The sequence below is a fragment of the Quercus lobata genome, chromosome 12 (genome assembly GCF_001633185.2).
Source record: "Quercus lobata isolate SW786 chromosome 12, ValleyOak3.0 Primary Assembly, whole genome shotgun sequence".
Taxonomy (NCBI): Eukaryota; Viridiplantae; Streptophyta; class Magnoliopsida; order Fagales; family Fagaceae; genus Quercus; species Quercus lobata.
Genome location: NC_044915.1, coordinates 39,659,229 through 39,731,317, shown reverse-complemented (window position 1 = coordinate 39,731,317; position 72,089 = coordinate 39,659,229). Strand labels below are relative to the sequence as shown.

The 72,089-nt window shown below is 37.8% G+C and overlaps 2 protein-coding genes across 5 annotated transcripts; both read left to right on the top strand.

Moving 5' to 3' along the window:
- The first annotated feature begins 34,705 nt into the window (after positions 1 to 34,705).
- Positions 34,706 to 49,936, top strand: LOC115972468 (probable rhamnogalacturonate lyase B). Of its 4 annotated transcripts, none has more exons than XM_031092766.1 (15): positions 34,706 to 35,052; positions 35,278 to 35,399; positions 36,072 to 36,164; positions 36,720 to 36,839; positions 36,944 to 37,063; positions 37,413 to 37,554; positions 46,304 to 46,474; positions 46,601 to 46,756; positions 46,857 to 46,963; positions 47,050 to 47,140; positions 47,228 to 47,369; positions 47,472 to 47,628; positions 47,900 to 48,019; positions 49,115 to 49,265; positions 49,633 to 49,936. In XM_031092766.1, exons 1-15 carry the CDS (start codon positions 34,858 to 34,860, stop codon positions 49,885 to 49,887), a joined length of 2,142 nt encoding a protein of 713 aa, XP_030948626.1. In that variant the 5' UTR covers positions 34,706 to 34,857; the 3' UTR covers positions 49,888 to 49,936. The 4 variants fall into 4 exon arrangements, with proteins under 4 accessions (XP_030948626.1, XP_030948627.1, XP_030948628.1 ...); XM_031092767.1 differs by having other exon boundaries at positions 34,707 to 35,052; positions 47,903 to 48,019; positions 49,633 to 49,935; XM_031092768.1 differs by having other exon boundaries at positions 34,707 to 35,052; positions 49,139 to 49,265; positions 49,633 to 49,935.
- An 8,061-nt stretch (positions 49,937 to 57,997) lies between these two features.
- Positions 57,998 to 68,828, top strand: LOC115972469 (rhamnogalacturonate lyase-like). The gene is made up of 14 exons (XM_031092770.1): positions 57,998 to 58,119; positions 59,310 to 59,369; positions 61,896 to 62,015; positions 62,124 to 62,243; positions 62,604 to 62,745; positions 64,795 to 64,965; positions 65,086 to 65,241; positions 65,590 to 65,696; positions 66,419 to 66,509; positions 66,704 to 66,845; positions 66,950 to 67,109; positions 67,981 to 68,097; positions 68,333 to 68,459; positions 68,589 to 68,828. Exons 1-14 carry the CDS (start codon positions 58,004 to 58,006, stop codon positions 68,826 to 68,828), a joined length of 1,869 nt encoding a protein of 622 aa, XP_030948630.1. The 5' UTR covers positions 57,998 to 58,003.
- Positions 68,829 to 72,089: the final 3,261 nt, after the last annotated feature.

The window sequence follows — 72,089 nt, the reverse complement described above, 5'->3', positions numbered from 1 at the left end:
TCTCTGAGTCTTTCACTCTTTGTGTTTCTCTTTCTTTTTCTCTTCTTCTCTGTTACTCTGGTCTTCCTCCCTTTCGCACTTTCAATCTCTTTTCTTCTCATAGTACGTGTTGTTCCGATGGCTTCTTCTTCTTCTCGAAAGAGGAGAGAGCGTACTCCTAGTCCTTCTGAGGGTGAAGGTTCTTCTGGTTCTGCTCCGAGTGATTCTCACGAGGTTACTGAACGTTCGGCCTTCCCTTTACGGGATCCTTGGTATTCTCTCAGTTTATTTTTTCCTCATATATCTCATGGTGAGGCTCCTCCATCCCCTCACGTTTGGATGTTTTCTGGCCAAGCGGGTTTCGCTGGTTCCGCCCAGGTTCCTAATCCTAGAGAGATTTTCGATCTCCAGATTAGATAAGGAATCCGAGAGGCGGTTCCTATTTTCTTTGATTTTTTTTTCCGGGAAAGATTCAGGGCTGGCCTATATGGGTAGACAAGGAACTGTCTGATGCTGAGTTTGTGGGTCGTTTGGAGCGCGCCGGTATCCTAAAGGCAGTGGCTATTTCCAGAAACCTTGAGGGCTTCAGAGACGCCAAAGGGCTCAGGCATCTGGTACGTCGTTGGTGCCCTTCCCTTCATACTTTTTTCTTTTCTACTGGTGAATTGACGATCACCTTGGAGGATGTGGTTAATAACTTCCCCCTCCCGGTGTTTGGTGAAGAGAACCCCTTTGATATTAACCTTTCTGGTGAGGATCTCGTGGTAGAAGAGAAATTATTTGGTCATTTTGGTGGTCGCGCTGCCTCTTCTGGTGGTAAGCCGGCTAGGATGAGGAGATGGGTGATGACCCTCTCTCGTGAGAAAGATAAGGAAGTGAGGTGGGCCGGTTTTCTGGCTTTTTGGCTTAGTAAGTTTTTGTTTAGTGAGTTTCCTGGGTACGGAGTTAAGTCTTCATTTTTTCCATTGGCAATCAAGTTGGCTCGAGGTACCCAGTATCCTTTGGCCCCTCTGTTTTTGGGTCATGTTTACTCTCAATTGGACCAGCTTCATGGAGATGAGGCTGATGGTGATTCTTGTTATGTGTTCACTTCATCTCTTCACTGTGCTATTCTTCAGATTTTCATGTGGGACCGTTCTGCAGCTACTTTGGCCAAGTGCAGGAATTTGAAATTTGTGAAGGACAAGTTCCAAGGATCCCCTGACATAGTGAAGGGTCTTTGTGGCAATTCTACCAATGCCTTTCCCATTATTTTTCGTTGGATTAGCTTGAAAGGTGGTGGCCTCAATCTTGTGGAGTTGTTTGACCAAGCAGGGAGCTTATATTGGAGATCCCCTCGTGAGTTTGGTCCTGGCTTTGCGTGTGATTCTGTGTTGTCTTCTTTTTTATCTTCTACAGGTAATACCTTTGACTTGCGCCGTGGCGATGAGGGCAGTCTGGCTTATCTTGCCTGCATTAGCCCCTCCTGGCTTCCTGTGCCTTCTTCAAGTGGCCCAAAATATACTCATTATTCACACACCGGGTGCTCCGACAATTTGGTTTTGACCAGGACATTCCTCCAGTTTTTAAGGATGTGGTGCCATCCCTTCCTTCCTTGGATCCTTTCCTGAGGCTGCAGGCCTTTTCTTATTGGTCACGGAGGAGCCCCCAATTTGCAGTGCCTAACTCCCAGAGAGGAGTCTTTGCTTCTAGTGGCTATACCAGTTATTGGAGAAGAGTACAAAAGTCTTTTGTTGATTATGTTGGCACTGGTACAGTTCGGGATGCCCCGAATCCTAGCATTGTTTCTGCTCCGACATCCAATAGACGTTTATCCCTTCCTACTGCTGGGATTGTTTCTGCTGCTGCAAGCAGCAAGACTGGGTTTGCAGAGTGGCATGCCTCCAGGGGAGGTTGGGTGGCTTATGGACAGGATTTTCCTGAGACCTGGCTGGGTGATAGTCTCATCATTGGTGCTTCCTCTGGGGTGCCCATCAAAAAAGGTGCAACAGAGACAATAAGTGTTGCCACTGCTCCGAGTAAAGGTAAGGATGTCAAGTCGAAGAAAATGAAAGCTGCTGATGTTGGCGAAAGTACAGGGGGTGTGGAGATAGGCTCTGAGGCGAAAAGAAGGAAAACGGGGAAATCTCAAGCACACTTGGCATCTCAGGAAGGCAAGGATGTCAGGGAACCTTTGGTTTCAAGGACCCGGAAGAAGACCAAGGTAGAGTCTTCTTTTCCCCAGGTTCCTGTGACTGCTTCAGTCCATGGTTCTTTAGGATCCTCTGGTTTGGTATCCCAGCCTCCTTTAGGACCCTCTGGGCGTACTCGTAGTAAGCAAAAGACTTCCAGAGAATCTGTAGAGAGAGAGAGAAGGGCAAGACTTCTTTCCTTCTTCTCTTTTTTTTTTTTTACCTGTTCACCTTGTTGCACTTATTTCTATTTTGCTGACGAGTGGTGATTTCCTTTACAGTCCAAGCGCAAGTCTGATCACAAGAAGGGTAAGAGCCAATCTTCTGGAGACGACGTGGTATGTGTTCCCCCCTTTCTTTTGTTCTTTCCCTTTTGTTCTGACATTGTGTTGTTAGCATTTCCTGCTGTTGTGTTTTTCTCTTTTCTTTTTGACACTGCCTTCTCCGCTTCTTCTTCCTTTAGGTGGAGGTATCCCCTCCTATGACTGACAAGGCTCTGGGGGAGGAAACTATCACAGCTCTTTCTGTTGTTTTTCCTGTTATGGGGGAGGAGCCCCCTACTGATGATCCAGCTGAGGAAACTGGGCAACCGATGCAAGGTTCCCAGGATTCTCAGGATCCCAAAGCTTCTAGGATCCCGTCATCTCAAAGTCCCCATCTTGAACGCACTCCTAGTCCTATCAGGACTGTGTTTCCTCAATCCTTGTCAGATAAAGGTGCTTTGGGAGACACTCCTTTATCCAAACAAACAGGTAAACCTTGTTTCCTTGAAATAGCGTTATATTTTTACTTTCTTTTCCAGTTTTTCTTGAGTTCCTCCTTTTCCTTTTCCTTTTAGGTCAAACCAGTGAGAAATCCGCTCCCAGTGTTGCCTCTTCTTTAGAATCAGAAAGCTCAGAAGGTGAGTGCAAGCTGCTCCCATCGTGTTTCCTTTTCTTCCCCCTTTCTTTTTTTTTATATGGCGAAGCCCCCTGCATCTATCCCTTCCTTTAGCCACTTTGCCATTGGTCCTTCACCTTTTCTTCAACTTGCCTTATGTTCCTTCCCAGAATCTTCGGGGAAGTCAGGAGATCAGGAAGAAGAGGCTCTGCCCCAAGAAGCTGGAACCGGTTTGTTCTTCTTTTTCCCCTTTTTTTTTTTAGACTAAATCTGTTCTTCTTTTCTTTTCTTTTCTTCTTTTTTTTTTTGAATATTGATACAGGCTTTGCAGGTTCTGAGCCTGTTATCCCTGAAGGAATTGTGAGACCTGTTCAAGTTGCTGACCTTCATCCAGAGCAAAAGGCTGCAAGTCCTCCTGTCTCTGCAAGTGGTGACACAGTGATGGGGGATGCCTCGAAGATGGCTGCCTCAGATCTTGATTCAAGGCTTTCCTCTTTCCTGGCTCGCTTTGATCTCTTGGAATTCAACAGTCTTCCTGCCAGCCACTTCCATGTTTTTGGGTCTTCTTATGGCAGCTTCCTGCGCTTCTCTGTTCCTGTGGAAGGCCTGCCGCTGCTAGAGAGTCTGCTCAAGAGTCACGGGGATTTTACCAGCGGCTTCAGGGGAGGCGTTTTTCTAGGCAATATTTTGATGGAGTTGCTGTGTGCTGTGCTGATTTCCCTAAGGAATTCCTCTGTAGATTCCTTGTCTGAAGAAAAGCTTCTGGAGTGGAGAGGGGTGGTGCAAGACCTTCTAGAGGCCAAGTTCAATTTGTCTTTTCTGCTGGATCACTTGCGTCTGCTGGCTCATATGCTGTTTCAGAGGCAATCATTCAAGAGTATAGACACTGAGATAGCTGCTGCTGAGGAAGCTTTGGCTCATGCTCACAAGGTTTTACAAGACTTGAAGGTCAAGCGGCAGAGGATCCTTTCTACTTTGGCTGTGCCTGTTATTTCTCCGGATGCCTCCCTGTTGGCCGGCCTCATTCCTTAGCTTATTTTTTTAGATTTACATAAACAATTTGGGGTTGTATAAGTTTTTTTTTTTTTTTGAACATTGCTCTACTCTTTGCTTTCTTTTTTTTTGTGTTTGAAAACTGCTTCTCATTTCTTAGTATGTGAATCTGCCTTTTTCTTTGGTATATTGCCTTTTCTTTCCTATGACTCTTTTCTTTCCTGAGTCCTGGACCATGGTTTCCACAGGCTTCACTGTAAATTCTGGTCCAGGTACCCGGTAATCTATTATGCAAGTACCAGTTCATGAACTTTGACAGGTTCCCCTTTTGCCAAGTGCTAGGCTAGGTATCCTAGATACTTTACTTTTATTCTGTGATCCTAGACCTATGCACTTGGGACTGTTTGTGGGATATCTGAAATTATTTGTGAGGTGAATCCTGGGCCATATGTAAAAGGGTATTACATACTCTCCCCTTTTTTTTTTTGACTCAGGTATCCTTCCTTAAATCTATCCAAATTTGGTCTTTGCAGTATTTAAAGAAAAACTTAAATGTTGAAGAAACAGGAACTTCATTAAAACATGGTCATTTTTAAGGAACAAAGAAAAAGTCTTTTGGTGCAGTATTGACCACAAAGTGTCAATCTATCACATGTTCCTGAACAAAATTATCTTAGACCAGAATTCATGATAAAGGCTGAAAAATAAAAAGACAAAAAATAAAAAGAACTTAGCAGATAGTGAAGCTGGTGAAAGGACCCTGAGGTACCGGGATCCCCTTGTCCTTATGCATAGTATTGCTTCAGCCATTTCCCGTTTATGGGCTCTGTCAGGACTGTTCCATCTTCTTTGGCAAGGTAATAATACCCACTCTCATGAGCTGCATTGATGATGTAGGGTCCTTCCCATTTTGGGGTGAACTTGGAAGGCCCTGGCAGGTTCCTCCTCACGTGCTCCGCCATCCTTAGTACTAATTGCCCTTTAGTGAACACTCTTGGGCGTACTGCTTGTGCATATGCTCTGGTCATTCTTTGCTGGTATCTCTGGCTCCTTTTCTTGGCCAGCTCTCTTTCTTCTTCTACTCCTTCCAGATCTGCTAGCCTCTTTTCATTGCTTGCGTCCTCACTCTCTCCTTGATTTTCCTCCAGAACTACCCTTGGTGTAGGAATGACTAACTCCACAGGGCTGATGGCTTCTGTTCCATAAACCAGGGAGAATGGGGAGAATCCTGTGGCTGTCTTTACAGAGCTTCTACATGCCCAAAGCACATCTGCCAGATGGTCACTCCATTTTCCTCCATACTCATGCTTCATTTTCTTAAGGATTTTCAATATTACCCTATTAGTAGCTTCAGCTTGGCCGTTTCCTTGTGGGTAGTATGGGGTAGATCTTCCATGCTTGATGTGGTATGCTTCAGTTAATCCCTTCATATCTTTGTTTATGAATGGGGTTCCATTGTCACTGATCAATCTTCTGGGGATCCCGAACCTTGTAATGATGTGGTCTCGAATGAAATTTGCTACAGCTGCTCCAGTAGCTTTTTTCAAAGGGATGGCCTCTATCCATTTTGTAAAGTACTCCGTTGCTGCCAGGATCCATATATAACCATTGGATGGAGGGTTTATAGGCCCTATGAGATCAAGCCCCCAAGTATGAAAAGGCCATGGCGCCATCATATCCTGTAGGACATTTGGATGAGTGTGAATTGCGTTTCCCAGGACTTGGCAAGCATGACATGTTTTGACCAGCTCCTCAGAGTCTCTTTTCATCGTTGGCCAGTAATATCCCAACAATAGTAACTACTTGTACAACCTTCTCTTCCCTGGGTGACTTCCACAATCTCCAGAGTGTACCTCTCTGACTACTTCTCTAGCTTCCTTTGGTCCCAGGCACCTGAGGGGATCCCCATGGTATCCCTTTTTAAATAAAATGTCATTCTGTAGGAAATACCTGCACGCTAGCTTTTTGAGCTTGTGGGCCAGTTTCCTGTCGGTTGGCAGGATTCCCTGAGCCAGGTATCCTATGAAAGGAACCCGCCAATCTTCTGCAATAAACACCGCGTAGCTTTCTTCTTTATCAATTGCCAAACGACATTCCTGGCATTTCCCTTGTATGATTGCTGCTTCCTTGTCCATATCTGGCCAGTAATACCCCATGCGTTACATCCTTCTGTATAGGTTGACATTTTCTGCAACTCCACATGCTTGGGCGTGTAATTCTTCTAGTTTCGACTTTCCTTCCTTCTCGGTGATACATCTGGACAGTATTCCTCCTGGCAGTCTTCTATACAATTTTCCTTCTATCTGAGTGTAATCCATTAGTTCTTTGATGTTCCCTCTAGGGCTTACCTCTTTCATCTTTTCTTTGACTTCGTCCCTCCAGTCCCACTGTTTGGATTCTCCGGGGTACATCCCTTGGAGGATCCTTACAATAGAATGTTCCTGCCTTCCTATTTTTATCAGCGTATTCCTCCCATTAAATGGTATTTGGGATCCCAGGATGGCGAGAGCATCAGCAAACCTGTTTTCACTTCTTTGAGTGTATTCTATGCTGAAGGTTTGAAATTCCATCTCCAGCCTTTGTGCCCAAGTCCTGTAGGCTGCTAAGCTTTGTTCCCGTAATGCAAAGTCACCTTTCACTTGGGAGACTACAAGATTAGAATCTCCCAGCACTCTCATATGTTTCACTCCTATGCTGAGTGCTATAGTCAATCCAGTTAAGTATGCCTCATATTCAGCTGCATTATTAGAGCATGAGAAACCAAGCTTGAAAGACAGGGGCATGATATCCCCATTTTCACAGCTTAGTATAATTCCTACCCCATTTGAAGTTGCTGTAGCTGACCTGTCAAACCTCATGGTCCATTTCTTCCCTGGGATCTCCATCACTGCTACCTCACCAGGGATTTCTTCGCTCAGCGGACCTTCTTCCTTTCCTGGGAATTGAGCTAGCAAATCTGCTATGGCCTGGCTCTTGACAGCCTTGGGAGTTCTTATACCTATATCATATTGTGAGAGCAACACTAGCCATTGTGCTATCCTTCCTGTGAGAAGGGGCTGGTGCAGGAGTGCTTTTATAGGGTGGGACTTGGTTACCAAGAGGATTTGGTGAGCTGAGAAGTACCTCTTCAACCTTTGGGATGCATAAATGATCACTAGGCAGGCTTTCTCTATTCTGGGGTACCTGGTCTCGGTATCCTTGAGTGTTCTGCTTATATAATATATGGGCTGCTCATTTCCTTGGTCATCTTCTTGTGCCAGCAAAGCTCCTATTGCCTGAGAGTTTGATGCTAAGTATAGCAACAGAGGTCGCCCACGTACTGGTGCCTGGAGGGTGGGCAGATGATTCATAATGCCCTGAATTCTTTGAAAAGCTTCCTGCTGCTCCGTCCCCCAGGTAAATTCATTTCCCTTTTTTAATAGTTTGGATAGGCCTGCTGTAGCTGAGGCTAAACCAGGCATAAACCTCCTAATATAGGAGACCCTTCCCAGGAAGCTTTTGAGTTCCCTAACAGTAATTGGTCTTCTCATCGTGGCAATAGCTGTGGCCTTGGCTGGATCCACGCTTATGCCTTTATGATGTACCAGGAACCTAAGGAACTTTCCAACAGACTCTCCAAAGGCGCACTTCATGGGGTTCATACGTAACTTGTACTTCCTGCATCTTTCAAAGACTTGCTCAAGTACTTGGAAATGTCATGTTCTGATTTTTGACTTGACCACAATATCATCTACATAATCTTCCATCTCCTCATGCATCGTGTCATGGAAAATGGCTGTCATGGTCCGCTGATACGTAGCCCTCGCATTTTTGAGGCCAAAGGGCATTACAGTGTAGTAAAAGTTCCCAATCGGAGTTCTGAATGCCGTCTTCTCTGCATCTTTGGCTGCCATGCGGATTTGGTTGTATCCACTGTACCCATCCATAAATGAGAACATTGAGTTTCCTGCAGCTGAATCTACAAGGAGGTCGATATTGGGCAAGGGGAACTCATCTTTAGGACATGCCTTATTCAAGTTGTGAAAGTCTACACAGCAACGGATCTGACCATTTTTCTTCTTCACAGGTACAATGTTGGAAAGCCATTTTGGGTGTTGGATGGGTTTAATAAAACTAGCTGTTAGCAATTTCTTGACTTCTTGAACTATTTGAGCTTCTACCTCAGTGTGGAAGACCCTAGCTGGTTGGACTACTGGCCTCATTCCTGGGTCCACATTAAGAGAATGGACTACCAACCCTGGGTCTAGACCAGGCATCTCATCATAGGTCCATGCAAACACATCTCTGTATTTTTGAAGCAAGGTTACCAGTTGTTCTCTTTCTTGAGCCACTAATTGACTGCTAATGAAGACAGGTTTTCGGGATCCTGGTTCTGTCTCCAAGTCTATTTCCTTTAATTCTTCCTCAGGCTGAATCTGGGCCTCCTTAACTGGTTCTTCTGGGATTTCTTCTTGGGCCATCATGCAGCTTGGTGGTCAGGGACCTTCCTGCACAATGCATTCGGGTCCCGCACACCTTCACAAACGATAGATTAGCCTTCCCCCAGGTTCCCGCACCACCACACATTCTCGGGATCCTGAAGAGCTGGGCTCCCTCTTTTGTCTTTTCCTTTCTAGAAGGTTCCTCAGGTCACGGGTGCCCCTCCCTCCTTCTTCTTCTTCTTCTAGGATAGGTGCCCCTGGGGTTTCCGGGGCGGGGTTCTCATCATCTGGTTCCAACTCATCATAAAACATCGTTTCTGCAAAGTTCACTTCTCCCTGGCTGAAAGGATTATGATTGGCAGGGATCCTTATGGGTCTCCCATTTAGTCTCCCTTTAATGCATTGATGGAACGTGGATGGAATAAGGCGATGTTTATGAAGCCACGGGCGTCCCAGCAACACGTGATAAGAAACTTCTGCATTAATCACATGAAACCTTGTCAGAGCTACTATTGGCCTCACCCTTAAGGCTAGCTACACGTATCCTTCTGTTGATTCTATCGATCCTCCAAATCCTGTTATTTTCATGGGAGCCCCCAAGATCCTTCTGTCGACTAAGCCAACAGTTTCTAAGGTACTCAAGGCTATGAGGTTGAGTGATGCCCCCGTATCCACCAGTGCTCTTCTGACTTGAACGCCGTTTATGGTGGCCATTAGATAAAGGGGTCTACGGTGGTCTGGGTGCTCAATCTCCATGTCTTCATCAGTGAAGGTTACTGCATTGGTTGTCTCCAGGAAAGCTCGACTAGCATGTGACTCAGCTGTAAAGCATTCCATCCCTGAATCTGCTGTTATGCTCATGAGAGACTCTGTGGCCACCCTTCTTACTTCTGATCCGAATCCTAATTGATTGAATAGTGACCTGAACTTAGGATTCTTCTGGAGGGTCCTGACTGTGCTCGGGTGGAAGGATCCTTCAGATTCTCCTGCTTCTGCCGGGTTCCCATGTATTACTACTGCTACCACCCCTTTTCCTTTGTGGTTAGGCAAAGGGTTCCTCTGCACTTTCGGCTCCTTCTGAGTGAGCTCCAGGGTTCCTTCTCTCAACTTTTTGTGGAAGAGTCTGCGAAGGGTCCAGCAATCCTTGGTGGAGTGCTTGACATAATTATGGATTTTGCAAAATAAAGGGTTCTTCCTTTCTTCTTCTGTTGGTGGCCTGGACACAGTGAATGGCCTAACAATCCCATCTCCAATCCATTTGTCTAGGACATGGCTTAGCTCCTCAGCTGTACATGGGATCACTGGTGGTTCCTTAAACACCTTCCCATCTGGTCTCTTCCTTTTCTCTCCTACTGATGCTGTCATAGCTTGGGACGCGGGCAGCCTTTTTGTTCTTATGGTTTGTGCCGTCCTTCTGGTTCTCTGTAGCAGGTCAGCAAACTGTGTGATACATAGATTTTCAAGGTTGAGCCTTTAATCAAAAAGCATGTTGGCTATACAGGTTTCCACGAGCTCCTTTTCTTCATGGTCTCCATAGCAGTCTAGGGACACATCTTCGAATCTTTTAATGAATTGAACAGGATCTTCTCCAGGTCTCTGCCTCACCATTTGCAGGTTCTGGAAAGTGATTTTGTCTTCACCAGGGTAATATTTGGCACAGAATTTTTCCATCATCTCATCCCAGGTCTTGATGGACCCGGGTCTCAGCGTGGTGTACCAAGTGTATGCCCTATCCACTAAGGATTTGGCGAATTCCCTTAGACATAATTCTATGTCTCCGGCATAGGGGCCCATAGTGTGGATAAACCTACTCACATGTTCCACGGCACTTCCATTTCTCCCATCGAAAGGATGGAACTTTGGGGGTTCGTACCCCTTAGGGTATGGTTTGCCAAGAAGTTCTGGAGGGAACGGGGGATCCCGAGAGAATTGTTTGGGGATCCCTGAGAGTTTTTCCCTTTCTTGCTCCAGGAGGGCATTGACATCTGCCAGTGTCAAGTACTGAGGGTTGGCTCTTCCTCCCACTGCTGACCCTCCTTCTGGCTGCGTCCCATCTTGGTGGCCAGTAGGGGGAATATTGTCTCTGATTTCCTGTGTCCTGCCTTCTTTGAGAAGACGAACTTCTTGCTCCAGATCCTTTAACATTGTTGTCATCCTGGCCATTAGGTCTGGTTCCTGCCTTGCGTGTCTTTGTTCTGACACAACCTCCTGTTCTACCAAGGGTATCCCACCTCCTTGCTTGGAGACTTCCTCGTTTTCTCCTACAGGCACAGAGGCCGTAGGTGGCACATTAGTTCCTTTGCTGTTTCTTTGTCTTGGAGGCATTCTCTGTGAAGGGGTTGCTTCTTCCTTCTTCTTTGCCCAGTCCCCAGTGGAGTCGCTAAAATGTGAGAGTGCCTTTTTCGTGACACTCAGGCCCAAGGATCCCGGGCCTGAATGAAAAGGAAGGATTTGATGGACCGGGCCTTGACTCACCGCAGCTAACGAGCTGTTTAAGAATTAAGTGAATGCAGAGAATACTCCTGACAATATAAAGAAAAATGACAAACAAGGATATCGAAGAGTGCCAAAATTTAATAACGTAAGTTTAGAAGGAAAGAAACAGGATTAGCAAGACGATAAAAAAGAAATAGTGTTGTGGGGATCCTGGGAATTATGAAGCAGTGTTTCATTAATACATTATCTGTTTGATTACAGAAAGCTCACTAGGACGTGATACAAGGTCCAATCAAGCTCAAAAATTGCAGTCTTGAATGGCTATTTCAGCCTTCAAAACTTGCAAAGTTTGATTCTCGTTGAATCCGAGTATGTGCAATAGTGGCCTTTACAGGATACCGGAAAGCAATATTTGTTTTTCCCTTAGTATTTTTCTTTCTGCACAGATTTTTCTGATAGTTTTTCCTAGAGAATTTCTTCTTTCTTGTGTTTCTTTCTTTTTTTTCTCGCTGCCTTCTTCACAACCCATCCCCTCCTTTTATAATGGAGTTTTCTGGGATTCCCGGGGAACCGTTGGTTCCCCTGTTTTGTTCTTTTGCAAACAGAGCATGTCCTGTCCCCATCGTCTCGGTAAGTCCCTTTTCCGTTTTCTCTCATTCTTTCCTTCTCTTGGTTTTGATTCTTTCGAAAGCTTCTGGTTAGCCATCCTCTTCAGGACGTGCTGAGGTATGCCCTTCTCAGCATCCCCATTTCTGGCGTCTTCCTCTTTTCCCTTTCTTTCCTATTTGGGCGGAATCCTGTTCTGCCATTTTTGAAAGTCGTTTGTTATCATTCTTCTTCCCTGTCCTGGTTCCCCGAGGCCTTTTCTGTCTGTGCCATGAGAGATCGCTCGCGTTTTTTGCTTTTATTTCTTGTTTTCTTCTTCTGTCTTCTTTCTATCGATCTGTCCCAGTCTTCCTTTTTCTTTGTGCCTGAAGGGATCCATGCCTATTGATTGTTCCTGAGGATCCTTGCTTCTTTATACTTTGCCGTGGTCTCTTTTTTTGGATGCTTCTTTCTTTTCTGGGCTTCAGGATCCTCTGGGCCTTTCTTTTATTCCCCTATGGGTCTTCCGTATCTATTACTTTGGGCTTAGCCTGAATTTTTCCTTTTGGGCTTGACTTGTTCTTCTTTTTTGGGCTTATTTCATTATGACCCTTTTTTAGACCTTAACAATTTGTTAAAACAAATAAACATAAATATCATGTCAAAATCATGCAGTAGAAAAAAAAAAATTAAATAAGACAAGATATGATGACTCAAGAAAATCAATGAAACAAACTAGTTTCATACTAAAAAAACCTGGGATGAAACCTTCTTGAAAAGCAATCCGCTATAGTAAAGAGAAGTTTTAGATCTAGTACAAAACCTTTGTCCCTAGACTTTACAATCCCCGTAGATGAACTCACAGTAGAAACCTTCTACCGCTTCAGAACCTCTAAACTCTTCAATATATGAACGCCACCCTTTTTGATGCATGGATCCGAGTACGTGACTAACTCCTTTGCACGAATCCCAGTACGTGACTCACTCATCAACTTGAAGAAGATTGTTGGCTACAAAGTTCTTCACTTCATTAACAATGAAGATCAAGAAGCATTTGGTTACAAAACCCTAAGGCGCAAAGACGCAGTGGCTTCTTTCAAAGAGAATAAGGCATCGCATATGTACTCCTTTTATTCTCTTATGTGACGACCTCTAAAATAAGCCTTATATATGTTTAGCGTTGTGAGAAAAGAAACTTTACACAAATACATAAGCATGGGCTAAAAATCAAATCTGAAAATTTGAATTCCCCTAACCTCGATAGATCTGTCGAGCCTCATTAAACCTCGATAGATACCTCGATAGCTATCTGTCGAGCAGTTGTCGAGCTATCTGTCTCCAGGTGTCGAGCTATTTGTCCAGCTTTAGTGAACAGCTTTTCTTTACTTGTTTCTTGGTCCAATCTTCATGGCTTTAATACTAAACTTGAACAACGTGTTTCTTGAAGTATTAAACACATCCTAGATCTACCCAAATACAAGTAAAGTGCGTTTTGTTAAAGGATTAGCCAATTACATAAAATAGTGACATATGTTTCTAATAAGTGAATTGCATATGTCCTAATAATCTCTCCCTTTGGCAATCCGTGACAAAACCACAACAAACAAATGAGATATGAGAGAAGTCATAAATCACTCAACTCATATTCACCTGTTAAATACACTAAACTCTATCCTAAAACAAACTCTTGAAAAACTTTGCAAGAAGAGAGTTTATGGCAAGTAGACTTTAACAACTTGTATTTCTGAAACACTTGAAACAAAACTCATCAAGGAATCTTTGTGTGAAACAGAAATAATAGATTGCATACAAGAATAAGAAACATGTGTATAAAGATAAATCACTCAACTCATATTCACCTATTAAATACAATAAAATCTATCCTAACACAAACTCTTGAAAAACTTTACAAGAAGAGAGTTTATGGCAAGTAGACTTTGACAACCTGTAGTTCTGAAACATTCGAAACAAAACTCATCAAGGCATCTTTGTGTGAAACAGAAATAACAGATTGCATACAAGAATAAGAAACATGTGTTTAAAGATAGAAAATAAACAACACATGTAAAGGTAGGTGAAGAAGACATAAATCATCATAAATATATCAAAAATAAGCACAATGTATGTAAACATGATCACAAGACAGGTGTACAAGAAGAAGGATGTAAGCACTCCCCCTAACAAGATGAAACACATCTCCTCCTTACAGAGGAATGTATTTCTCCCCCTAACATGTAGAATCTTCAAAAAGAAACCACATATTCTCACGCTAAGATTAAGCTAGCCACGGCTAGGCAGCAGGTCGCGAACTTGAAGGCGAAACTAGAGAAGGCTAAGGAAGCTGCTCGCGCGGCCAAGGAAGCTGCGGAGGCTTCAGAGCAGGCATCCTACAACCTTGGGGTGCAAGAGATCGGGGTGCAAGAGATCGAGGTCCGTCTGGCGGAGGAGTTAGCTGAGGTCTGCAGGGATTACTGCTAGGAGGTGTGGTCAGAAGCACTCAACCTGGTAGGAGTCCCTGTTGCTTCGGAGTGGAGGAAGGCTGAGAATGTCTACTACCCTCCAAACATTCGTGAAGTTCCAATTGCACTCCCTTGTCCTACGGCCCCTACACCAACCTCCTCTAAGCAGCCATCTGTCACCCAGGCCTTTCTTCCTCCTTTTGAGGTCTCCAAAAGGTCTGGCAAGACTGGTGACCAAGGCCAAGGGGTTAAGGTGGCTAAGAGTAGGGGGCTGGCCAGGGTGGTTCTCGGCCAGGGCAAGGGCAAGGAGGTCACCCATACTTTAACAAAAGCTAATTGTAATGAATTTTTGTTAACTCAAATAAATTAAACCTATGTAAATAGTGAGAAAAATGACTATGTGTTGGTACTGAAAACTGTGTAATCAATAAGGAGGTCTAAGTCCTTAAAGAGAAACAAAACACTTAGTAGAAAAAGAGGGTGTTTGAGGTCTCTCTTTTTAAGATTACCTTATGAATGTACCCTCAGAATCCTTTAACCAAGACTCAGGGTGAGTCCTTGTTTTCATGTGATGATGCATATGCTGAGGTCTCATCTTTGGTGATTTTGCCCAGTGTTAATTTACTCAAGGCATGTGATCTGAGAAACCAGACATAACCAAGATTCTATTTAACATTTCTAACAAATAACCAAGAATATTAATTTACCCAAGGTATGTGGTCCGAGGAACCAGGCATGACCAATGTTCTGTTTAATATTCAAACAAGTAACCAAGAATATTAATTTATCCAAGGTATGTGGTCCGAGGAACCAGGCATGACCAATGACCTGTTTAATATTTAAACAAGTAGTTAACACAACACATACTGTCATAAATGAAAACATGGTAGAGTTGCCTTTCATTAATAACAGTACCTTCGCAGGTTATTTACATTCCAGGGTCGCGGTACAACATTTTCGTCCAGATCTTCTAGGAAGGATGCACCTATACCTGCTACCGAGGTGATATGGTATGGCCCTTTCCAATTGGGCCCAACTTCCCCAACGCTGGGTTTTTTGTAGTAGCCATAACCTTTCTCAATACCAAGTCCCCAGGGGCCAATGGTCTTAACTTTACACTTGAATCATAACCCTGTTTGAGCTTCTGGTGATAGTATGCTAATTGAACCAAGTCATTTTCCCTCCGTTCTTCGACTAGGTCTAGGCTCTTTTCTAGTAGGCTATCATTGTTGTCTAGATCAAATAAGCTAGTCCTCAGCGTTGGGAATCCAGTCTCTAGAGGAATCACAACCTCGACCCCATAGGTCATTGAAAATGGGGTCTCCCCCGTTGACCTACAAGGGGTATTCCGATATGTCTAGAGAACATGTGGGAACTCATCCACCCATTTACCCTTTGCATCATCCAACCTCTTCTTGAGTCCATTCACTATGACTTTATTGACAGCCTCAGCTTTTCCATTCCCCTAGGGATAAGTTGGAGTGGAATACCTATTTGTGATACCCAATTCACAACAATACCTTCTGAAAGTGTAAGGTTGAATTTATTCAACCATCTAATTGGCTTTATTCCGTTCCAAATTTGCTTGTAATTCAGCATTTAGTAACCCTGTATTTAGGTGGGTTTGATGTAAGGGTAGTGAGTGAGATAGAGTGAAGATTGCTCAAGAGTGTGCAAGAAAACAGAGACTCGCGGCTGGGTCTCGCGGGTGACTCGCGGCTGCAAGCCGCCAGACGCAGCACACGTGCCAAGCATGCTGGAAGGTGAACAGTCATGCTAGCTGGAGCACTACAGGACAAAACAGGACAACTGGCCATACGGTTATCTCGCGACTGGATCTCGCGACTTAGTCAAGCCGCGAGGTCAAGCCGCGAGCCACCCCTGTTTTGTAAAAACCTGACGTTTCACATTTCTCTCCCACTCCAGTATAAATACCCCTTTTACCCACGATTGTGAGAGAGCTTCCAGAGAGAATTTTGAGAGAGAAACCCTAAAGAAAAACAAGATTGATTCACCCACAATCTATACATTAGAGTCTCTTCAAATTCCTCAACTCTCTTCCTCTCCATTGTCAAATCCTTGAGAGGTATTATACCAAACCTGATTCTCACCATTATCATTACTGTGAGAGAGCTGTTTGGATTTCTGGGAAGCAGTTAGGAAGGAACCAATCTTCATTGGTTGATGCTACGGTCTAGTAGCGGAATCCGGGAAGTTAGAAAAGAAAAAGGTTCGGCACAACCTCGTTGGAGCAAGAAGCTTGGAGGGCTTAGGTGCACTGGGTAGATTAGGCTTGGAGGGTCTATTATTGTCCATGTATCCCAACTGTATTTTCTAGTGGATTGTTTACCGCTTGGAGGGCGGTGGAGAGGTTTTATGCCGAGGACTTCGGTTTCCTCTTCGATAACACATCGCGTGTTGTCTTTGTGTTTGCATCTTCCTTCCTCTCTATCTTTGCCTTTTTATTATCTGCTGTGGATTGTGTTTTGTTACAGCTTAGATAGTTTTTAACCAATTCCATATTATAGCTTATGTTAAGTTTCCGCACACTTATTGTTTAACATATTACTTGAATTGGTTACGTTGTTATTTGGGGGTCTAAACGTTCAAAGGTGTTTATACACGTTTTTGAACTTTCATTTGGTATCAGAGCGGGTACACTGTTATTGGTTTCATTACCATTGTGTGATCCTTGACTCCCTTTTGAGATGGATCGGTCTCAATCCCTAAATGCACCTCCATATTTTGATGGTAGTAATTATGCTTTTTGGAAGGTTCGCATGAGAGCTTTTCTGTGTTCTATTGATGAATCTGTTTGGGATGCTGTTAAGATTGGTTGGACCAGACCTGAGGCAGCCAAATCCATATGGGATAAGGCAGCACTTGCTGCATCTAATGCTAACCGTAAAGCACTCAATGATATTTTCTGTGGTGTGTCTCCAGATGAATTTCACAGGATTTCTCATATTACCGTTGCCAAAGAAGCATGGGAGATTTTGGAAACCACCTATGAAGGCACGAAGAAAGTGAAAGACACCAAGTTGCAAATGCTGACCACTCGGTTTGAGGAGCTCAAAATGAGTGAGGATGAGTCTTTTGACTCTTTCTATGGGAAGCTAAATGAGGTGGTTGTCAGTAAGTTCAACTTGGGGGAGAAAACGGAGGATTCAAAAATTGTAAGGAAGATCCTTCGATCATTGCCGGAAAGTTTTCGTGCTAAAGTGACAGCGATTGAAGAGAGTAAGGACCTTGATGACATCAAAGTACAGGAGCTGGTTGGTTCTCTGCAGACTTATGAGATGTTGCTGCCCAATCAACAGAAGAGTAAATCTCTTGCTCTAAAGACCATTAATGAGAAGGTGGAAGATCAAGACTCATCGGGAGAAGATGTGGTTGACAAAGATGTTGCATACCTTGTCAAAAATTTCAGAAAGTTCTTGAAATTCAAAAATAATGGCAAATTTGATGATAAAAGAAAATTCCAAAGTTCTGGAAGGGAGAAAAGGGAATTCAAAAAGAAAGATGGAAAAGAATCCCAACCCACACAAGGTGTCACTTGCTTCGAATGTAATGGGTATGGACACTTTAAGAAGGAATGTTCAAATTATTTGAAATCGAAAGGTAAAGTGTATGCCACGACTTTGAGTGACTCGGATTCGTCTGACTCAGAATCTGAAGAGAGCTGTGATGGAGAGGGGAACTATTCGGCTTTTATGACTATTGCTCATGTTGAGTCTTCAGATGAGTTGAATCTGCTTATACGAGACCTTGAAGAACATAGTGATGATGAATCACTAGGAATTGTTGAAGAATCAGATGCTGAAGAAGATGAAAGCACAACAAATCTTCAAGAGAATTATAACTCACTCTTGGAGAAGTCGGGTGAGTACACAAGGGTGGCCAAGGCTGCTGTGAGAAAAATGAAGAAGGCTGAGGAGGACTACAAAAGTCTCATAATCCGATATAGGGAGGCCAAATGTGAGATAGAAACACTGAATGGTGAGTTGTCCGAAACTTACACAAAAGTGAGATTTTTTGAGAATGAGGTTGTGCAAGCAAATGCTAAAATAGAGAGGGTCACCACCAAGAAGTTAGATGATGTTATCTCATCTCAAAAGAGCTTTTCAGACAAATCCGGATTGGGATATACCGGAGGAATTAGTTCATCTGGAAATGTCACTAAAGAAGTGAAGTTTGTAAAGGCCAAAGATCCAGTTGTAGCTGACCTTACTGATGAGAAGCTCAAGGTGAAGGAGAAGAAGAATGTGGTGAACCAACGGATGCTGAATCCTCGTAATCAATCTGTAGGCAGGTCTAAATCTCATTCCAAGTCCTAGAGCAACTTATGTGTGTCATTATTGTGGACTTCAAGGGCATACTCGACCAAATTGCCAAAAGCTGAGAGCAAAGAATAGTGCAACTCCTTAAAGGTCAGGAGGACCTAGAAATGATAGAAGAAATTGGGCAGGTGATCAATTTAGAGATCAAAATGGTGATCCCGGAATGATGAACGTGATGAAGATGATTGGTGCATTCACCAACTGCTTGGAAAGCTTCTCACGAAGGTTTGAAAGCCCTAACTCCCGTACCCAATCCTATAAGGAAATCACCCCAAACGCAAGTGACGTGTGGGTGAAAAAGGGTACTCATGCATAAGCATTACAACATGTCCATGCATTAATACTTCCTATGCTTTGTGACGATGTTTGTTTGTTTGCTTGCTGTTTTTGCTGTTGGTTGTTTGCTTGTCTACTTGTGCATATTTTTAATTTTGTCTTATCAATCTTTTTGTTTCTTGTGTCAAAAATCCAAAAATCACATAAAAATTAGAAAATCAAAAAACTTGATTGACTTTGTTGAGTTTTTGTCTCAAAACTTGTTTTGCCTTGTACCTTTATGCTAATGGCTTTGTGCATTTTCGAGCATTGCTTGTTTTCATGCACTCATATCACTGTGGGAAAAATCTTGAAATCTATGTGATTGTTGTAAATAGATCTTCAAACTTGTCATGAATGATTAGTGAATGGTTATGTTGATCTTGAGATATGCATAGACTTGTGTCTATATATCTTCCCACTATTTTTTTGTTTTTGCTAAAAAGAGCTCACCAAATGTAAATCTCCAAATGAAAAGAGATATTGAGCTGTAAAAGCCTGTCGCACATTCTAGTATTCGATTAGGAAAAAGGGTAAGCGACTTTATATTAAAGAAAATGTTTATTCAAAAAGCCAAAGGCTTGTTCATTAAAGTGAAATATCAAATATCACTCTCACAATGAGAGGTGATTGCCTCAAAAGATCAAATGTTATGATTAAAAGTAGAGTTAAATGTAAAGCTCCAAGTTATGCTATCAAGTTTTATGGGAGGTCATATATACATATTTCTATAATTGAGATGGGTCACATGATCTAGTGCTAATTGTGTATGTCTTGGTTGAATTGATCATTGAAGTTTCACATAAGACTAAGGACTATCTCATTGTTGATATCCACACACAACACACAAGTTTATGTTCAATAAATGCCATATTCATTTGTGTGATTGTACTTGATGAAATGTGTTTTCACATGCTCAATCTTTGTTAATTCAAGCACAAAATGATTTTTGAGTGTTTTAGGTGTTTTTGGAAAGTATTTTGTTTGAAAAATCTGAATATTTCAAAAATCCTGTTTTGCCCTATTTTGGCGGCTCAGTTGCGGGTATGTCAAGTCGTGTGCCTTAGTCGCATCTTCGCGGGTCATTTTTGGCGACTTGTTCGCGAGTGGAAGGTCCAGTCGCGAGGTTTACTCAGAGATTTTCGCGGCTCAGCTCGCGACTTACTCGCGGGTAGACCTTCCAGTCGCGAAAAATACTTAGAAAATTTTTCAAATTTTTGTCCTTGAGTGTTTTGGCGGCTTGAACTGGCGACTTTGTGGCGTTTCAATCAAGTCGCAAAAAACGCGTGTTTGGCAGAAATAGGAGCAGTTTTTAAATCTTTTTCAGTTTTCCCTCGAACATTTGTGATTGTTCATCTTCTCTCTAAACTATCTCCTTCCCAAAGACTCCGTGAATCCATTTTCAAATCTCATTGGTGCTTCATTTCTTGTCCAAATCATCAAGAAAAGGTATAGGTTTTGCTTTCTTAATTTCATTTTCCCTATTTCATGGTTATTTCTATTACCGTTTGGATTGATATTGTGTTCGAAACATTTCTCTCTTTGTGTGATGGGTATGGCTTGTTATGTTTGCTATTGTTCTCATCTGTTTTCATGTTGAGTGGTCACAATGTGCTTTTTCATTGTTCTGATATTTGCCTGTTGTTGAGACTGAAAACCTTTTAGTAAATGGGTTTGGTACTTATTTGACTTGCTCATTTCACTTGCTTGAGTGTTGATGTTGGATTTCGGTATTGGGCTACTGAGTTTTTATGATAACATAATGTGTGTCTCTCAACCATGTGCTCTAGTTTGGATGCTTTGTGACTTCATTTTGAAATATTTTCCCATGTTCATATCTCTTGTGGAATGTTTTATGATATCTGTTCTTAATGTTCAAATGTTGTATCTGTTTGCATATCATGGTCATGGTAACCTGTCTCATTGACAGTTTTGTTAGTTGTTTTGTCTCTCTATGCCTTTGTGCACTATCACCATTTTGCTGCACCTATCATTTTGTACTCCTTTGTATTGTTGGAAGTTTGGTTGGGTCTGCACTATCTTCAGTTTGTATTTATGTATTGAAATTTTTTTTTGCACTAAATCTTGTTGACATTTATCTTGTGTGGTACTGTTGTTGGTTCTTTTCTGTGGGCCTGTTCTCTTGCAGATGTCTCGTCGATCTTCCAGGGGTAAAGACATTGTTGATGACGATCCAGCAACACCAGTTGCTAAAAGGACTCGACTATCATCACAGGCATCTCAAGACCCCAATGAGGATAGGTTCAGAACTCCGCTTACCTCACACGTCTACTCAAACATTTTTGACAAGTCAACTACTATAGTGGAACGGGTGGTGGAGTTTAACACCTTAAGGACCACTTTTATCCCTCGAATATTTGAGAAACGAGATTGGCCAAACTTGTTTGGGAACTTTGATGATCCAATGGATGAGCTGGTCAAAGAATGCTTCTCCAATGCAACTGATCTTGGAGTTCAACTCATTTTCTGGGTCAGAGGAAAAGAGTTTGGCATTTCCCCAGACTCCATCGCAGATCTTCTCGGCATCACCAGACCTCAGAATGTGGATCTAACTCCTTACGATGAACGAACTCCAGAGGTTGAAGAAATTCTACAAATCCTAGGATCCGATCATGAAGTATCCAGTGCAGGAACATCCATCAGCACCGCAAAGTTTGCACTAGAGCTGACCAAACTGAAGTTGATCATGTTCACCAATCTCTACCCACTGTCCAACACTACATTCATCCATCTTGGGAGAGCTCTATTCTTTTGTGATCTTATTACAGGAGCCCCCATTAATATATGTGCTCACATCTACTACACCTTGAGGAAGACCGCGTGTCGAACTGTAGCTCGAGGAATTATTCCATTTTGCAGTCTCATCATGAAGCTCATTCTTCGTGAAGGCATTATTCCTCCTGCAGATGGAAAAATGTTGACCCGTCAGCGTCCTATTTCCATGTTCACTCTTCAAGCTAGCAGAAGTCACTCCTCTAAAACACCAAGGAGTGCTCACATCTCTCCGGTTACTCCATCTGCCCCTGAATCAGAGACACCTGCACATACCACATCTACTTCGCGTGCTGTTCTTGAAGCTTCACAGGCTAGTATTCCGCAAGCACAGACTGCTCCTCATACTGATAGAGCCGGCAGTGTACTTGAGCATATTCAGAAACGCATTGATGAGATTGTGGCACTTCTCTACTCCACAAACAACCATGTCCAAATGCGTCTTGAGACTATGAAGAATCAGCTAGATGCTATTCAACAAAAGTTGGACGAGAGCCTTTAGCTATTCGTGCCAAAAAGGAGGAGAGCATTTAGTAAGGGGGAGAAAGTTCAAAGGGAAGTGTGCATAGTGATAGGGGGAGTACACACATACTTTTGTCATACTTTTGTTTTAAGTCTTATCCTCTAAACTTATAGGAAGTCTTATCCTCTAAACTTATAGGTTTAGGTTTATGTTTGTTGGACTTTTAGTATTTTTATAGGTTTGATACACTGTGTTTTTGGTGTATAGTTGTTTCTAACTCTTAACCTATACTCTTGGTTTAAACTTTAATATATTTTGATGATGTTATTCAGGATGTTTTTGTGTTTGTACCCATGTGCTTCTGTAAGCTTTTAGGGTTAATTTTTTTTATAGTTTGTAGGCTTTATGGTATGTACCTTGCTTAATGCAGCCTTTATGCTATGTTGAAATCAGTACTTTAATCTAAATGTCTTGCATTTTGATTTATGTACTGTCACTCTTGTGCCCTTGTAGGATTGTTCCTAGATGCATATACCTTGTGTATTATGCATTGGTTGAGTGTTGAGCATACAAGTACCTTGGCTTGTGCTTGTTAACTTGTATGTCCTTGTGTTCATTCCAAGTGTGAATGAGCACTGTGATCACTAGCTTGTGGTGTTCACTTGGTTGATCAAGCCATGGTTTGTTTCTAAACTCCATCTTTACTTGATCATATATTGCCTGTTTCATATGCATTTTATGATTTTCTGCTTACAATGATCATGGTGTATTGTTGTGTTTCAGGAGTATTATGTTCATATGATTCAAGTGCTTCATAGCTTCTAGAGTTAGGTGTGAGTGAGTTTTGTTCAACTGTTCCCAACTCACATGTTAAGTCTAGAGTCTGTTTTAGGGTTTTGTCACAGAATAGCCAAAGGGGGAGATTGTAAGGTTGAATTTATTCAACCTTCTGATTGGCTTTATTCTGTGCCAAATTTGCTTGTAATTCAACATTTAGTAACCCTGTATTTAGGTGGGTTTGATGTAAGGGTAGTGAGTGAGATAGAGTGAAGATTGCTCAAGAGTGTGCAAGAAAACAGAGACTCGTGGCTGGGCCTCGCGGGTGACTCGCGGCTGCAAGCCGCCAGATACAACACACGTGCCAAGCATGCTGGAAGGTGAATAGTCATGCTAGCTGGAGCACTACAGGACAAAACAGGACAGCTGGCCATATGGTTATCTCGCGACTGGATCTCGCGACTTAGTCAAGCCGCGAGGTCAAGCCGCGAGCCACCCCTATTTTGTAAAAACCTAACGTTTCACATTCCTCTCCCACTCCAGTATAAATACCCCTTTTACCCACGATTGTGAGAGAGCTTCCAGAGAGAATTTTGAGAGAGAAACCCTAAAGAAAAACAAGATTAATTCATCCACAATCTATACATTAGAGTCTCTTCAAATTCCTCAACTCTCTTCCTCTCCATTGTCAAATCCTTGAGAGGCATTATACCAAACCTGATTCTCACCATTATCATTACTGTGAGAGAGCTGTTTGGATTTCTGAGAAGCAGTTAGGAAAGAACCAATCTTCATTGGTTGATGCTACGGTCTAGTAGTGGAATCCGGGAAGCTAGAAAAGAAAAAGGTTCGGCGCAACCTCGTTGGAGCAAGAAGCTTGGAGGGCTTAGGTGCACTGGGTAGATTAGGCTTGGAGGGTCTATTGCTGTCCATGTATCCCAACTGTATTTTCTAGTGGATTGTTTACCGCTTGGAGGGCGGCGGAGAGGTTTTACGCCGAGGGTTTCGGTTTCCTCTTCGATAACACATCGCGTGTTGTCTTTGTGTTTGCATCTTCCTTCCTCTCTATCTTTGCCTTTTTATTATCTGCTGTGGATTGTGTTTTGTTATGGCTTAGATAGTTTTTAACCAATTCCATATTATAGCTTATGTTAAGTTTCCGCACACTTGTTGTTTGACATATTGCTTGAATTGGTTACGTTGTTATTTGGGGATCTAAACGTTCAAAGGTGTTTATACACGTTTTTGAACTTTCAGAAAGCCTTGTTATCAAATTAAAGTCCGTTGTCTGAGATGAGGGTATGAGGAATCCTAAACCGAGTGACAATGTTCTTCCACACAAACCTTTTGGCATCTACGTCCCTAATGTTCGCCAGTGGCTCAACTTCAACCCACTTGATAAAGTAATCAGTGCCGACCAAAAGCCATTTCATGTTTCCTGCTGCTTTGGGGAAAGGTCCTACAATGTCCAAACCCCACTAAGCAAAAGGCCAGGGACTAGACAGAGGATTAAGAATGCCCCCTGGCTGATGAATGTCGGGAGCAAACCTCTGATATTAGTCACACTTCTTCATGTATTCTTGTGCTTCCCTTTGCATATTGGGCCACCAATATCCTTGAGTAAGGGCCTTGTGAGACAAGGATCTGCCTCCTGTATGGCTTCCACAAATCCCTTCGTGCAACTCTTCTAAGAGTGACTCCACTGCTTCAGGATGGATGCATAGCAAATATGGCCCAAAAAAAGAGCGCTTGTATAACTTTTGGTCCTCGGATAGCCAAAATCAAAGAGCCTTTCTTCGTACTTGTCAGCCTCCTCCTTCTCCTTTGGCAAGATGTCATCTTTAAGGAATAGGACAATAGGATCCATCCAACTTGGTCCAACCCTAAGTTGATGAATCTGGACCTTCTCCCTCTTCATCTCGGTAGGCTTACAAAGATCCTCGACCAGGATAATCTGAGGTAGACTCTGCACCGAGGAGGTTGCAAGAGTGGTAAGGGAATCATCATGCGTATTTCTGCTTCTAGGGATTTGATGTAAGGAAAAAGAGTCAAATCCTGATTGCAAGTGCCTAGCCTGGTTCAGGTATTCTTGCATTCTCACATCCATGTCTTCTAGTTCTCCCTTTACTTGGCCTACAACCAACCTCGAATCTAAAAATATCTCCACTGTTCTTCCTTCCATTTTCTGAACCATAGTCATTCCCATCAACAAAGTCTCGTACTCAGCCTCATTATTCATGGCCGAGAAGTCCAGTCTTAATTATTTCTCAATGATGATCATTTTAGGAGATACTACAACCAGCCTTACTCCTGATCTTTTTCAGTTTGTTACGTTGTCAACATACACCTTCCAAGATAAAGGTTCCTACAAGGAGATCATCCCAACTAATTTCCCATCCATGCTCGGCCTTTCACCGTTTTCTTCAAACCAAGGCTCAGCAAACTCAGCCACCAAATCGGCAAGGACCTGGCCCTTTATAGAGGTAAGAGGCATGTATTTAATATTGAAAGTTCCTAGGATCATTGCCCATTTTGCAACCCTCCCTGTGTAATCAGCTTTCTGAAGCAGTGATCGGTGAGGGAGTTAGGTTAGAACCACAACAGTGTAAGCCTGGAAGTAATGTGGGAGCTTCCGTGTAGCATGCACTACTGCCAAGATGGCCCTCTCCAATGGTAAATAGCGAATCTTTGTCTCATGTAATGATTTGCTTAAATAATAATAAACTGATCCCTGCACCCCATCATCAACCCGTACTAGTACCAGACTCACTACATGTGAGGCTACAACAATGTAAGCGAATAAAACATCCTCTTCCTCGGGTTTGGACATAATAGGTGGTCGAGAAAGATATTCCTTCAATTGTTGGAAGGCCTAAGAACACTCATTTTTCCATTCAAATCCCTTCCACTTATGCAACAACTGGAAGAAGGGTCTACACCTATCCGTTGACTGAGAAATGAATTGATTCAAAACGGCAGTCATTTCTGTCAACTTCTGGACCTCTTTGGGATTCCGAGGAGGCTGCAGGTCCTTAATTGCTCTAATCTGATCAGGGTCAACTTCAATCTCACGGTGGGTAACCGTATATCCCAGGAATTTGTCAGAGCCTACGCCAAAAGAACACTAAGCGGCATTAAGGTGCAGTTTGTGTTTTCTCAATATCTTGAAAATATTCCTGAGGTCATATATATGCTCGGATTCTACTTTACTTTTTACCACCATATCATCTATATACACCTCAATATTTTTGTCCAACTGAGGCTCAAACATTTTGGTCATCGTCCTCTGGTAGGTAGACCTTGCATTTTTCAATCCGAAGGGCATTACCTTGTAGTGGTAATTTCCAGTGGGTGTAAGAAAAGCAGTCTTTTCCTAATCGTCCAAAGCTAACAGTATTTGATGATAACCCTAAAAGGCCTTCAAAAAGCTCATCTCAGGATGGCCTACAGTTGCGTCCACTAATTGATCTATCTGAGGTAAGGGGAAGGGGTCTTTGAGGCAAGCTTTATTTAAATCTGTAAAGTCTACACATACTCGCCACTTCCAAATTTTCTTTTTCACCACCACTGTGTTGGCTAGCTACTTGGGGTAGAATACCTCCTTTATGGCCCTAGCTCGCTTGAGTTTGAGTACTTCCCCCTTGACAGCATCAGAGTGTTCCCTAGATGAGTGCCGAGGTGGTTGCTTCTTGGGGATGGCAGATGGATTGACGTTTAAACGATGGCAAATGAAATTTAGATCCACCCTAGGGGCGTCGTAGGGGCTCCACGCAAATACATCAATATTTTTTCTAAGAAAATCCATCAGCTCTTGCTTTTCCTAAGGAGGCAGCTAAATTCCGACCTGAAAGAACTTCTCCTCATCATTGCCAATAACAACTTTTTTCAGTTGCTCGCATTTAGCCCATTTTGCACTGCCCCTGTAGACAACACCGGTACCTTTGATTGCTATAAGTCCCACCTTGCAGAGGCTGAGGACTCACCCCCAGTCTGATGTCTAATTGCGGCCACCGTGCATTGCCTAGCCATAGATTAGCTCCCCACCATCTCCTCAACCCGATCCCCAGACGGGTACTTCACTTTCAGGTACAGGGTGGTAGGTACGGCTCCCATAGTGTGAAGCCAAGGCCTTGCTATAATAGCAGTGTAGGGGGAGTAGACATCTACCATGATGAAGTTCACCTCCACGACCTTTGTCCCTATTTGAACGGGTAGTCAGATTTGGCCTTTTGGAAAGACAATCTTTCTGTCAAACCCTATTAGAGGGGAATCATAGTAGGTCAGGTCCTCGAATCTCAGCTTCATTCCCTTAAATAGGTCAGGGCATATGATCTCTGTGCCGCTGCCCTAACCTACCAACACTCTTTTCACATCATACCCACCTATCTTGAGGGTGACCACTAGGGTATCATCATGTGGTTGCAAGGTCCCGATTTTATCCTCATCCGAAAAACTCAAAGCCGGTTGGACTTTCATTCTACTCCTCTTTGGATCAAGGGACAAGCAATCTACAGATGGCCGAGTTATAGACATCACCTGGGATGGCTGAGAAACAGTCCTTCCCGGAGTAGTAAGAATGACACTAATTGTACCTAAAGGTGGTCTTGTGGAAGCATCTCTCTGAGCCCCCGACCCTGCTTAACCACCCTGTCCGTTGGGTTGATACAAGAATTGCTTCAACTTTCCCACCTTAACTAATTGCTCCTAGTGGCTTCACAAAGTCCTGCAATCCTCGGTAGTGTGCCCTCGTTCTTGGTGATATTGGCAATGAAGACTTTAGTTGCACTTCGTGAGGTCTCCCCCCATCCTATTTGGCCATTGAAAATATGGCTCATTCTTATTTTTTCCAGGATTTGGTGTACTGGCTTTCAGAACATAGTACTGACTACCTGAGTAGTAGTAGATCCAAAATGCCCGGTAAAATCTCTCCGAAGTTAGTTGCTATTGTACCTATCTGACCTGAGATCCCTTTTGTTCTGAGGGACCACCTTAGCCTTTCCCTTTCCCTACTGCTGGTCCTCTTCGACCCACTTATACTTATCAATATGGTCTATAAGCTGATGCACACTCCTAATTGGTTTCCTAGTCAAAGAATTTCTCAGATTATGCTCGGTGGGCAAGCCGACCTTGAAAGTCCTTATAGCCATGTCATCAAAGTTCCTATCTATCTTATTGAACATCTCCCAGCACCTGTCAGCATATGTTTTCAGGATCTCCCCCTCTTACATGGTTATAGACAGCAGGGAATCCAAGGACCGAGGAACCCTACAGCAAGTCACGAAATGAGCCCTAAAGGCCCTAGTGAGCTCCTTGAAGGAGCTAATAGAACCTTTTTTCAGACCGTCGAACCATCTCATCGCCACGGGCCCTAAACTGGATGGGAACACTTTGCACATCAAGGCTTCATTCTGGGAGTGAACGACCATTCTTTGGTTGAAGTGGCTGACGTGCTCCACAGGGTCCATTCTGCCATTATACATGATGAATGTTGGCTGAGTAAAACACCGAGGAAGCTTTCCCCCTTCAATTCTACGCATAAACGGTGATTTAGAGATCTGGTTAAGAGCCCTGCTCATGGCATCATTGCCCAGACCGTTGCGAGATGGACTCTTACTCCCCCACTTGTAATGACGGTCCTCATCATACAAAAAAGACTCACTGGGAGGAGTCCTGGACCTAGGCTTATAGATACCATCTCCATCGTCATCAGAAGAAGGGTCAAAACTTAAGGGAGCCCTTCTTCGTCGCTCGCGGCGTAGCCTCCTGCGAAGACACTCAATCTCCAATTGCATGCTTTTGGTATTCTCCTCATGAGAGATGTAACTCCCACCTCGAGACTGGCTCCTGCTAGTATGCGTGGTGTGCACACTAACCTCGCGATCCTTCCTTCACTCAAGGTTGAGGAACTGATCTTGACGTTGGGAACCAATAAACTCCTTCTGGTCTTGACTTGATCCTACCATGGTTGGACGTTGAACTCACTAAAGCTTGAGCTTCCCCATAGACGAAGCCAATTGTAAGGGCGGATTTTGGTTCCTAAGCCCAAAAGATAAAGGGATTAAGGCCCAAAGAGCCCAATACAATGAATTTGTAGAGAGTAGACTTAAAAGCTAGGCTTCAATGGATCAAACAACACGCACAGTGAATCAAAGATAGTAAGAAAGTAAAGGAAGACAAGCTCTGTGCAAAGAAAACCTTCCTCAGCAAAATCCGAGGAGAGTGGTCTTTATGTATATTTATTTTAAACTTGGATACAATTTCAGTTCTTGTTGCTATAGTGTTTTCTCCACAAATTTTCCAATCCCTTCTCCCTGGAGGGTTTCTTACATTATATAGCTCCCTTTAGATGATCTTGGCCCTCCATTTATTGATCGTCCAGGCCACTACTTGAGTGCTTATCTCATCAGACACCTTCTCAAACCCCTTGTGAGTTGTGGTAGCCAAGACAGCATTGTTCAGGGGTCTTCTCCACATAAATGCAGCCAGGAGGTTTGGTGAGATGTATTAAATGTGGTGGCAGCCACCATCCTTTTAGTCATGTCAGGGCTAACCCCTTCTCTGAAACTCTTTTTCTACAGTATGACCTCCTCTAGTAATGTGCCACTGACGTGACCTTACTGTCCGAGGGCGTGACCTCCTTGGCACGATAATGGCCCCCTCGGCCATAGGTATGACACGTGGCGCAATTACCTTATTTAAATTCCTATACCCCATAGTTTACATTGTGAATCATATTAAAGACTAAGAAAATACTCCTATATGTTTGAAGTTATGGAACATGGGACATTGTATTAGGAATATGAATTTTGAAAATAAAAGTGGATGAATTGAGATTTAAACTTAGATTTTTCTACCATTGATCTACAAGGTTCTTGGCATAAGGGTATAAGAAAGATAAAGTTGCTAAAAATATAGTTTAAAATGATTTGTAATTGAATAGGCTAGTGGTTTTTTTTATATTAAAATTTACACTTTATCACCCTAAACTATACTCTCATTTACACTTATTATCCTAAACTTTTGGAATGCATGATTACCACCCTAAACTATAATATGTGTTTCACTTTGCACCCTACATTTGAACTAAAAACTTGGATAGAATATCATGTCACTTGTGACTCATGTGACCCTTGCATACGTGGCACCATGTGAAAAGTCCAAATTGCCCCTCTTCAATCCTTTAAATAAAACAAAGGTTACATGATATCACAAGAGTTAAATTTGTTATACGATTATGTTTTAAGGGTAGTTATTTTATAAAACTTTTTATTGTTAGTGTTCTATTTATGCTCTTTTTTCTTTTTTTTAATGAAAAAAGGTTTTTCGAGATTAAGCTCCTCTCACTATCTCTTGATGTTCTATATGTTATAGTTTTTTTATTTAAAAAAAAAAAAAAAAAATCTAAACCAGCTGGTAGGTTAGCCTCCATTTCTCCCTAACCTAGATTCAAACAATTTTTTTTGTCAATTTTGTGAAAATATTTTATCTTTTGTATCTATGTTTGTGAAAATTTCTAAGTTTGATAATTTCAAAATTTGTGATGGCCATTGAATTTTAGAAGACATAAGAGTAACGATGTTAAAGAATACTTCAAACAGAGCACCAAATAACAACTAAGCCACCACCATTTTCATAACCGTTATAATTTTCTTAATTATTTTAGGTGAAATATTAATTCATTTTTTTTGGGGGTTTTATGTTTGGGGAAAAAAAAACCCTGGTGTTTGCCTTTTCTTTTTCATTTTTTTTTGGTTTTGGCATTTTACATACGTATTTTATTGGCAAAACTACATTGATGGTCCTTGAAGTTTACTTGACATCCGCAATTAGTCTCTTAAGTTTCAATTGAGTACTATTAATCCCTCAAGTTTCAAAACTAAGTACTATTAATCCTTTGTTAACTACCATTAGTATTATTGCTTATGTGGCTAACGGAATAGTGGTGTGGCAATTTTTTAACTAATGTGAACCATGTGGTATTTACTATTAATTTTTATTTAAAAATTATACATATCATAAACTCATAAAAGCAAATATTCAACCCAATTCAAGTGGGTTAATACCCTAATCAAACAAGAATTATCAATCTAAAACTAACGTAAGAGAGTGATAGCCCAAGACCGTCGTCCTTCTCCACGTGACAGCGGCGCTATCATCCTTGACAACCACTTTGATTCATGGTCGTGTTCGTAGCCTCGCACAGCCATTGCTCTGCACCTCCCCTCTCATCTTTGGCCAACCCATCTAGTTTGTGTTGTCACTAGGCAGTTGGGGCATGATAGGAAGCACTCTTCTGGTGATATGAGTGTTGGTGAGGAAATTTCTAGAGCACTACGATTTTAATTTTGGTTGTGCAATATATGATTTTTTTGTGTACCAACTCAATCTGTTGTTGCATTTTTCGATTGATGATTAAGGTTCTAGACATGGGTTTTGTAGATTATTCAGTTGGGTTTGTTCCGTTTTGATTGTACTTGCTATGTACATATGTACTTTTGATTTCTTGTGGCACCAACTGTAACTGGAGGTGAATTTTGCAAAGAAGACTTTCATTGTATTGGATAAGGCGGTGGTTGATGGAGGGTTTATTCATGGAAATCCCCTTGCTAAAGGTCAATTAAATTTACAGCCTTTTGACGAATTGCCCTTAGTTCTTTTGCTATGCAAGCACAACCATGAATCAAAATGGATGTGGAGGATGATGATGTCGCTAAGGCTCGAGGGAGGAGATGTTGTTGCCAGTGGAGGATGGCGGCATTGCGTGGAGGAGGACGACGGTCTTGGGGTCTTGTTAATTTTATTGGGACTTTTGGTTTGATTTGGCCCACTTGAACCGGGTTAGATATTTTCTTTTATGGGTTTATGGTATGTCTTATTTTTGAAAATAAAAATAAATACTACATCAGTTTAAAAAATATCACATCACTATTCCGTTAGTCATATAGACAATAATATTAACAGCAATTAACAAATGATTAATAGCACTTAGTTTTGAAACTTGAGGAACTAACAGCACTTAATTGAAATTTAAGGGACCAATTGTGCACATCAAGTAAACTTTAAGGACCAATAGTGTAGTTTTATCTCTTTAATTTTTACCTTGTAAATGACTCATTGGTGGCTGGGTAGAAACCTACATCCTTTGCAATTCTATTAAGGAGATTTATGGTGATAAAGTTGTTATTAGTGGATATGTATGATCCATTTTTAATTCTATTGAATTCATTTTTTTCATTTAAGTAAGGGTATTAAGATTAATCAATAGCACCATAATTTCTATGCAACTATTTTTTTTTTTTTTTGAGAATCTATGCAACTATTAAAATGTAAGGAAAAGTGTATATAACCCATGATAATGATTCTTGATAAATCAATGTTGGTATAAAGAAGCCAGATTATTTTCCAATTAAGACACCAGTATAATTTGATAGTCATCTATATCTCTCCCACTATCGCTTTTTTTTTTTTTTAAAGCCCCTTTTATAGGGAAAATTATTAGGTACTCTCGGAGTATCATAAATGCGTACTTCCTCCTCTCACATGAATGGTGGGTCCCACCATGAATTTTAGTAGTGGGACCCGCCACTCCCTTCTCTCACATGAATGGTGGGTCTCACCATGAATTTAATCAGTGGGACCCACCATTCATGTGAGAGGAAGGAGTATGCATTTATGGTACTCCGAAAGTACACAATAATTTCCCCTTTTATAGATAATGTTTTCTTTTCACAAATTTACATTTTTTTACTTCTGATTTTTATACTTAAAAAAAAAAAAAAAAATAGTTGCAATGAATAATGAATATTTACCACTGCGCACCCTTGGTACATGGTACAGTGGTCACTCCATAAGTATAAATGCTTATGGAGTGTGGGGGGCAAGGGCCGGGGTTCAAGTCTCTAGGAGGGAGTTTCACACACATATACACTTAGATTAAGTTAGAGTAGAAATTCTATCTTGTATTAAAAAAAAAAAAATAATGAATATTTTAAAGGTTTCTAAAAATATATTAACACAATTAAACAAATATTTTTTAATAATTTATTGTGCAAAGCGCAGCTTATTGGCAAGTAAATGAATAAAAGAGAGAGACATAAATTATTTGATTTATTTTTCTAAGTCTTAATTAAGTTGCCAAACGTAAGCTTTTGGTATTAATGTTCTATATAGGTTACATCCATGTAATAATCAATACTGCAAATTTGATAGCCATACATTGAAGCAGTTTACTCTGTATTTTTTTATTATTTGATAGCCAGACATTGAAGCTGCCTACTTCATCTCTAAATTTTGTTGCTTTGGTGGTATCCATTTTTGCAGCAATAGTGACCCGACCTTTTGGTAAGCATACTACAATGCCTTGGGGTGGAAGACATTTTTGTGTTGGTGCATCTAACAATGGCTTTGCTCAAAGGGTTTGGATTATTATTGTTGGTCATTTGCTTCTTGGTTTTGTTTTTGGATGTGCCAATCAGGTAAATTAACCTTAATCTCTATCTCTATTCATCAGCATACAAAAAAAACACTCTGTTTTGATGTCTAATTATTTAGATTTGCATGTTTAAGTGCATTGTCCTTTATTTTTTTTTTGGTACTGTTAAGGCTGTTTTTAATTAAGAACTAAAAGAAATAATTGATAAAAAAACATGTTTAACCCACGTGGGTTTCTTCTTGTGTATGTAATCCATGGGAAAGATTTTGTTTTACTTTTTTTTTGGTGATAATCTACGATTTTATTCCACCAAAAAAAAAAAAAAAAAACCCAAGGCTACATAGGAGAACCTAGGACAAAGGCTTGCTCAGAGCTAATTACATCAGAAAGAACAACAGGGGTTGAGCCCAAATACAAAACAATTAGCTAATCTATTAACTAGTAAGAGATCATTAAGGTAGTACATGGGCTGCCATATGTTAGCTTCTCTTGGAGTTCACTTGAATTCTAAATTTATTAATCGTTTTTATTTTTTATCAAATTAAGATTAATATTACAATTTTTATAAAGATTTCTTATAGAACCTTATGTTTATATTGTGCAATTATATATTGGCACATTTTTTTTTTAATTACAAAATATACAGGTAGATTTACACTAAACAGAGGCCTAACATAACCCTTGTTATTTGGGATTGTGTTTTACCATATCTCAAAATAGATAACTGTATTTTATATGTATGCTTTTTCATAATAATTCCTGATGGAATTAAATCCTAATTAATAACAATTGGATCGAATTATCTATAATTTCTCCACTCTATACTCTTATAATGCTTTTATGAATAAGTTTTTAATTCAATTACTCAAATATTATAACACACAATAAGTATTATATATGAGAAAAAACATAATTTCTTACAAAAATATTTCAAATTGTACCACATATTGCATGGGACATAAATTAGTGTTAATTAATTAAAAGTTTTTATTATTGGAATTTTCCATTAAAGGAAAGGGATCAACCGTCTTTGCATCAATGTCATAGTTTTGTTTTTTTAAACCGATAATTCGATAATGTGATTAGGAGAATTTGAACCCTGGATATCCCATTAAAAACACCAGGAGATACTAATTGAACTATAAGACTTTTTGCCATCAACATAATAGTTTCTTAAACATACCCAATACTTTTTTTTCTTATTATAGAAATTTATTAAAGGTGCATTACTCTAGTTAGAAACTGCAACTAGAAACCCATAACACACAATGGTATACTAACTTTGCCCCCTATCCTTCCTCATGTCACACTTTTTACATGAAATGAAAGTGGAAACAATACGCTATAACCCAATTATGGGGAAAAATCTCTTATGCGCTTGGCCCATGAGATACCAGCTCCAATTATGGTTGTTCTCAAATAAAATAATAATAATAATAACAACAATAATAATAATCTTGTAGAACTTTGACTATATGATCTTAAAAATAAAATAAAATAAAATAAATTTGGTAGAACTTTGACTATATGATCTTAATGGTATTGGTATCTTTCCTTAAACAAAATTTTCCGCAATTTCATGATTCCTAATTCAGATTCCTAACATAACGACTACCGACCCGTGAGTGGCTCCATTTAATGCTCCAATGACAGTTTGACACAAAACAGTAGTGGTTGCGACAACGAAAAGATAAAAGAAAAGATTGCTTTTCCCTCTGGTTCAAGCAAAGTAGGCCAGAAAAATTCCTTACAAACCATAAAGCCTTCACATATTCACCTGTGCATTCTCTGGTTGGATTCTGAAAAGGTTAGGGATGAATTGTCTCTCCTTCTCAGAATCATCATATTTGAGTTTAGCTTACAGTCATTTTATGCTTTACATTTTACTCAAACTCACCACCCAAAACCAGATTGATTTATCCATGGTCCCAAAGCAGTTCCCGGAGATAGCAGAGAGCAGTCTCAATATGCCATACCCAAGTGTGCGACTACAAATTCAAGATCAATATGTAAGCCACTCAAGTAACTTTTTTTTTTTTTTTTTAATTTATATTTTCATCTTATTTGGTACCTCTGTTTCTGCAATTTCCTCTGTTTCTACAATTATACCATAGATATATAGCTACATGGAAAATTGTATCTTTATAAAAAGTACTACGCAGAGAAATTTGGATATATATAATTCAACAAGTGCAGTATGGGAATGGATTCTTAATGAGACATATTTTTTTCAGGTGGTTATGGATAATGGAATAGTACAAGTTAACCTATCAAATCCGGGAGGAATGGTCACTGGAATACAATATAATGGCATTGACAATTTGCTTGAGGTTCTTAACAACGAAACTGATAGAGGGTAAGCTTTTCAAAAAAAATTTAAAAAAAAATCCCAGCAACATCTCTCTTATTTGTTGAAGAACATGATTGTGATACTTGATGGGTTATCTAAATACTAAGATTAAAAATTTAAAAACAGTTATTGAGATTATGTAACAGTTATTAGTTAATCCCACTGGCGCCTTAATATTTTTTTTTAATGATTTTATATGATGATAAATTAATCAAACCAGATTAAGGATATACCGGTAGGAAATAAGAGCAAAATTGTGTTGGTATTTTAGCAATAAAAATTCACTATCCCACCTTTTGTGTTCCATTTTAAGCTCTATCAATGATAACTAGTCACATATTCCTTTTCTTTTCTTTATATGATAATCAAAGTTTATAACAAAAATTAAAAATTTGATACATGCAAAATTTGTGGAATATAAAGTGAAAGACAAAAAGTGAGAGGATTTATATTCCTATTTTAGTAAGTTGTATATTGAAAAAGGATGCATCAATGTACTATCACTTATGACTTGTTTAGATTAAGGGGGAAGTAGAGGGGGATTGGTCGGAAATTAAGCTAATTTCCGGCCATCTCTACTCTACTCCCCTTCCCTTTTCTCAATCCAAATAATCCTTTAAGGATGCAATTTCAATGAACTTACTGAAATTAATTGTCCCATTTCTTTTAACCATGTAGATACTGGGATGTGGTATGGAACTTTCCTGGAAGTAACGGCACAAAGGGTTACCCTGGTAACCCATCAAAAAAATTTAAGGGTTATCTTGATAGGTATGTTTCCCGGCCCTCCCTATTTATGCATATTCTAACAGTAAATTTCCTGAGCTTATGATTATTCTAACATGAGTGCTTGTTATACTTACTTGTTAGTACCTTCACTTGATCCTTACATACCTGCAACTTAAATTTTTAAATGGTGACATTGAGATGCATATATATTCACAAAATATAGAGAATGATTTGAAAAAATAGAATGTTTGAAATGCCTATTTTACTTGTGATTCATGTCGTGTATCAAATCTTCCTTGCTTTGCAACACTCATTTCTTATCAGTCGCTGAATTTCATGTTAATTTGAAGCTAATTCCAACTTCCAACTTCCAATTATTAGCACCAGCTTTTGTTCTTTATAACTTGTTCTCAACTACTCTTCCAATTACAAATTTTGGGTGTCACAAATGGATTATATTTAACTTTTGTTGAATGACTACATGTGATTATTATGGTTGTATCTAACACTTAATAAAAAAAGGAAAAAGGTGGTATATAATCTTTTGCAATTTAAAACTGAAGCTGGTATGCAATCCGTGAACTGATTGCTTTACAGGATGGAAGGGACAAATTTGACGGTAGTTGTGGAAAATGAAGAAAAAGTAGAGCTGTCATTCACTAGAATGTGGGATCCCTCACTTAAGCGCAACCCTGTTCCATTGAATATAGACAAAAGGTACTTGTTCACATGAGCACATCTTGTTATATCAAGATTCCAATCAATGACAATAATTTTTTTAGAACGGCAATGGTTATGTATAACTATGTACTTATTTTCAGGTTCGTGATGCTTCGTGGTTCCTCAGGATTCTACTCCTATGCCATTTATGAACACTTGGCAGAATCACCAGCTTTCGATTTGGACAATACTAGGATTGCATTAAAACTTAGGAAAGACAAGTAAGTAAATTTGATCATCTTCTTTATTTTTGTTAAATATGATAGAATTTCAACCTATAGTATATACCGTATATGATAATTATTCTTTATCATCAAACTATGACACTAATCGGTTTTATTATAGATAGAGTTTAAATCCTAGATTTTTAATCAAATACAAGAAACTTTACTAATTGAATTAACTAAAACCCACATTTATCTTTTTATTAAAGTTTAGATTGCTTGTCTTGAAGAATATTAACATGTCCTTAATTCCCACCCAAAAAAAAAAAAATTAATGCAGTATATATTGAGATATTCAAAAGAAAATATTACACGATTTGACAGCATAAGTTTTTTAAACTTACAGGTTTCGTTATATGGCTATAGCAGACAAGAGGCAAAGATTCATGCCCTTGCCTGAAGACCGGTTACCACCTAGAGGCCAAACCCTGGCCTACCCAGAAGCAGTACGACTTGTCAATCCCGCGGAGCCAGAATTTACAGGAGAGGTAAATCTTCGACTCTTTACTTTTTTGATATCAAGAACAAGTCTTTATAATTGTTCAAAGGTTTACGAAAAAGATAAAAACACTTATATTGAAGGGCAAGTTCATTTTTATTTTGATATTATCACTAAGACATTAAGGGTCCACTAAAAAAAAACTTACAATAAAAAGAAAATTAAATAAAAACACCCAATATTTATAGCTGTAGTGTGCAAAAAGTAGGACAAGTCAATAATAAGTCAAAACTTGCTACTTTTGGTCACACAATTAATTTGAAGATGTGAGATCCTTAATCAACCTTGAATACCCTTGATTAGATGAAAAGAGTTAAATGGAGTTGATAGAATTAGCTTTAAGTGTAAATGTGTGAGTATGGATAAGAAATAGCCTCAAAAGGCCTGTATTGAGCTCTTCGAGTTTAGTTCGAGGTAGTGATTACAATTGGTTTTGAGTTCTAAAAAAGTGAATCCCCTTCCTTCAGGGCTCTCTTTGCCTTATATAGTCATCTAAGTTGTATCTTAACCCTACATCTGGAGGGTCAGGGTTCAATTCCCTTGATACTTGTTCCATCAAGGCCTTACTAGAAGGCTTCTACATTAAGCTATGAGTTGTGTTGACACTGTTTAGGGGTCATTTCCTCATAAATGCGACTAGTTAAGTAGATTCAAAGCATTGAATGCGGAGGTGATTGATACTTTATTTGTCTTCTTCCCCTCCTAGCTTGATGACAAACTTTCCTTCTCATCCTCGGTTTATGCCCAGAGGCCCTTAACATTGGTTCCCGTCCCCCAAGGACATGTTGGTATCCTTGGGTCCTCGGGCATTATAGTCTCCCTATACCTGCAGAGGGTTGCTCATATCTTCCCGAGGACTTACTATCAGTGCCTTCCGAGGTCCGTACTCCCGGCATTGTCCCTAGCCCACCTATTCATGTCCTCAAATTCTTGTCCTCCCACAATAACCTATTTCAGTTTAAGTCTCACGTTTTTTGTTTTTTATTTTTATCAAACTTTTAAAATTATGAAACCGTTTCAATTTAGCCTTTGTCCATCTCCATTATTTTTGACATATTAATTAATCAAGTATAAAAAAAATGGAAAATCTTTAATAAAATTTTGCAATTTCACTTAGGTTGAAAGGTTCAAATTTAAACCTAGTTGATTAATTAAGCGAAATTAAGCCAAGTTGATTATATAACCAATTATGAGTATGAATTCAATTCAAAGTTAATTATATAATAGCAACATTTCTCAAGATAATATAAGTGCAAAAATATAAATGACACAACAATTTGTTGACAACCAATTAACAACATTAAAGAGGGAAAAAAACACATTGAGGGTTTAGTCACAAACATCAAGGAAAAATCCACTAATAAAACTGAAGTCTTTACAAATGAAATTAACTATAACCTTTAGCTGCTTCCTCCTATAGTTACTTACTCACATTGCCACACGTAACCCCAACTTGATTAGATTCTTTTGTTATGGATTATGAAAACACGAACTTCCCACCCAACTTTAAGGACCATCTCAAAGATTTCGTAACAGCTTGATAATTTTCATGTATTGTGACTTTAGTTTGACCACCAAATAGCAGTAACACCGATCTTCAGATATATACTATTTTGTCTTTAATATGTTGGTAAATTGAAAGAGAGTTGATATAGAAATCGTAAAGACATGATGGACGCTCTCACTTCTTGTTGTTTAGCCAACTCTTATGATCCATTTTATACTTTAACAAGTAGGGCTTGAATTCCAAGTCATGAGACAACTTAATAGGCCTAATCAAAATTCAGGATTCACAGTTCTCAATCAATCGAGACTTTATTAACGGTTTGTCGAGGCATAGCTCGATCGATATATATATATATATATATATATATATATATAATATTTCAGTTTCACACACTAAGTAGACATGTTTCACTAAGTAAAACTTTTATTTTCTACTCACTTAATTCATTTTTTGTCAAATTGATTTATAAACTAAGTCTTTCGTGAAATTTGGAGTTTCACAGTTTTCTGTAGTTTTCCAAAATAGTGGATATGGATGAAAATTTCAAATTGAATCTAACCCCGCAATTTGAACCCTTTCCCTCCTAAATCTTCAAGCACTTTGTACATGGGAAGGTGCCAATTCAACTACAAGACCTTTGGCATACGTCTAAGACTTTAATTGACAAAGTTAAGACTTAACCTAAAACACAACATAAACTTGGAAACTTTTTATATAATATCCCTTAAAAGTAATGTTACTAAGAATAGACTTCTCCTCATCGATCTGTTATTGTACTTCAGCCTTTGAAAAAATCTGAGAGAAATCTAAATAGAATAGAGAGAATTTCATTGATCAAGAAAGAATACACGAAGTTAATGAATAAAATACACAGTGCTCTGTTTATATACACAGTGAGCATAACTAACTCTCAAAATGTGGCGCCAAAGTTAGTTAGCTAAACTTCTAGAATTTACACGTGTCAATTTCGACTAACTACTTCCTAGAATCACGGGACTCAAATCCTCAGCGCTCTTGAATGAAGAACTCGTGATGTGGAACTGCTTCAATTGCTTCCCAGACTTCAGTGCTACTCTGGTCAGCTATTGACGCATCCTGTGTGGCTTGGTCCCTGCACTGCCTATCAGCTAGTGCTGCACTCTTTACAACCCTCGTGGCTTGATTAATGCTCTTCACCTCAGCAACAACTGTACTAGCCATCACACTTGTACCTTGTCTCATGCCACTCTGTCCTGCAATATGCCCTGCAGTATGCCCTGCATTTTTAACACTCCCCCTCAAGAGCACAGCTCTTGCCTTGTGACTTGACTTAGGTGGGGAAGGGTATTCTACTACATGAGCAAAGATATTAATTACACCCAATCTAGTGATCAATCTCAAGTAGTTTTCAACTCCTAAGGCTTTTGTAAAAACATCCGCCAACTGATTTTTGGTTGAGACATAGAAGGTCTTAAGTGTACCATCAAGGATCCTATTTCGTACAACATGGCAATCAGCTTCTATGTGCTTGGACCTTTCATGAAACACTGGGTTAGCTGCTATGTGAAGTGCTGCCTGGTTATCACAGTACAACAAAACAGGTCTGTCATGTTTAACATGTAAATCCTCCAATAAATGTAATATCCAAGTCAGCTCACATGTGGTTGTGGCCATTGCCCTGTATTCTGCTTCAGCACTTGATCTAGACACTATACTTTGTTTCTTAGATCTCCAAGACACCAAAGCATTACCCAAGAACACACAATAGCCTGTCAAGGACTTCCTTGTGTTAGGGCATCCAGCCCAATCTGCATCACAGTATGCTTTTAAGTGCAAATCAGAATCTGTGGGGAAGAAAACACCTTGTCCAGGTGTGCCTTTAATATATTGAAGTATTCTGGTAGCAGCCTTCATATGTGGTACTCTAGGTTGTGCCAAGAACTGACTAAGCCTATGTACTGCATATGTGATATCTGGTCTGCTCAAAGTCAAGTACATTAGCTTCCCAATAAGCCTCCTATACTGGCCAGGATTAGAAATCAGATCTCCACCACCTTTGGATAACTTCAATTGCTGCTCCATTGGTGTTTGAGTTGGTTTGCAACCTGTCATTCCAGTTTCTTCAAGAACTTCAAGAGCATATTTCCTTTGTGTTAAACTGATCCCAGTCTTGTTCCTTGCAATTTCCAAGCCTAAGAAAAACTTGAGTGATCCCAAGTCCTTGATCCCAAACTTCTGATCTAGAACTGACTTCAGAGAAGCAACACAATCAAGATCATTACTTGTAATGATCATGTCATCTACATAGACCAGTATTGCAGTGAACAAAGAACCATTCCTATGAACAAATAGAGAATGGTCTGCTTGGGACTGAACAAAACCAAGCTGTGTAATTGTTGCTGACAACTTTGTGTACCATTGCCGAGAAGCTTGTCTTAAGCCATAGATTGATTTCACCAGCTTACAAACTTTAGGAGCAGATGCTGCCTTAGGAACTGAAGCAGAAGAAGAGACTGAACACTCCCCCTTACTGTGAAAACCAGGAGGCAAGACCATGTAAACCTCCTCATCCAAATCCCCATGAAGAAAGACATTATTAATGTCTAATTGATGTAAAGGCCAAGACTTAGCAGCAGCCAAAGCAAGCAAGACCCTTACTGAAACAGTCTTAGCAACTGGAGAGAAAGTCTCTAGGAAATCAAGGCCTTCTCTTTGGGTATAACCTTTAGCTACCAATCTTGCTTTATACCTCTCAACACTGCCATCAGGATTGAGCTTGACTTTATAAACCCATTTGCAGCCAATGGGAAGCTTACCAGGAGGTAAAGTAGTCACATCCCAAGTGTGATTGGTCTCAAGAGCTTGAACTTCCTTGTCCATGGCAGCTCTCCAAAGAGGATCTTGAACTGCCTGGGAGAAGCTCTGAGGTTCTTGAGGACTAGAACCAACTGTCATGAGGTAAGATTGGTAACCAGGTTCCAAGTGAGAGTAGGTGATGCACTCAGCCAGATCATAAGCAGCACCAGGAGCAAATGCAGTACAAGCATAATCCTACAAGTATGCAGGAGGTCTAGTGTCTCTAGTTGATTTTCTGAGAGGCACTGGAGAGGCTGGTACAACTGGTGGAGAAGAAGGGACAGCTGGAAAAGGAACCTGACTAGAACTAGGTGAAAGATCAGTAGACATGGAAGAAGAAGTAATGTCATTGTGAACAACAAGATCAGTAGAAACAGAAGAAGGGAATAAGGCATTATCAATTTCATTTGGAACAAAATCAGGAACACTAATGGGAGTGACAAAGGAATCATTACCTGCTGAAGAAGAGGGAGCAACAACATCATCACAAGAAGGAATGGAATCTGAAGCATCAACAGAAACAGATGCAAAAGGAAAGGAATGTTCATGAAAAACAACATCCCTAGAGAGAAACACACTTTGAGTGGCTAAGTCAAGAACCTTATATCCTTTTACCCCAAAAGGATACCCTAAGAACACACATTTCTTTGCTCTTGGGGCAAACTTTGTTCTATGATTAGAAAGTGTAGAAGCAAAACACAAGCATCCAAAGACTCTCAAATGTGAATAGGAGGGTGGAGAACCAAACAAAGTTTCAAAAGGAGTTTGATTGGATAAAACTGAAGATGGAGTTCTATTTGTCAAGTAAACGGCTGCAAGAACAGCATGACCCCATAGGTGTAAAGGCAGGTGTGATTGGAACATGAGAGCTCTAGCCACATTTAAGATGTGTTGATGTTTCCTCTCAACAACACCATTTTGTTGAGGGGTTTCAACACAGCTCAATTGATGACAAATGCCTTGCTTAGCAAAGAAATCCCTCATGAAAAATTCTGTACCATTGTCAGACCTAATGGTCTTGATCTTTTTAGAAAATTGAGTTTCTACCATGGTACAAAAGCCTTCTAGAACAGATTGGGTTTGAGACTTATGTTTTAAGAGATAAACCCAAGTACACCTTGAGCAATCATCCACAATAGTCAAGAAATATTTGCAATTATCAATGGTGGACACTGAAAAAGGACCCCATAAGTCACAATGTATCAAATCAAAACAAGAAGCAGAAATTTGAGAACTTTTATTGAAGGGTAAACGTTTTTGTTTTGCAAGTGGGCAGATTTCACAAGTAAGATCCTCAACTGAAGTACAAAGTGGTTCACCATTATTCCTAATTGAAACTAATTTGGCATTAGACAGATGTCCTAATCTAGAATGCCATACATGAGTGTTAAGAACAGAAGGTAATGCAGCAGAAAAGGAAGCAGCAGAAATGGAAGCAGATAATGAAGTGGAGTTGCTCCTTTCCAGTAGGTAGAGCCCATTGCATTCCTTACCCAGACCAAGTGTGCTCCAATGAGCAAGGTCCTGGATAAAGCACAATGTCCCAAAGAAGATAAGACAACAAGAAATAGATTTGGCCAACTGACTGACAGAAATGAGGTTAAAACTGAATGATGGAACACATAACACATTGTAAAGAGTAAATTTGTCTGAGATCCTCACAGTACCAATGTGTGTGACTAAAGCTATCTCACCATTTGGCAAATTAACATGAGTATTTAAGACAGTGGTGATAGAAGTAAAGCAAGTGACTGAGTGTACCATATGATCAGTGGCACCTGTGTCTATGACCCAATCAGTGGTATGAAAACACTCTTTATCAACTATTTTAGCAGAAAATATAGAGTGCTGCAAAGTAGGTTTGAAAGAAAAGCTGGAAGCAGTACCTGACATAGTGTCAATGAAGTTGGAATTGTTAAGGGTTGATGAGAGAGGCACACTAGTTGCAGCAGGCACACCATGAGCTTCAGTAGTCAAACCAGAGACACTTCCACTTGTACTAACAGATGCAGCATGATGTTTTTGACTTTGATCAAAGCCTGGTTTGAAAAGAGCAAGGAGCTGCTCACACTGTGCCTTAGTAATAGGACATTGAGCAGATGTATTCTCTGCATCAGTTCCTTGTGGAAAGGAAACCTGATTAACATTGAACTTCCCCTTTTGCTTATAACCTGGTGGATAGCCATGGAGTTTGTAACACTTGTCCACAGTGTGTCCAAGCATGTTACAGTGGGTGCACAAGGGTCTTTCCTTCTTAGGTCCAGCCTTGTTACCAGAATTCCCTTTGGCATTAGCATACATTGCCACTGAATCAGGTTTAGGAATGTAGGCAGAACCATTACCATGACCAATTCCTTTATGTGCCTCCTCTTGAAGAATCAAGGAATACACCTTGCTCATTGGTGGAAATGGCTCAAGCATGAGAATGTGACTCCTCACAGTCTCAAAATTCTCATTGAGCCCCATTAGAAACCTCATCACATAGGATTTCTCATGAGCAATGCTGAGTGTCTTCATCGCACCACAAGTACATGCTGGCAAGGGTTCATAATGAAGTAGTTGATCCCAAAGTTTCTTGAACTTAGAGTAATACTCAGTCACTGACAATTGACTCTGAGTTATCTGTGAAATTTCTTGTTGAAGGTTATAAATCTTTGGTCCATTTCCTTGAGAAAATACATGTTGCAACTCAAGCCACATCTCCCTTGCAGTCTCACAATACATAATGCCACTTGACACATCAAAATGCATTGAATTGATCAACCAAGAAAGCACCATTGTGTTACAGCTTTCCCAATCCTCATACAATGGAGAATCATCTTCAGGTTTCTCAATCTTTCCATTTACGAAGCCTATCTTCTTCTTGGCAATGAGTGCCAGAACCATAGCCCTAGACCAAGATTGATAGTTCCTCATTCCCAACAATGGCTATGTGACCAAGATATTACCTGGATTCTCACTTGCACTTAACAGAAAAGGATTGGGTGGATTGGTCTGTGTATTAGAACTTGAGACTGGTCGCATGGATTGAGGTTGTGTTGAATCAGAGTGATCATTTCCTTCAACAGAAGCCATGAATGATCTTCAAAGCTTGAACAACAAAAGAAACTTCAATGAAAAGAAGAAACAGAAAGAAATTCTCGAACGATTTCTCAGCAGCAAAAAAACGAGGAAATTTTCTTGAGGAAAATTTCTGTTTGGAACGAAAGAAAATCTTCTGGAACCAAACTAAAAGCTAGGAAATCAGTGTAAACTGTGCTAGCCGCTCTGATACCATGAAAAAATCTGAGAGAAATCTAAATAGAATAGAGAGAATTTCATTGATCAAGAAAGAATACACGAAGTTAATGAATAAAATACACAGTGCTCTGTTTATATACACAGTGAGCATAACTAACTCTCAAAATGTGGCGCCAAAGTTAGTTAGCTAAACTTCTAGAATTTACACGTGTCAATTTCGACTAACTACTTCCTAGAATCACGGGACTCAAATCCTCAGCGCTCTTGAATGAAGAACTCGTGATGTGGAACTGCTTCAATTGCTTCCCAGACTTCAGTGCTACTCTGGTCAGCTATTGACGCATCCTGTGTGGCTTGGTCCCTGCACTGCCTATCAGCTAGTGCTGCACTCTTTACAACCCTCGTGGCTTGATTAATGCTCTTCACCTCAGCAACAACTGTACTAGCCATCACACTTGTACCTTGTCTCATGCCACTCTGTCCTGCAATATGCCCTGCAGTATGCCCTGCATTTTTAACAGCCTTAGTTTTCAATATTGAAAATGTACTTGAATTGGTGTTTGATAAGCATGTTTGGCAACTTTAAATTTTCACATTCAATTCCTAAAATCACCCATACTTGTAGTTTTGTGTAAATATACTGTAGCTTTATATATCATTATTTTAATTTTTATTCTCTCGCCTCTTGTCTCATCAAATTCTTCTCTCTCTCTCTCTCTCTCTCTCTCTCTTTAGGAAGATAATAATTAATCAACAAAGAATGAAAAATGATTATTTAAATAAAATATAATGTAGAATAGATAATCTAATGTGAGTGTTATTGAAAGGTAATCATGTAAAAAAGAAAAGAAAAAAGTAAGTTCTTATGCTAAAATAGACAATGGTACTTTACTTTCAAGAAATCAAGTATTGGGTAATTTTTTTCACTTTTTTTTTCTTTTGTAAATTTTATATTATTATATGGATTATAAATATTTAAGATAATAATTAAAATTTAGAGTATAAATTGTGGAGTGATTTAACTTTTTCTTTTTTTCTTTTTTTTTTGTATAGTACTTTATTTTTAAGAAATTAAGTATTGGCGAATTTTTATAGAGTTATATCATGTTTCTTTTTCTTTTCTTTTTTCTCCTTAATTTGATCGATTATTGTGCAGGTGGATGACAAGTACGAATACTCAAGCGAGGCCAAGGATATCAGAGTTCATGGGTGGGTAAGCGCGGACCCACCCATGGGGTTTTGGCAAATCACACCCAGCTATGAGTTCCGATCTGCTGGACCCTCCAAACAATTCCTTAACTCCCACGACGGTCCAACCAGCCTTTCAGTAAGTGAAATATAGTTTCAAATTCTTCATTGTGGATCACATGCATGTACCTTGTGAACTATAAAATGGAAATTGTGTGATATTTTTATAATCTTTAACATTCTCTAAGTGGCACAATAATCTCAGGTATTTCATAGCACACACTATGCAGGAGAGGATTTAATAATGAAATTTGGACCTAATGAGCCATGGAAGAAAGTTTACGGCCCCGTTTTTATGTATCTTAATTCTTTGACTAATGAGGAGGGCCCGAATTCGCTCTGGGAGGATGCTAAAAAACAGGTTTCACATCAAACACACGTTGAAATTTGTAGTTTTATTTGGTAAAAATTAGATTGTACTACTTTGATGGCGAAAAATTAATAAAACAAACTATTTTCAGATGATGAATGAAGTTCAAACCTGGCCCTATGATTTTCCAGCTTCAGTGGACTTTCCATCATCAGATCAACGGGGTAATGTCTGTGGTCGATTACTAGTCCATGATAGGTACATTTCTATGCTAATATTTATATGACAAAACGCAATTAACTAAGTTAAATTTGACTGAAGTTTAAACTTTGAGCCTTGTCTAGGTATATTAGTGAGAATCCTACACCTGGAATTTGTTCTTATATTGGATTGGCATTGCCAGGGGATGTTGGATCTTGGCAAAGAGAATGTAAGGTAATATTATGACAAGAAAAATTTTGGTACCTTATCTTCATAGCTAGGTAGCAAACTTGATTACTTGAACCTGTTATTTCTGATCAGGGTTACCAATTTTGGACCATAGCTAATGAGGATGGCTATTTCAGTATTAAAAATGTACATACTGGTGTCTATAATTTGTATGCATGGGTCCCTGGTGTCATCGGTGATTACAGATACGATGTTGTCATTACCATAACTTCAGGTCTTGTTTTCAATTTGTTATGAAGCTTTTTATATTCATATCCAAATATGCTATTAACTTATTATGCTATAGTGATTTGAAATCGCATATCATGTGAAGTAGGTCTCAGCATTGATGTTGGTAATCTTGTTTATGAGCCTCCAAGAGATGGGCCAACATTGTGGGAAATAGGCATCCCAGATCGCACCGCTGCTGAATTCTATGTTCCTGATCCTAATCCTTTGTATATTAACAAACTTTACGTCAATCATCCTGATAGGTTAGTCCCCTTTAATTTTGAATTTTTCATAACCTGCACATGAAATTAGTATGGTAATCAATTAAAATTAGGACCTAAATGCATTTTTTTTGTTGTGGAGGGGGGGGGGTTCTGATATCATTTAATTATTTATCAATTATTTCAAAAACTTCTCTCTAGCTAATGTGTTAGTGCCATGTATCCAGTTCCAATATTTTAGACGTACTTCTTGTTCTTTTGAAATTAATATTATGAATGGAAATAAGAGTTTGATTTTGTTTTTCTTATGTAGCAGATTTAGGCAGTATGGATTATGGGAGAGGTATGCAGAACTATATCCTGATGGAGACTTGGTTTACATGATTGGGAATAGTGACTATAGAAAAGATTGGTTCTTTGCTCAAGTTACTAGGTTCGAATTTCTACAATATTATTATTACTACCCTTCAATAAAAAAAATCTCCAATATTGCCTTGTTCAGTTGTTTATGATTCGATTCTTCTATTTTTATTTCTTTTAATTGAGTAAAAAAGGGCCACTAAGAAAACAAAATGTGAGGGAATAGATGGGAATGAGGGCTTCAATATTCCCTTGAACGAATTGAGTCATAACATGGCCCCAACCTCATCCAATACACCAATACTTCCAAGCAGTGGGAGGCAATAATTATTTATGAACTAGCGTCACATTGTTGGCACCTATTCTGACCCTTGTAGGACTAGGTTTACTTGACCTATAAGTATATTCGTTTTGACTGTGGGCTCAAGACATGTTTAGGTCCAAGGCCCATGGGCCCTAATATATCCAACATTCCCCATCAAACTAAAGTTGGCAAATCAAAGTTGAGCTTGAATTTGGATGTTGTTACCTTTTTTTTTTTTTTTTTCTTTTTCTTTTTTTATGAGACTATTTGATATGCATGAGCACATTAATAGAAATTTTCGGAGTAATTATTAGATATCTTAAGAGTACAATGATATGATGCTCCCTTCTATTACATAAATTGTGGATCTCACTATCAAAATTAATAATAAGATCCACCATGATATGAGATAAGAAAATATCATGTCATCCTACTACGGAAATATATGGCACTTGTTAATAATCCAGTTAAAGAAAGTTTTTATGGAAAAAGAAAAAAACAATTAATGTTTTGATAGCTTTTTTCATTTTCCATAAAAGTGATGTCAAAACTTTCTTAAAATAGATTATTAATAAATGCTCTAAAAGCACTCGTTAGCATGACCCTTAAAATTTTATGAGGCCCATTAATGAAGAGCACCTCAATAAATAGCCTACACAGCCATTGATGATGGTAAAATTGTGGAAGCGAAAGTGCCAGAGGCCTATCCTAAAGTCGGCTGCGATCACCTCTGTTGTTTCTACTATGGCGGTCTTTGAAAAGTTACCGAAAGGGAAAAATGTTACCATTGGCCTTTTGTGGATGCGTGTTTCTTATTTATAAATGGTGATTTTTAAGTATAGATATATCTAAAAAAAATTTCAGCTCTGTGCCATTTTTGCGATGCAGGAAGACAAATAATAACACATATGAAGGAACTACATGGCAAATTAAGTTCAAACTTGACAATGTTGATGAGAGTGCAACCTATAAATTACGAGTAGCACTTGCAACTGCACATTCTTCCGAATTGCAAGTATGGAACTTCATAATTCAACTTACACTTTTTTTAATTTTCTTTTGATGATTAATTCAACTTTCTCCATTTGTGTATTGCTTATTTTCGATAATTTATTTATATAATGTGAAACAAAAAGCTACTAACAATTTTATTTTAAAAAAATGGAAAGATAGATTTTTGAAATAAAGCTGAAACAAAAAGCACTGTAAAACCTGCAAATAGTACCTAAAATAAGCAAAAAAGATAACTTATAATTACTTCCCAAACTCACAAATATTATTGCAACCGTGTTGTTGCAGTTTTGATATTAACATTTTGCAAAGATAAGTTTAATTAGTTTTTTCAACTTAACTAATAGTACAATTTTTTTTTTTCTTAAAAGGTTCGAATTAATGATCCAATGGCAAATCCTCTCTTTACAAGTGGAGTTATTGGTAAGGATAACACAATTGCGAGGCATGGAATTCATGGGCTCTACTGGCTGTTTGAAGTTAAGGTACCAGGAACTCACGTAGTGGAGGGAAATAATACCATTTTTCTAACACAACCATTAAGTAAAAGCCCTTTCCAGGGAATCATGTATGACTACATTCGTTTGGAAGGTCCCTCTCCTTCAAATTCTAGCAAGAATTCTTGATTAAGAATTTAGCACAAATTTTTCTTTAAAAAAAAAAAAAAGAATTTAACAAATATTTCTGTTGTAGTTAATTATTACATTGTTTTAATAATTCATGGAAATCAATGTTACACAGCGAAGACAGTTTCCTTTTTCTTTTTCCCTTTCTTTTATTTTCATTTAGTACTCTTATTCCCATAATGATTGACAAATTTAATTCTAATAACTAGTTAGGAGATTATTACAATTTTTTCCAGGTAGATATTAAATTTTTGTATAAACTTTTTTTTATTTTTTATGAATAACTTTTTTGTATAAACTATTGTATTAGATACAAAAAGATAAAATTCAATTGAAGGACCGGATCTCAATCCTATCTTGGATTAAGGGGGATAATATATGATGGTTACTCTATCTTAGTGTGATTATTGTAGCTTATTGTTAAAGAATCAATGTCGCCATTGTAAAAAATAATAATAATAATAATAAATTTTAAATTTAAAAAAAAAAAAAAAAAAAAAGCCACCATCAAAGGTTTGAATTTGATACCTAACTCATACTAAGAGTAAGAGCATTCACATTTATCTACCTAAAATTTCTTCCATATTTTAGGATCATAATCTACATTTTTTTTTAGCTAACCATCTTTCAAAACACCATACTTGACTCCCTACTCTAAACTCTATTTCATTTAAATATTATTTTTAATTATTTTATTCACTTTTCAAAATATGGACACCATAACAAAATGATATTTTAGGTAATGGGTTGGGAAACGAATGTGGGTGTTTTATTGGGTTCATTACCTATATTGGGCTTCTTAGTCTATTTTAGGGAATGTTCTAAGACCTTAATCATTGGGACATGCATGAGTTTGAGTAGCTTTAAGGGAAACTTTAAAAAACATATCTAAACTTTTACCAAAATTTTACCACACAGCATATGCTTCCTCCATGTCTCATAATGTATGTTACACCACTAAGGCATGGGAGAATGTATATGTGGTTGGATTTGGACCCTACACATGGAGTGCCTATGAGCAAAGGAAGATGAAGCGTTGGCTAAAAGATCCTATACTTGGTCCATGCCAAAGGCATGACTACCTTGGGAAGGAAGTAAAATATGTATCTAACATGATACTCAAGCACTCACAAAAAGGGAGATAATGACCTTCCAAGGTTAGCAACTATGAGAACACCCCTTATTAGTTGAATGTATGTTGGACTACCTTAGAGACACGTGTATCATTCACAGTACTCCTGATGTCTTTCTTATTGTCTAGGGCTTGTTTCCCAAGTAGCGGAAAAGTCACCTACCCACAGGCCATAGTGCCACATTGACACATTTTCTCTCCTCTAGCCACCAAATAATATCACAACTGTAAAAAGGTCCAAAATAAGGAAATGATGACTTGACACCTATCTTTGTACTCAACCATATTCCTCAGATTATAAGAGGAACATGCAGCTGTATTTTGAGGGTAAGAACCCAAGTAGATCTTTTGAGAAGAGAGTATCAAGTTGATAAGATAGGAAGGGAGAAAGGTAGAAAACAAGGTCTCTCTTTAAGGAAGAACACTTATATTGTACAAGAGATACCTCTTTTTCCCACATAATACAAGGCTGAGCAAAGCAAGAACATTCCATTCTTGCTCAAACCGTGGTTTTTCATTCCTTTTTTAGGGTTTTCCTCATACATCTTGTGTCCTTTTTACATTCCTGCTATTACTCTCTTCTTTTCTAACCTTTATCATGTCAAAACTTGTATTTTTGCCACTTTTTTTCATGTAGATGTACTATTAGATAACTTATATTATTCCTCTATATAAGCTCAAATCTAACTTGCACATACACATAACTCACAAGTTATACAACTCAGGACACTTCATATGTACTTTCAACAGTTTTTTCTCTCTCATACAATCACATTCACCTTCCCCCTTCCTTATTTCCTATTTGTACCTTCAAACAAATTTTTTTTTTTTTAAATTATCACTTACAAAACAAAATGGGCCAGGCATCTACATTACAAAAGACTAATAAATGATGTTAATAAAATTAAATATCATCACAAATAATTGAATGAGAAAAAAAAATACATGTGATCGACCCTAATTAATCTGATGAGAAACAACACTCTCTTCACATCATACTCCCCTATCCTAAGTGTGACCACTAAAGTATCGTCATGGGGTTGGATGGTTTCAATTTTATCCTCGTCCGAGAAGCCCAGAACCGGTGGGATTTCTATTTTGGCTCCAAATTGTTGTCCTCGGTGGACAACCGAGCCATAGACATCACCTTGGAGGGACAAAAACCGATCCTACCCGGAGCAGTAAAGATGACATTGATCATTCCCAAAGAAGGTCTTAAAGAAGCATCTCTTCGGGAATCCGAACCTGTCTGCTCCGCCTGGCCACTAGAATGATGCAATAGCTGCTTCAACTTTCCTTCTCAGACTAGCTGGTCCAAATGGTCCCACAAATTCCTACAATCCTCCGTACTGTATCCCTAGTCCTGATGGTATTGGCAATAAAGGCTCTGGTTGCGCCTCATAAGGTTTCCAACCATCTTGTTCGGCCATTTGAAGAACGGCTGGTTCTTAATCTTTTCCAGAACCTGATGCACCGATTCTTGGAATACTGCATTAACTGCCTGGGTGTTGGCAGACCCTGATTGTCCAGCGAAATCTCTCTAAAGTTGGTTATTATTGAATCGGTCCGACCTGAAATCCCTCCTCTCCTGAGGGATAGCCTTCGCTTTACCTTTTCCTTGCTATTGGTTTTCCTCCACCCTCTTGTACTTATCTATCCAGTCCTTGAATTGGATCACATTGGTAACAGGTTTGCTAGTCAGAGAGTTCCTTAGATTGCGCTCGGCTGAGAGGCCGACCTTAAAAGTGCTGATAGTCACGTCATCAAAGTCACCATCTATCTCATTGTACATCTCTCAGTATCTGTCCGAGTACGTTTTCAGGGTCTCCCCTTCTCGCATGGACAAGGACAGTAGTGAGTCCAAGGGCTGAGGTACCCTACTACACGTGATAAAACAAGAGCCAAAGGCTTGGGTGAGCTCCTTAAAGGAGTCTATGGAATTGGTCCTCAGACCATCGAATCATCTCATCGCCACAGGTCCTAAACTAGAGGGAAATACTTTGCATATCAAAGCCTTGTCCTTAGAGTGGACAGCCATCCTTTGGTTGAACTGGCTTACATGCTCTACAGGGTCCGTTCGACTATTGTAAATGGTGAATGTGGGCTGATGGAACCGCCGAGGAAGTTTTGCCCTTTCTATCTTACACGTGAAAAGTGATTTGGAGATTTGATTCAACGCCTTACTTATAGTGTCGTTTCCCAAGCCTTTACAAGGCGGGCTCTTGTATCTTTGCTTGTGGTGGTGCTTTTCATCGTAGGAGAAAGACTCGTTTGGTGGAGTTCTTGACCTTTGCCTGTAACTAGCATCCTCATCATCATTTGAGGAGACGTCAGAACTGGAAGGGGTTCGTTTTCGTTGCGCATGGCGCAGCTTCTTCTTCAAATTGTCAATCTCCCTTTGCATGGCTCTTTCATTCTGCTCTTGAGAGACATGACTCCTAACCCAAGAATGACTTTTACCAGTATGTATGGTGTGTGTGCTACCTTCTTGATCTCGCTTGTGTTCAAGGTTAAGGAAGTCATCCTGTTGCCTAGAACCCATGGATCCTTCTTAATGAGGACCTGATCCTACCATATTTAGACGTCGTACTCACTATCACACAAGTTCTTCCCACATACGGCGCCAATTGTGTGGACATAGTTTACAGCCCAAGCCCAAGATGTATGGGATCTTGGCCTAATGAGCCTAGTACATTAAATTTGTAGAGAGTGAATTAAAGAACTAGGCTCTAATGAGTTGGACAACGGCTAGTACTGAATTAAATAACAATCAAACACAAATAAGAGGTTCTGATATCAACGGATTTTCAATCCGAGGAGATCACACTTTTATTATTTTATCACAATTGGATACAAGGATAATTTAGATTGCTACAGTGTTCTTTCTCTCCTCTTTCCCCTTCTCCTTCTCATGGGGGGTCTCTCACATTATATAACTCCCTTTGGACCATCTTGATCTTACATTTGTTAATCATCTGAGCCCTTACTTGAGTACATGTCCCATTGGACACCCCCTTTAGCTTTCTGTGAGTTGCGGTAGCCAAGACAACACTATTCAGAGGTCTTCTCCACATAAATGCGGCCGAAAAAATAGTTATAATGCATTTAATGCGGTGGTAGCAAATTTCACTTAGATATTTTTGGGTTTCCTTCCTTCTCATATGTTCATGAGGCACGTCCCTATCATTGGAGTTTCTTGGAGGATCATTCTAATTGCTGAAGTACATACTTGAGCTGCCTTCATCATATTCGAGGAGGAGTTCCTCCTCGGACTGCCTCCCATTCGTTCCTTACTTATGAGATTTTAAATTGGAACTCCTAATAATTATTTATTCCTCCTCGGACCATTCAACGTGCTTAGACAAAGCCCAAAGCCCAATATATGATTCTGGGCCCTTATCCCTACAGCTATATCATCAATAAATTATTTAAATCGCAAGTTTTTGTAGTTTAAAATTACGCGTAAAATATAAGAATATAGATCATATAATAAATAATATCCGATTGATACAAAATTTGACATATGTATTAAGAGCGTAAAAAACATACAATTTAACAGTTAGATTTTCAAAATGTGTAGTAATATTTATTTTATTAAGTAAAGTTGCAGCCTTAGGTTACAACTAATTTTATAATTAAACTTTGTTGTTTCAAAAATTGTGGTGGGCATTGAATTTTAGAGGACATATAAGGGCAACTACGTTGAAGAATATATCAAACAAATAGCACCAAATACCAACTAAGCCACCCACCATTTCCATATCCATTGTGATTTCCAAATTATTTTAGGTGAAATATTAATTCAATTTTTTGGGAGTTTTCCATTTGGGGAAAAAAAAAAACCCTAATATTTGCCTTTTCTTTTTCTTTTTTATGTTTTGGCATTTTACACACACACACATAGTTGGGTAGAAGTCTACTTTTTTCTTTTTCTTTTTCTTTTTTTGGAGATAATTTTAACTTATAGCGTCTGCTCTTAATGATACCTCTTTATCACCATTTGCATCTCTATTAAGGAGATTTATGGTGATAAAGTTGTTATTGGTGGATATGTAATGTATGATCCATTTTTAATTCTATTGAATTCATTTTTCCATTTAAGTATGGGTATAAAATCAAATAGCACCATAATTTCTATGCAACTATTTAATTAATTATAAGGAAAAGTGTATATAACCCATGATAATGATTATGACTCTTCAATTGTTTGGATGGAATCTATCCCTCCAGATATCTATGATTTAATGTTGATTAAATAAAACAATCCCTTCAGATTTCTTCTCAAAAAAAAAAAAAAAAAAAAAAAAAAAAAAAAAGAAGCCAGATAATTTTCCAATTAAGACACTTAAATGTTTGTGGTTATTTTCCTTTTAAAAAAAATGTTTGTGATTATCTTCTCAAAAAGAAAAATTGTGTACTTTTAAGGAAATGTACTATCAATGGAATTTTTTAAAAATTTATCGTGTAACATTATTGTAGAAAATTATTGCCTAATTAAAACTGACAAAAATTTAGGATTGTCTTATGGTAATAACTGAAAGTAATTAGTGAAACGGTAGAGAAAGAGCCATTTCATTCATAATCTTATATGGATGGAATTCATCATTTAATATATGGAAACCATTTAATAATGCAAAAGAAATATAATATAATATTTTTTTAGATATATAAAATTTTATTCTAGTTTAATCTAAGTGTATATTTATCTGAAACTCTTTTCTGTAGACTTGAACTTCAACTCTTACCTCCCACATTATACAAATACTTATACTTGTAGAATGACTATTAAGCTAAAGGTGTACAATTGTGAAACATAATATAATTACTACAAAATGAACATTTTGTTGTTGTTGTAATTAATTAAGTCATTATGCATTAAATGTAATTACTGGGTGGCATTATTGCCTAATTAAAATTGACGAAAATGTAGGGCTGTCTTATGCTTTGTGTATATACAATTTGTAAAATAGATTATGTTTCTAGCATTATTCATATACATGGCAAACCATTCAACAATACAAGTATGATTGTGATGTGTATGAATTGTGGTAGGACATGTGGCATTATTAGTGTACAGGCATCATTAGTTTTAAGAAAGATGAAATGTACGTGTTAGTGTTATATGCATGGTCAAAAGCATACAGATGTCTCATTTTGTGCCCACTTTTAAGATTAAACTTTTATAATATAATATAATATTATAGATTGGAAAAAGTTTATATTCAAGTGCATAAATGCACTTGACACAATTTAATGTAAACGAGTATCCCCTTTTACATATGTATCCGCATTATATCGTGTCTAGTTAACAGATATACTAGACAACCTATAATTTGATACTCATCTAAATCTCTCCCATTATGACTTATTTATTTATTTATAAAAAGCCCTTTACCAATAGTGTTTTCTTAGAATTTTTTTTTAGAAAAAAATCTTCTGATTTTTATACTTTGAGAAAAAATAGCAATGAATAATGAATATTTAAAAGGTTTTTAAAATATATTAAAACAATTAAGCTAATATTTTTTAATAATAAACCGTACAAAGCGCAGGTTACTGGCTAATAAATGAATAAAAAGAGAGAGACACAAATTATTTGATTTATGTCTCTAAGTAATTAACCGAGTTGCCTAACATAAGTTCCTGGTATTAATGTTATATATAGGTTACAAGAATGGGTTCTTTCTCAAAAAAGTTATTTGTTGCTGTTTACGTGAAGAAGTCATATCCATTAAAACCTTATAATCCGCAAATTTGATATATAGCCAGACACTGTAGCTGTTTACCCTTTTTTTTTTTTTTTTTTCTTTTTTTTAATATCTAGACATTGAAGCTTTACTTCATCTCTATATCTTCCTGTACTGATACGACCTTTTGGTAAGCATACTACAATGCCTTGGGGTGGAAGACATTTTTTTGTTGGTACATCTGACAATGGCTTTGCTCAAAGGGTTTGGATTATTGTTATTGGTCATTTGCTTCTTGGTTTTGTTTTTGGATCTGCCAATCAGGTAAATTAACCGTGATCTCTATCTCCATTCATCATCAAAAAAAAAAAAAAAAAAAACACCTTGTTTTGATGTCTAATTATTTATATTTGCATGTTTAAGTGCATTGTCCTTTTTTTCCTTTTTTTTCCTTTTTTGGTACTGTTAAAGGCTGTTTTTAATTAAGAACTAAAAGAAATCATTGATAAAATTTATTTAAAAAAAAAAAAACTCTGTTTAACCCACGCAGTTTTCTTCTTGTGTACGTTTGTAATCCATGTGAACGATTTTGTTTTACTTTCGGGGTTTACTATGAATATTTGAGGAGAGAACATCATTTTACTATATTCTGATAGTACTTAAGAATTTTCTCTTTTTAGACATATCAAGATTGACTTACTTTTTTTTTCTTTTTTGCAAAGGCGTAAAAACTTAAGGTAAATATTTTTTTTAACATAAGAAAATCAATTATTAAATCAAAATTACAAACATTTTTCATGTATAATCAATAAATAATTATTATATAGATGTGTGTGTTATTATTTGAATTTAATTATATATAGCTTGGCCCCTTTGAAATAATTTTTTGACTCCGCCACTACTAGGCTATGTATAATTTCTTTTGTTCTTGTCGCATTCTTCTATAATTTCTGAATAGAATAAAAATTCGAACTCGATTACAACGCGATTGTGCAAAGTTTTGGGATGAATTGTCTCGATCTCCTTTTCAGAATCATCATATTTGAATTTAGCTTACAGTCATTTTATGCTTTACATTTTACTAAAACTCACCACCCAAAACCATATTGATTTATCCATGGTCCCAAAGAAGTACCCGGAGATAGCAAAAGGCAGTCTCAATGTGTCATTCCCAAGTGTGCAACTACAAATTCAAGATAAACATGTAAGTCACTCAAGTAACATTATTTTTATCTTTTTCTTATATGGTACCTCTGTTTCTACAATTAATGAGACATATTCTTTTTTGCAGGTGGTTATGGATAATGGCATACTACAAGTCACCCTATCAAATCCAGGAGGAATGGTCACTGGGATACAATATCATGGCATTGATAATTTGCTCGAAGTTCGTAACAGCGAAACTGATAGAGGGTAAAACTGTTCAATTTCTCCCAGCTTAAAAATTAAAAAAAAAAAAAATCAAAAACAAAAATAAAAACAAAAAATCCCAGCAACATCTCTCTTATTTGTTGAAGAACACAATTGTGATACTCAATTAATGGGCTACATAAATACCAAAATTAACATTATTAGAAACAGTAATTGGGAATATGTAACAGTTATTAGTTTTATTATTTATTATGAAAGTAACAGTTATTAGTTAATTCCACCGGCGGCCTTAATATTTTTTTTAATGGTTTTATATGTTGATAAATTAATCAAACCAGATTAAGGGTATACCGGTAGGAAACAAGAGCAAAATTGTGATAGAATTTTAGCAATAAAAATTCACTATCCCACTTAGGCCTGTCCACGGATCGGTCTGGGTTGGGTTTGTGCCCAACTCAGAACCGACCTAATCACTTCGGGTCTCCTAAACATGGACCCACCACTGACCTGCCGACGGCAATGGTTGGGGTGGTCAGACATCAAAGTTTTTCGGTCGGGCTCGGACTATGCGAATCGCGCCAGATTTTTGCTGAAATCTGCTTATTTTTGCTGGATCTGACTAGATTTCAAAGAGATCTTGGCTGATCTCAACGAGATTAGGCCGAACTTGATGAGATCTTGGCAAATCTCAACGAGATCAGGCCCGATCTCGAAGAGATCCAGCGAGATCTCGACGAGATCTCGATGGATCTTGAAGAGATCAAGCCAGATCTCGACGAGATCTCGCCGGATCTCGACAGATTGGACAAAATCATACTGGCGAACTACTTCAATCGACAGAGAAAGCTATTTCCAGTGTGTTTTCCAGTCGGGTTGGTTGAAATCGGTTTTCCATGCTCTAACCCGTCAACCGACCTGCCAATCTCGAATTTTGGGATCGGAGAAATTAGACATGTTTATATCAAACAAAGGATAAAATAAAATAAATTAGACACACGAGAAAGTTGTGAAATATAAAGTGGCATGGAAAACAAAAAGTGAGAAGATAAATTAGACATACGAGAAAGTTGTGAAATATAAAGTGGCATGGAAAACAAAAAGTGAGAAGATTTATATTCCTATTTTAGCAAATTATATATTGAAAAAGAATGCATCAGCTACCAATTAAGGATGCAATTTCCAAATGAACTTATTGAAATTAATTTTCTCATTTCTTTTAATTAATCATGTAGATACTATGATATGGTATGGAACAACTACAGAAGTAAGGGAACCGAGGGTAACCTTGATAGGTATGTTTCCCAGCCCTCACTATTTATACATATTTGAACATTAAATTTCCTGAGCTTATGATTATTCTAATGTGAGTACTTGTTACTTGTTAGTACCTTTACTTGATCCTTACATACCTGCAACTTAAATTTTTATAGGCAAAAATGCACTTTTGGTCCCTACATTTAGGCCGATTCTTGATTTGGTCCCTAAATTGATTTAACTCCTAAGTCAGTCCCTGATTTCAGAAAATCGCTTTTATTTTGGTCCCTATCGTCAACCCAGTAACAGAAAAATCTGAGGTGGCAAATGGAGTGCTTTGTTGGCATGTTATATGCTAACGTGGCTAATAAAATTATACTTAGCATTTTAAATGCCATGTCAGCATTTAAATTAATAAAAAAGCTAGCTTAGAAAAATTAAACTAAATTAAAAAACAAACTTAAAATTTTTTTTTTTGAAACCAACTTTAAATATATTTTTATTAATATTATTATTATCATTTTTACTTTGATTATTTTTTTCATAAGAACTTGTTATTCAATGTTCTTCTTAGATCCAAGAAATAAACCCAGCAATGACATCAAACCCAGAATCAAAGAGAAAACCCAAAATAAAAGAACATGAACATCAAACCCACAAGAAAAAAAAATGAACTTCACCAAATCAAAGAACATGAACAAGAGCAAACACAAGAAAACCCACAGAAAAACCCACACAAAACCACTCCCAAACCAAACCATCCAAAGAATAGAAACCCAGCAAAGCACCCAACTGATCCACTCCCAAACCAAACCATAATCAAAGAAATTTTGAATACCACAACAAGTTAATAACATAAAAAACAAAAAAGAAATTTCAAAATGCGAAATTCCCAGCAAATGTCAAAACCAAATCTCGAGCAAACCCCAAATCCCAAATGTCCAACTATCACCGATTAGACCAACAACAACAAACCTTGCAATCCCAACCAACGAACCTAGTCGAACCCAGCACCCACCAACATCTCTTTCTTTAAACCCATTATAGGCGGACAACTTCAAATCTAGGAGTTGACTTTGGGAGATAGGTTCAGATGGTGCTTGGTTACGGGGAAGAGTAGAGGTTCGGGTGGAGCGAAGACTTTGAGACTTCTTGAGCATTGTAGTGGAAGAAAACAATACAATGCTGAAGATATAGTAATGCATCTATAGTGGACCACAATTTAAATGATAATATTTCGCTTAAATTATAAAATGCACGTTTTAGTATTACCTAAAATTCAATTCAATCTTGTATACGATCGAACCCAGTCAAACCCACCAACGATCATCGATCAAAGCCAAAGGAAAGCCCAGATCCTAGCAAACCTAGTCGAACCCAACACCCACCATTTCTTTCTCTAAACCTAAATCCAAAGAGAAAGCCGAAAGAGAGAGAGAGATTGAGATTTTAATCCAAGAGAGAGAGAGCTTTAGATGAGAGAGAGCTTCATTTTAGATGAGAGAGAGCTTTAGTAAGTTGAATCTAGTGGATGAGCAATGACCAAAATGTGTTTGGTCATATTCGCTGATGTAAATATATATATATTGGGTGAACAGATATTCAATCTTTAAAGCTAAAAAAAGTAAATTTTTTGTTTGTTTTTTATTTTTTTAATTAAAATTAAAATTGAGGAATTAAAAAATTTTTGTTTTAATTTTTTATTAATTTAAATCTGACGTGGTATTTAAAAAATGCCAAATAATTTTTTTAATAATATTTTAATGGCCACATCAGTACCATGTTAGCAAACAGGGCACTCCATTTGTCACCTCAGATTTTTCTGTTACTGGGTTGATAGCAAGAACCAAAATAAAAACGATTTTCTAAAATCAAGGATTGACCTAGGAGCAAAATCAATTTAGGGACCAAATCGAGAATCAGCCCAAAATGTAGAGACCAAAAGTGCATTTTCACCATTTTTAAATGGTATACATTCACAAAATATATAGAATTATTTGAAAAAAGAGAATGTTTGATGTGAAAGTTGTTATGTGATTGTGTTTGATGATTGAATGATGAGTGGAAACATGAAAGAGAGAGCACACATAAAGGTTTACGCAGTTCGGCACTTCAGCCTAACGGCCTACGTCCACAGTGAAGAAATCCTTAACAGCTACATATTATATTAAACACTTGTGTTACAATGAACCCAGTGTAAAATTTATATACTAGAGAATATATGACTAACCTTAAACTAACTATAGACTAACCTGAGTTTAATATGCTTATTCTACAAGTACATGAGCCTATAATTAGTTTGGGTCACTTGTTTTATAATATATCTAACATTTGAAATGCCTATTTTACTTGTGATTCATGAGGTATATCAAATTTCCCTTGCTTTGCAACTTTCATTTCTTATCAATCGCTGAATTTCATGTAAATTTGAAACTGTTCCAACTTCCAACTATTAGCACTAGCTTTTGTTTTTTTTAACTTTTGTTGAATGATTACATGTCATTAAGGTAGTATCTAAACACTTAGTAAAAAAAGAAGGTAGTATCTAAACTTTTGCTTTATAGGTTGGAAGGGACAAAAATGGAGGTAGTTGTGAAAAATGAAGAACAAGTAGAGCTGTCCTTCACTAGAATGTGGGATCCCTCACTTAAGGGCAACTTTGTTCCATTGAACATAGACAAAAGGTACTTGTTCACATGAGCACATCTTGTTATATCAAGATTTCAATCAATGACAACAAATTTTTTAATTAGAACGACAAATGTTATGTACAACTATATATTTATTTTCAGGTTCGTGATGCTTCGTGGTTCCTCAGGATTCTACTCCTATGCCATTTATGAACGCTTAGCAAATTGGCCTGCTTTCAGCATGGACACTACTAGGATTGCATTGAAGCTTAGGAAAGACAAGTAAATAAATTTGATCCGTCTTCTTTATTTTTGATAGATATAATAGAATTTCAACTTACAACATTTGCTCTATGATAATTGCTCTTTATCATCACGATAAGACATCAATTGGTTTTTGGTGTAGATAGAGTTCGAACCCCATATTTTTTATTCAACAACAAAAAACTTAACCAATTGAATTAACTAAAACCCACATTTGTCTTCTTTATTAAGGTTTAGACTTTAGATTGCTTGCCTGGAAGAATATTAACATGTCCTTAATTCCCACCAAAAAAATCATTGGCCGTATATATCATTATATTGAGATATTCAAAGGAAAAGATTACACGACTTAACAGTAGAGGTTTTTTAAACTCACAGGTTTAATTATATGGCTATAGCAGACAACATACAAAGATTCATGCCCTTGCCTGAAGACCGGTTACCACCTAGAGGCCAAGCCCTGGCCTACCCAGAAGCAGTACGACTTGTCAATCCTGTAGAGCCAGAGTTTAAAGGAGAGGTATAGCTTCAACTCTCTACCTCTATGATATCAATAGCAATTCTTTATAACTGTTCAAAGGTTTACGAAAAAGATAAAAACACTTATATTGAAGGGCAAGTTCATTTTTATTTTGATTTGTCACTTAGACATTAGGGGTCTTGACTAGTAGCATAAAATTTTATCTCTTAGCTAATAAAAAAAGGTCCACTAAAAAAAAAAAACTTAAAATAAAAGGGAAATTAAATAAAAACGCTCAAAATATTATTCTATTTCAATTTAAGTCCCACGTTTTTAATTTTGTCAATCAAAGTTTTAAACTAATGAAACCTTATCAATTTAGCTTTTGTCCATCTCCATTACTTTGGACATTAATTAGTGAAGTATAAACAAAAGAAAATTTGCTAATAAAATTTTGCATTTCACCTAGTCTAAAGGTTCAAATTTAAACCTATTTGATTAATGATGTGAAATTAAGCCAAGTTGATTAAATAACCCATTATAAGTATAAATTCAATTCAAAGTTCATTAAACCATAACAATATATCACGATATAATATAAGTGCAAAAATATAAATATAATACAGTGATTTGTTGACAACCAATTAACAATATTAAAGAGAAAAAAACACACATTGAGAGTTTAGTCACCCACCTCGAGTCAAAATCCACTAATAAAATTTAAGTTGTTACAAATGAAATTAACCATAACTTCTAGCTGCTACCTCACATGGCCACATGTAACTCCAACCTGATTAGACAATTCTATTATGGATTTCAAAAACACGAACTTCCCACTCACAACTTCAAGGACCATCTCAAAGATGATTTCATTGCAGCTTGATTGTGTTCATGTATTGTGGCTTTAGCTAGAATGCTAGATCACCAAACAACAATAACACCGATCTTCAGATACACTATTTTGTCTCTAATATGTTGGTAAATTGAAAGAGAATTGAAACAGAAATCGTAGATACATGATAGAGGCTCTCAACTTCTTGTTGTTTAGTCAACTCTTATGATCCATTTTATACTTTAACAAGTAGGGCTCGAATTCCAAGTCGAGCCAACTTAATAGTCCATATCAAAATTTAGGATTCACGATTCTTAATCAATCAAGACCCTATTGATGGTTTGTCGAGGCATAGCTCGATCGATCGACTGTGTGTGAGATTCTAGAAATTTCCTTTCTCTTGAGTTGATCTTAGGTCTTCATCTTAGACTTGAATTATAACTCTATGACATACAAGACTGACAATTTATTCACGGTTTGATCATTGATGACACTAAACAACTGTAGATCGAACATAGGTAACTAGCTTCAATTGTTTGGCATATAAGATTTCACTTATATATAAATAAATATATATTTCACTTTCTCACTCTATGTACACATTTTTAACTAAATAAAACTTTTCTGTCTACTCTCTTAATTCATTGTTTGTCAAATTGATTTAGAAAACTAAGTCTTAGGTGAAATTCGGAGTGTGACCATTTTCTGTAGTTTTCCAAAATAATGGATATGGACGGAAGTTTCAAATTGAAACTATTTCATAAGTTTGAGACTTTAATTGACAAAGTTAAGACTTAACCTAAAACACAATATAAATTTTGAAACTTTTTATGTTATTCCGCTTTAAAGTATGTTACTAAGAATAGAGTTCAACCTATCGATTTGTTATTGTAATTCAACATTAGTTTTCAATTGAAAATATACTTGAATTGATTTTTCATAAGCATGTTTGGCAACTTTAAAAGCAATTGCATCAGTATGTGTATACTAAAAAAAATATGTTAAATTTACACATTTAAACTAGAAAATTACTTATATTAGTCAAGCTAAAAATGTGTAAATAATAACCATGTAAATATACTTAGTTACTGTAGCTTTGTATATCATTATTTTAATTTTGTTTTCTCTCACCTCCTCTCTCTCTCTATGAAAAAAAAATGATTATTTAAATAAAATAGAAGGTAGAATAAAGAATATTATATAGATGTTTTAGAAAAGTGATTGTGTAATATAAATTTATTTTTTTTTCCCCCTTGATTTGATCGATTATCGTGCAGGTGGATGACAAGTACGAATACTCAGACGATGCCAAGGATACCCAAGTTCATGGGTGGGTAAGCGCAAACCCACCCGTGGGGTGTTGGCAAATCACACCCAGCTACGAGTTCCGATCTGCTGGACCCTTCAAACAATCCCTTACCTCCCATAACGGTCCCACCAGCCTTTCAGTTAGTGAAAAATAGTTTCAAAATCTTCATTGCATGTACATTGTGAACTGTAAAAAGAAAGTGTGTGATACTCTCTATTTTTTATAATCTTTTAACTTTCTCTAAATGGCACAATCTCAGGTATTTCATAGCCCACACTACGCAGGAGAGGATTTGGTAACAGATTTTGGACCTAATGAGCCATGGAAGAAAGTTTACGGTCCCGTTTTTATTTATCTTAATTCTTTGACTAATGGCAAGGGCCCCAGTTTGCTTTGGGAGAATGCTAAAAAACAGGTTTCACATCAAACACACGTTGAAATTTGGAGTTTTATTTGGTATAAATTAGATTGTACAACCTTTTTTTGTTTTTTTAAGAAACAAACACACACAAGAGAGAGAAAGAGAAAAGGGTTTTAGTATAAAGGCACACCACAACTCCACTCAAAAGCTATAGTAATTTTTAAGGGAGAGTGGGGTAAGTTATACTATACACAACACACTCTTTTAAGTAATATAGGACAATTATCCTTTATTTTTTTTGAGAAACTATCACATACCCACAAAGAAAAGGGAAATGGGAGATTGTACAACTTTGATGGCAAACAATTAATAAAACAAACTTTTCTTTTTTTTTCTTTTCAGACGATCAATGAAGTTAAAGCCTGGCCTTATGATTTTCCAGCTTCAGTGGACTTTCCATCATCAAATCAACGGGGTAGTGTCACTGGTCGATTACTGGTCCTTGATAGGTACGTTTTTATATTTATATTGCATCTTTTCTCATTGGATTTACAAGTAATGTTACAGTTATAAACTATTTTATAATATATTTACAAACGGTTGATGTGGTTAATTTCTTACTGGTTCTCATCTGAACCTACCACTAACATCAGTTTTTCATTTACCAATAACCACTTACCATATCAACAGATTGTAAAAAAATTTATATCTCTAACATTTTCCTTGGGTTTATTATTGTAATTTGCTCTCTGTTCCTGAAAATTAGCAATTTATGATAAATTCAAAATTTTTAGATATGTTTAGCCCAGAATGTATGTTTTGCCCTACACACCATTCAATCCTAATTCCTAAGTGTGGTTTTTATTTTTTTTAAGATTAAATTACAAAATGTCTGCTTAACGGTACCCTTAAAGTATTTATTAATAAATCATTTTAAGAAAATTTTGAAAGTAAAATAAACATTTTGTGCTACACAGTTTTTTTTTTTTTTTAGTGAAAGATACACCGCATTTGGGAAAGTTAACTTTTCCTATTTAAGTTTAACAACAATTTTAACTATAAGACAACTTACCTACGTACTACCAATTGAGATTTTAATTTTAATGGGGAATTTTTTTTTGACAAAAATTTTAATGGGGAATTGAAGTAAACCTTATAGTATAATAATGGGACAAAATGCAATTAACTCATGTTAAATTTAACTGAAGTCTAAACTTTGAGCTTTGTGTAGGTATATTAATAAGAATGTTGTACCTGGAAATGGTTCTTATGTTGGATTGGCACTCCCAGGGGATGTTGGATCTTGGCAAAGAGAATGCAAGGTAATATTAAATTTTTTATTCCATTCTAATTAAAGGTACATATAATGTCGCCAGTATGACTCGTTGGCTCTTCTTTCTTGTTAAAGTTAAACATTAGGACAAGAAGATTCTCTTTTTAATTTTGGACAATTTGGTACCTTATCTTCATAGCTAGGTAGCAAACTTGATTCCTTGGACATGTTATTTCTGATCAGGGTTACCAATTCTGGACCATAGCTAATAAGGATGGCTATTTCAGTATTAATAATGTACGTGCTGGTGAATATAATTTGTATGCATGGGTCCCTGGTGTCATCGGTGATTACAAAAATGTTGCTGTCATTACCATAACATCAGGTCTTGTTTTTCAATTTGTTATGATGCTTTTTTATATTCATATCCTAATGTGTTCTTAACTTATTATGCTATAGTGATTTGAAATTGAATATCATGTGAAGCAGGTCGTAGCGCTGATGTTGGTAATCTTGTTTATGAGCCTCCAAGAGATGGCCCAACATTGTGGGAAATAGGCATCCCAGATCGCACTGCTGCAGAATTCTATGTTCCCGACCCTAACCTTTTGTATATTAACAAACTTTATGTCAATCAACCTGACTGCAGGTTAGTCCCTTTAATTGTGATTTTTCGTAATCTGTATATAAAATTAGGATGGTTCATGCAAGAGGAATCAGTTAAAATTAGGACCTAAATGCAGTTTTAGGAAAAATTTGGTCAAAATAAAACTCTCTCTTAATTTCCCTTGTTTAGCTTGGCGTGAGATAGAATTGTTTTTTTTATTTTTTATTTTTTAAATTAGTGAAAAACAATTCTATCTCTCACCAAGTTAAATTAGGGAAGTTCAAAAATAATTTTCCAATTCATTTAAAGATCACTACCAAATATAGGAGAATGAGATAGTTTTCAAGAAAATACTCTTAAAAATATAATTTATTTTTCCAAAAAATATTAATATGGAAACAAACAGAGGATAGCTTCCCATGAATGAATAACCAACCTTTGAAATGATTTGATATTATTTATGTTAGATATATATTAGAGATACTAACCCATTAGTATAGGCCCAAGCCCATCTTACTTTGTTTGCAAGGCAAGTCTTTTACATGTACTAGAAATTTAGGGTTTAGTATCTTATATTTACCCATCTTATGTTCATTATAACATGGGATTTGTACTACATTCTCATATATTAAATGTGTAGCACTTAAGGGTAAGGGTGAATCACGTAATTCTCGTTTTTTGTATTCTTTATTTTATACTTCCACTTCTAAATCTATTATAGCATATAATATTTAACATGGTATATCAAAGCAAATATTTAATTAGCATGGTATCGGAGCTAATATTTAACAATTTCCTCTATATATATATATATATATATTATTCTTATATAATCTAGCTATATAAGTTATCATGTTTAATTACATATTACATAATTTCAATGAGAATATGATTACACATTTTTAATTGGCAGGTTTAGACAGTACGGTTTGTGGGAAAGATATGCAGAAATCTATCCTGATAAAGACTTAGTTTACACCATAGGTGTGAGTGATTACACTAAAGATTGGTTCTATGCTCAGGTTACCAGGTGCAGTTTTTTTTTTTTGGCTTGATCAAACTTTTCTTCACATCTTCTCTTTAGCTACGATACTGTTTGAGTTCATTCTAGATCATTTTTTAAACCCCTCCCCCCACCAAAAAAAAACCCTTCAAATTGATGTGAATTTCTATGTACAATTATCCTCTATAATGTTAAAGTTCAGATTATTAGAGTGTAACTATCAACTAGTTCAATTTTACAAGCTAGCTTTCTTGCATTCCAGGAAAATAGCCAATAAGGTGTATCAAGGAACTACATGGCAAATCAAATTTAATCTTCACAATGTGAATCGTATTGCTACTTATAAGTTACGAGTGGCACTGGCATCTGCTGCTCTTTCTGAATTACAGGTATAAAAACTTCATTTTCTGATTATTAGCTTAATGCTAATGCCATGGAGAGAAAGAACATTACTTGTTAATAGCATCGATCTTGAATGCATATTGACACCATTAATTCTAAATGAATTATATTTGAAGGTTCGGGTGAACAATCCAAAAACAAAACAACCTCTGTTTTCAAGTGGATTAATAGGGGATGACAACGCCATTGCTAGACATGGAATCCATGGGCTCTATTGGCTTTACACTGTGGACATCCCAGGTGGTCAGCTTGTTGAAGGGGATAATACTGTTTTTTTGACACAACCAAGAAGCGTCAGCCCTTTCCAAGGGATTATGTATGATTATATCCGTTTAGAAGGTCCCCCAGGGACATAAAAATTGAATTCAAATACAAATTGATTAATATTTACCTATAGAGTTGGGTTTAAGCTAATCCTGATGTAATTTTAAACAATATTACACCACTCAATATTTACCTACAGATTTAAGGGGAATGTTTTTGGTTTTTAATTTTAAATTTGTTGATGAAGAAATTCAGTCTCCTTTAAGTATGAATGTATGATGAGGTTGTTGTGAAACTACATTTAAACAAAGCTTCAAATTAACCTTGTTTTTGTGTCTACTTTCGAAAACGTCAAGTAAAACAAATGGGAAGAAAAATTCAATCAAGATAAGGTAAAAGGGAACTGTTGATAATAATAATTATGTATAATATGCAACCCAAGTATTTTGGCAATTTATTGGTGTGCAATAAATAAATTAACTGATTGTAATTATACAAACAAAATAGAGAATTAAGGAACAATGATGAATTTAGGGCCACTGATGTGTAGACTTAATAAAATTGAACCTGAATCCAATGGAAAATTTTATATATTAGGATACGGATAGAGTTTTTGGAAATAGTAAAAAGAAGTCAACTTATATCACCTACTGAAACGAAAGGTTTTATGTTTTTGACTGTGTAAATATGTTTCACACTTTCAAAGTCACAATTCACTCAACTCCCACCAAATTTACCAAATCATTTCTAAACAAGAACAAGAAAGAGAGTGCATTGTTTAGTGATTCTAATCGAAGTGTTTCTTAGTTCCTAATTAAATTGTTTCTTAGCTTTCACTGAAATCCACCAGATAGCTATTCACCACCGAATTGCTTCAATGAAACCACTAGTGAACTCTTATCATCATTGCTCGCGAAAGTATTGTACAATAGTTATTGGCCAGAGAGAGAACCAAATGAGACAGAAGGTGAATAGAAAATGCTTTTAATGACATAGAATAGCTACAATGCTCCTCTATTGTTAGAGGATACTCTTATCTTTTTTTAAGTGGCTTCTTCATAATGGTGAATGAAAAAAAAAATAGCTCCAATATAGACCATTTTAGATGTGAAAGGTTTTTCATTTATTTAAAATTTTAGCAATCGTAATGACAATTTTAGAGAAAACTCTATTTTGAAGAACCCAATGTGAAAGCTCTAAGTTCCTTGATGTTAGAATATGGTTAAGCAGTTAGGATAAGATTTTGTTGAAATTAACGAGAAAATGTTGCAGAGAATTGCATAGGGAGAGAGAAGGGTTTCCAAAAAAGAAAAAAGAAAAAGAGAAAAGTAACACAAGATAATTATGTGGTTTGGCCAAGGAAACCATGCAAATTGGGATGACGATGACAACAAAATGCTAGATGGTTGTAAAGACTTGAGAAATGGTTACATAAGTGACGAAGGAGAGGCTTTTATGGCCAGAAGATGACTACATTGATGGCTTAAGGGCAAAGGATCACGTATGTTGAAGCACGTGTGAGTGAATTGGCGAATTTCACATATATCATAACCCATAATAAGAGAGGAGTCAGTTTGAGTGACTTAGAAGCCTTAAATGTGATTGACTCCAAAATCGAAATCTAAGTGGAAAACAGAGCAAGATAGGCCTAGTTGGAAAAAGTCAAATCTAGTTCATGGTCAAAGTCAAAGGGTATAGCCAACTTAGTCTGGTGAATAGTTGGGTCAATTGTTTGGGTTCAATTAGGCTGTTCAGTTTAAGGTTTGAATTTGATCAATGAGATCTTGTCATGTGACACATATGTTGAGACTTCTTTCATTTAGACTTTCACCTTATGTTTAATTAGTGTCATATATCACTCTTCTTTGAAAGGGAAATATGTACTTGTAAGGGCAAGTTTTGGCTCTTAAGCCTAAAAGATGAATGGGTTAAAGTTCAAAGAGCCCCACACAATGAATTTGTAGAAAGTAGGCTTAAAAGTTAGGCTTCAATGGATCAGGTAACGCGCACAGTGGATTAATGATACTAAGAAAGCAAAGAAAGACAAGTTCTAAGCAAGGAAAATCTTCCTTGATGAAGTCCGAGGAGAATATTCTTGAATATAGTTCTTTTAGACTTGGATGCAATTTTAGTTCTTATTGCTACAGTGTATTCTCTACAGATTTTTTCGATCCTCTCTCCTTGGAGGATCTCTTTCGTTATATAGCTCCCTTTAGATGATCTTGGCCCTCCATTTGTTGATCGTCGAAGCCACTACTTGAGTGCTTGTTCCATCAAACATCTTTCCAAGTCCCTTGTGAGTTGGGGCAGCTAAAGCAGCACTGTTTAGGAATTTTCTCCACATAAATGCAATCAAGAGGTTTGGTGAGATGCATTAAATGTGATGGCAGTCATTATCCCTTCAGTCATGTCAAAGCTAACCCCTTTCCCGAATCTCTTTCCTTACAGTATGACCTCCTTTGGTAATATGCCACTGACATGACCTTATTGTCCAAGCATGTGACCACCTCGGTGCGATGGTGGCCTCCTCGACCATGGGTAGGACACGTGGCGTAAATACCTTTTTAAATTCTTGTACCCCACAGTTCGGGGTGTCCATGCAACCCGTTTACCCGACCAAACCGAGAAACCCGCCCTAACCAACCCACTCGCCACCCGACCCGAAGACTCTGGCAGTCGGTGGTGGGTCTCAATCCTCCAAACCCGATTTCGGCGGGTCGAGTGGCGGGTTTTCTCCTTTAAAACCGCAGCCACCCAACTCGCCCGACCACCACTTCAAATGAAAGCCTCCTCCGTTTAGATCTGGCGATGATTAGCCAGCTTTCACTTAGACCGGCGACGATTTTGCTCAAATCTACTTAGATCCGACAAATTTGGCTCAGATCTGGCAATATTTTTCAAAACATCGCTCAGATCGGTGACGTTTAAGCTCAGATCAGTGACGTGTAAGCTCAAATCGGCAACTTCAGCTTAGATCCGGCGATGATTAAGCTCAGATCGGTGACATTTCGCTCTCCTCCAACCCGATCCGACGACGGTTCGTTCTCCTCCGCTCATCACCGTCGTTCGTCAGTTTCAACCGAACCGACCGATCATTTTTTAGAATCCGATCTGACTTGACCCGTGGTGATCGACGATCGGTTGCAGGTCTGATTCTTTCCCACCAGACCTGAGCGGGTCGAGTCCAGGTTGGGCATAAAAACCCGACCCAGCCCGACCCATGGACACCCCTACCCACAGTACTATTTATTTAACTTCCTCCTGAACAAATGATTTAATGAATTTATTCATTTAACCTTCCACCTAAGCAATATTTATAATAAAGCATCTAATTTTTTCTATTTCCTTTTTTA

What these genes read in the sequence shown, in the direction of transcription:
- LOC115972468 (XM_031092766.1), top strand. Translation starts at nt 34,858, where the DNA reads ATGAATTGTCTCTCCTTCTCAGAATCATCATATTTGAGTTTAGCTTAC. An exon ending in ACGGTCCAACCAGCCTTTCA is followed by an intron (nt 46,475 to 46,600) that starts GTAAGTGAAATA and finishes CAATAATCTCAG; the next exon opens with GTATTTCATAGCACACACTA. An exon ending in TGTCATTACCATAACTTCAG is followed by an intron (nt 47,370 to 47,471) that starts GTCTTGTTTTCA and finishes CATGTGAAGTAG; the next exon opens with GTCTCAGCATTGATGTTGGT.
- LOC115972469 (XM_031092770.1), top strand. Translation starts at nt 58,004, where the DNA reads ATGGATAATGGCATACTACAAGTCACCCTATCAAATCCAGGAGGAATG. An exon ending in AGCCAGAGTTTAAAGGAGAG is followed by an intron (nt 62,746 to 64,794) that starts GTATAGCTTCAA and finishes ATTATCGTGCAG; the next exon opens with GTGGATGACAAGTACGAATA. An exon ending in TTCTATGCTCAGGTTACCAG is followed by an intron (nt 68,098 to 68,332) that starts GTGCAGTTTTTT and finishes CTTGCATTCCAG; the next exon opens with GAAAATAGCCAATAAGGTGT.